General features: G+C 48.8%; 4 protein-coding genes across 4 annotated transcripts in view; 1 reads left to right on the plus strand and 3 right to left on the minus strand.

Moving 5' to 3' along the window:
* Nucleotides 1-2,923: 2,923 nt before the first annotated feature.
* NPR1 (natriuretic peptide receptor 1) lies at nucleotides 2,924-27,308 on the minus strand (the record flags this gene model as incomplete). The annotated part of the gene is made up of 22 exons (XM_080692273.1): nucleotides 2,924-2,986; nucleotides 3,211-3,302; nucleotides 6,940-7,038; nucleotides 7,215-7,389; nucleotides 8,301-8,369; nucleotides 8,462-8,585; nucleotides 8,669-8,815; nucleotides 10,933-11,101; nucleotides 11,296-11,451; nucleotides 13,059-13,215; nucleotides 13,306-13,377; nucleotides 14,506-14,610; nucleotides 14,962-15,039; nucleotides 15,180-15,254; nucleotides 17,193-17,313; nucleotides 19,255-19,339; nucleotides 19,502-19,637; nucleotides 21,229-21,320; nucleotides 22,545-22,680; nucleotides 23,973-24,086; nucleotides 24,903-25,102; nucleotides 26,621-27,308. The coding sequence occupies 22 exons, from the start codon at nucleotides 27,306-27,308 to the stop codon at nucleotides 2,924-2,926; spliced, it is 3,153 nt and encodes a 1,050-aa protein (XP_080548399.1).
* Nucleotides 27,309-40,596: 13,288 nt separating this feature from the next.
* ILF2 (interleukin enhancer binding factor 2) lies at nucleotides 40,597-47,714 on the plus strand (the record flags this gene model as incomplete). The annotated part of the gene is made up of 11 exons (XM_080691845.1): nucleotides 40,597-40,701; nucleotides 41,085-41,162; nucleotides 41,505-41,607; nucleotides 42,838-42,903; nucleotides 43,414-43,530; nucleotides 44,800-44,878; nucleotides 45,120-45,207; nucleotides 46,882-46,943; nucleotides 47,018-47,132; nucleotides 47,338-47,428; nucleotides 47,554-47,714. The coding sequence occupies exons 1-11, from the start codon at nucleotides 40,603-40,605 to the stop codon at nucleotides 47,712-47,714; spliced, it is 1,059 nt and encodes a 352-aa protein (XP_080547971.1). The 5' UTR covers nucleotides 40,597-40,602.
* An 883-nt stretch (nucleotides 47,715-48,597) lies between these two features.
* On the minus strand, nucleotides 48,598-49,488 carry SNAPIN (SNAP associated protein; the record flags this gene model as incomplete). Its single annotated transcript, XM_080690717.1, has 4 exons — nucleotides 48,598-48,699; nucleotides 48,966-49,084; nucleotides 49,198-49,244; nucleotides 49,346-49,488. The coding sequence occupies 4 exons, from the start codon at nucleotides 49,486-49,488 to the stop codon at nucleotides 48,598-48,600; spliced, it is 411 nt and encodes a 136-aa protein (XP_080546843.1).
* An 8,169-nt stretch (nucleotides 49,489-57,657) lies between these two features.
* CHTOP (chromatin target of PRMT1) overlaps nucleotides 57,658-69,994 on the minus strand; it is a gene marked incomplete at its 3' end in the record, with an annotated part of 13,577 nt that continues 1,240 nt past the window's right edge. The window contains exons 2-7 of the mRNA XM_080692970.1: nucleotides 67,290-67,371; nucleotides 65,427-65,580; nucleotides 64,705-64,788; nucleotides 61,249-61,435; nucleotides 60,234-60,371; nucleotides 57,658-57,863 (exon numbers count right to left, since the gene is read on the minus strand). Of these exons, the coding sequence (XP_080549096.1) occupies nucleotides 57,658-57,863; nucleotides 60,234-60,371; nucleotides 61,249-61,435; nucleotides 64,705-64,788; nucleotides 65,427-65,580; nucleotides 67,290-67,354 (834 nt within the window). The 5' untranslated portion in view covers nucleotides 67,355-67,371. The remainder of the gene's footprint in view (nucleotides 57,864-60,233; nucleotides 60,372-61,248; nucleotides 61,436-64,704; nucleotides 64,789-65,426; nucleotides 65,581-67,289; nucleotides 67,372-69,994) is intronic.

Below are 69,994 nucleotides of genomic sequence, written 5' to 3' on the forward strand. Positions count from 1 at the left end.
CCCCACTGCCACCCCTCCCAAACCTACTAGGCAGGACAGCCCCGGGGGAGGCCTGGAGGCCAGCTGCCCCTCCCACGTGGGTGGAGGTTCCTGGCACAAATAAGCCTCCCCTGCTTGTGGAAAGGGGTGTCATGGCCACCCTTCCCCCTAAGTTAGTAATAGTTTTTCCAGTTCTTCCTGGCTTCGGGTGCCTTCCTCCGGAAGGAAAGCTCCTTGGTTCCAGTGAAAGTTCTGGAACTGCTGAAGTCATAGACTCCCTGGGCCTCTCTCCTCGGGCCCTCCTCCCGGCCCCCTCCCCGCCCAGTGCCCGCAGTGGAGCCAGGCTGCCCCGGAAGGATCTGACCTGCGATTTCCTAGAATTGTCTGGCTGGAGCTCCTTAATCATCCTGCGCCCCACCACCCCATCGCAGTCTCCCAGTGTCCCGGCCCCACCCTGCTCTAACTGCTCCCCGGGCTGGGCTCCCTCTGTCTCGGCCACTCTCTTATGGGGTTGTCTCCTTCTCCTCTTAGGAGGAGGAGTGGGGACCTGGGAGTCAACATGGCCATCAGGGCCCACAGGAAGTGGAGTGTGCTGGGGTTGCCAGGACAACCATCTTCCCTTACACCTTCTCAGAGCTTTTCATCCTCCTCTGCTTGGCTGGTGAGAAAGGCTTGACCATGCAGAGTCTTTTTCTCTCTCTCTCTCTCTCCGAATAAATCAGATCTGACTGGAGCCAAAAAGGGTGGGTAGTGAGCACAAAACATCCCGTAGAGTCTCTGAACAGGAGGGAAAACAATCCTTTCGTCACCCCCAAGCCACCGCGAGCATGTCAGGAAGCAGTAGCTCAGCCGGCCTCTGAGCTCCCCGTAGCCCAGCCCGACCTCCAGCCCCCCTTGGCGTGGACTCCAGGAAGAGGCCTGGGAGGTCAGGGAGGCCTGTCTGCACTTGATGGATGGTACCGCAGAAATGTCTGGCACTTGGCTTCCCAACGGGGGAGGTGAAGCTGTAGCCACCTCCCCCCTGCATTCTGCTGCCTAGGGCGGGGGCGGGGAGGATGGCTGGAGCCAGGAAAGGAGGGTCCTTAGCTCCTGGAAAGGCAGGTTGCAGACTTACCACATTTGTGGACATTGACATGGTGCATGGAGGTGGACAATTCCCAAATCTCAACTGAGTTAAAAAGGGATGCGTATGAGCTGGGCGTGGTGGTGCACCTCTGTGATCCCAGTACTTGGGAGGCTGAGACATCAGGATCACAGGTTTGAGGACAGCCTCAGCAACTTAGTGAGACCCTGTTTCAAAATAAAATAAAAAGGGCTGGGAGTATAGCTCAGAGACAGAATGCCTCTGGGTTCAGTCTCCAGTAAAACACACACACACACACACACACACACACACACACACACACACACACTGCATATGTTCCCATACTCTGGCTCCCAGGCCTCTCTGATTCAGTCCACATTAATTATGTTATTCCTACTGTATGCCAACCATTGGGTAATATAGCAGTTTTCAAAGTATGATCCTAGCCGGGCGTGGTGGCGCACATTTGTAATCCCAGCATTCGGGAGGCTAAGACCAGAGGATCACGGTTCGCAGACAGCCTCAGCTACTTAGTGAGGCCCTCTGCAACTCAGTGAGACCCTGTTTCAAAATAAAGAATAAAAAATAGGGCTGAGATGGTGGTGGAGCTGGAGCTGGGAGGTAGAATGACCCTGAGTTCCATCTCCAGCACTGAAAAAAAAAGGAATGTTCTTAATAAAGCTGGGGGTATAGCCGGGCATGGTGGCACACGCTTGTAATCCCAGAATTTGGGAGGCTGAGACAGGAGGATTATAGTGAGGCCAGCCTCAGCTACTTAGTGAGGCCCTTTGCAGCACAGTGAGACGCTGTTTCAAAATAAAGAATAATAGAAAAAAAATAAGGATGGAATGTAGCTTGGAGGTAGAATGCCCCTGGGTTCAAACCCCAGGACCACAAAAATAAAAAATAAAAATAAAGCCGGGTGTGGTGGTGCATGACTGTAATCTCAGTACTCTGAAAGTTGAGACAGGAGGATTATAGGTTCAAGAACAGCCCCAGCAACATAGTAAGACTCAGCAATTTAGCGAGAGCTGCTTCAAAATAATAAAATCGGGCTGGGGATGTTGTTTGGAAATAGAAAGTTTCTGTGTTCAATCCTCAGTACCAAAAAAAAAAAAAAAAAAAAAAAAAAAAAGAAAGAAAGAAAGAAAAAAAAGAAAAAGAAAAAAAGATTTGTTTTATTTAGCTTTTGTTGTTTTAATGTCTAATATGGCCAATATCAATAGATACAGGTATAACCCACATAAACCAAAGCTCGTATTCGGCAATCCTCAGAAACTCATAGGCTGTTCCCCGTATTCTCAAAGCTGAACATGACCATAGCCTTTTTCAGACTCTGCCTTCCCACTCTGAGAAATGAGTCTTTGAACAGACACTGTTGTCGGAGGAGAGATGCCAAGGGTCTCTGGTCACAGGAGAAGCCAGGTACACGTATCCCACTCTCTCTCGGCCACCTCTCAGCCGCGCTGTGCCCTCTGCCGGGTGGAGGGGCAGCTGGTCGGGACAGGGAGACGGTGGGAAGGTGGTATCGGAGGAGGCCCAGGTCTGAAGGTTTCCACCCTCCGTTTGCCTAGAATCTGTTTTCATATTCCCCCCTAGGCAGCCATTTCCCCTCCAGTAAAAGTCACATCCTAGGAAGGCCGAGGAGGAGTGCAGGGATCTGAGCCTTCTGGGCCTCAGTCAGAGGCGCCAGGTGCGCCCCTGTGCGTGACTCCGTGCTCTGAGTTCTCCCCCAGCCCAGTGGAGGCCGGAGGTCACATCTGCGTCTCTTCGCCACCTCTCAGATCCTTCTGCAGTGGGGAGGGCGGCCAAGGGAGGGGCCCAGGAGAAGGAGGTGCGGAGGGAGAGTGGGAAAGCAGGTCAGCCTCGGGTGCTACTGCCCCGCTCCCCCAGGAGCCAGTAGGTCCGAACCTTGCCTTTGCCCTGGAGAAGAGAGAGGGAGAGAGGGAGAGGGAGAGGGAGAGAGACAGAGAGAGAGAGAGAGAGAGAGAGAGAGAGAGAGAGAGAGAGAGAGAGGAGGGAGAGAGATTGGGGTGTAATGGTGGCACCCATACTTCTCCAAATCAGAAGAGAAGCCTAGGAACCCAAGTGGCTTTGGCTGTGAGAAGGGACCCAAGGGCAGGTGATGGCGGGGCTTCTCTTTCTACCTTCATTTCCACATCCCCACGAAGCTCCAGCTCGAAACCATCAAACTCCTCGAGGACAGCCTTGGTCTCAGAAGACAAGTGGATCTTCAGGGCTGGGTGGGGCAGAGGAGAAAGGTGGCAAGGGGTACAAGGGACAATCGGCCTGGGACGGATGACTCCCTTGAAACCTCTTAATTCGGAGAAGTCCTGCCTCTCCGAGTAACATGTGACCATCCTGGCTCCTTTAGAGCGTTAGAGCTGGGTGTCCAGCATGGCTGCCCATCTAATTAATTAAAACTAGGCAGGTTCGGTGGTACAGGCCTGTAATCCTGGGATAAGAGAGACTGAGGCAGGAGGATTTACAGGAGGATCGCACAGGTTCCACTCCCAGTACCACCAAAAAAAAGACACAAAATACAAAATCAGGCTGAGGGTGTAGCTTGAAGGTAGAATGTCCCAGTACTACAATAAATAAATAAATAAATAATAAAATAAAATCAGCCTGGGTTGTAGATTGGAGGTAGAATGCCTCTAGGTTCAATCCCCAGTACCAAAATAAACTAATTAATTTTTTATTTTGAAACAGGGTCTTGCTAAGTTACCGAAGCTGACTGTGAACCTGTAAATCCTCCTGTCTCAGTTTTTTTTTTTTTTTTTTCAATACTGGGAATGGAACCCAGGGGCATTCTGAGCCTCAGCCACTCGTCTGTACAAGGATCACAATCTCAGGGCTATAAAACCCCAGCACAACCCCTCGCACAACCGTAGGTATCTAATAAGTATTTGTGACTTAAAGTCAATAAATAATTATCAAGTCAGTAAATAATTATGGAGCCATAAATTTCTGTGGCAGGCTCAGAAGAGCTGAGTGACAATGGGCATGGTGCATGCTTGTAATCCCTGCATTCCAGAGTCTGAGACGGGAGGATCGCGGTTCAAGGACAGCCTCAGATAGTTATTGAGGTCCTTTGCAACTCAGTGAGACCCTGTTTCAAAATAAAGGATAAAAGTAGGGCTGGGGGTGTTGGGGGTGTAGCTCGGAGGTAGAATGCCCCTGGGTTCCATCCCCAGTACTGCAAAAAAAAAAAAAAAAAAAAAAAAAAAAAAAGGAGAAGGAGAAGGAGAAGGAGAGCTGAGCCGAATGATGATTACATGCTGGCATATTAAATAGTTTTCGCACCTTACCCTCTGAGGTAAGTATTTTATCCTCATTTCACAGGTGAGGAAATCTCCAGGAGGTACAGCAAATCAACACAGCTAGCTCTGGAGCTGAGATTCACACCCAAGTGGGCTGCTTGTTTTTTCTTTCTTTTTTGGGAGGTGGTACTGGGAGTTAAACTTGCAGCCTCAGCCAGGCTTAGTGTAATCCCAGTATTTGAGAGGCTGAGACAGGAGGATTGTGGTTCATGGTCAGCCTCAGCTACTTAGTGAGGCCCTTTGCAACTCAGTGAGACCCTGTTTCAAAATAAAGAATAACGAAATAGGGCTGAGGGTATAGCTCGGAGGTAGAATGCCCCTGGGTTCCATCCCCAGTACTGCAAAAGCAAAAAACCAAAACTGCAGCCTTGTGCATGCTAGGTATGTGCTTTACTGCTGAGCTACCTCCACAGTCCAAGTGAGCTGGTTTTAAAGCTATCTTTACCATACCAAAGATGGAGCAGAGAGACTTAAAGGCAAGATTCCTGCTAGGAAATACTCTGTGTGTGTGTGTGTGTGTGTGTGTGTGTGTGTTAATGGAGACTGAATACAGAGGCATTCTATCTCTGAGCCTCATCCTAAGCCCCATTTTATTTATTTATTTATTTATTTATTTATTTATTTATTTATTTATTTTGCAGTAGCGGGGATAGAACCCAGGGGCATTCTACCTCCAAGCTATACCCCCAGCCCATTTTTTATTCTTTATTTTTATATTATTATTATTATTATTATTATTACGGGTCTGGGGATGGAACTCAGGGGCATTCGACCTCTGAGCTACACCCCCTGCCCTGTTTTTTACTAATTTTAAAACTGGGTCTCACTGAGTTGCAGAGGACCTCACTAAGTTAGCTGAGGCTGTCTGCGAACCGCGATCCTCCCGTCTCAGCCTCCCGAGTGCTGGGATTACAAGTGTGCGCCACCACGCCCGGCATTATTCTTTATTTTGAAACAGGGTCTCACTGAGTTGCAAAGAGCTGAGGCTGGTCTCAAACTGTGATCCTCCTGTCTCAGCCTGGAATGCTGGGATTAAGTTACAATTTTTCAACTATGTTATGATATTAAAGCGACACACATTCAATAGCAACCATTCTTTGAGTTTTGACCTTTTCCTGAGCTAGTGATGTGCAGGACGGTACTCCCCTGCCATTCCGGACAGAATCAGTGAGCCCCGTGCTGGCAGCTGCCACGTGACCTTGAAGGGAGACAGCTGTACTCTAGACTAGATTGCGTCGCCAGCACTTTTTGTATTATTTGCTTTGTTTACACATCCAGTCATGTCCACAAAACACCCATTTGTGTGTGTGCATGAGATATCAATACTTATTATTATTATTATTATTATTATTATTATTTTTTTTTTTTTTTTTTTTTGCGGGTCTGGGGATGGAACCCAGGGGCATTCGACCTCCGGGCTACACCCTCTGCCCTATTTTTTATTATTTATTTTGAAACAGGGTCTCACTGAGTTGCAGGGGGCCTCACTAAGTAGCTGAGGCTGCCTGCGAAATGTGATCCTCCGGTCTCAGCCTCTGCCCGGCTCTCAATACTTAATTTTATTATTTTTATTTTTTATTTTTTATTTTTTTGGTGGTACTAGGGGTGGAACCCAGAGGCTTTCTACCTCCGGGCTATACTCCCAGACCTTTTTTTAGTATATTTTATTTGGAAACAGGGTCTCGCTAAATTGCCGAAAGCCTCACTAAGTAGCCGAGGCTGGCTTCGAACCCATACGATCCTCCTGTCTCAGCCTCCCAAGTGCGGGGATTACAAACGTGCACCACCACGCCCGGCTGTCAATACTTAATTTTAATGTAGGCTTGTGTTAGGTGGTTTTGCCCAATTGTATGCTGAGGTAAGTGTTTTGTGCGTGCTTTAGGTAGGCTAAACTTATGCTACAATGTTCTGTAGGTTAGGTGCATTGAAGTGTGTGTGTGTGTGTGTGTGTGTGTGTGTGTGTGTGTGTGTGGTATTGGGGATGGAACCCAGGGCTTTCTACCTCCAGGCTACTTCTCAGACCTATTTTATACTTTATTTGGAAAGAAGGTCTCACTACATTGCTGAAAGCCTTACTAAGTAGCTGAGGCTGGCTTTGAACCTCCTGTCTCAGCCTCCCAAGTACTGGGATTCCAAGCATGCACCACCATGCTGGGGTCCACTAAATTTTTTTTCCTGTACTGAGGATGGAACCCAGAGTCATTTTCTTCCAAGCTATACCCCCAGCCCTATTTTTTTAGTCTATTTATTTATTTATTTATTTATTGCGGGTCTGGGGATGGAACCCAGGGGCATTCGACCTCCGAGCTACACCCCCTGCCCTATTTTTTATTCTTTACTTTGAGGCTGACTGAGAACCAGGATCCTCCTGTCTCAGCCTCCTAAATGCTGGGATTACAAGCATGTGCCACCACACCCCGCTCGCCCTTTTTATTTTGAAGCAGGGTTCACTAAGCTGCAGAGGCTGAAGCCTCAGGTGTCGGGTAGGCACAGGTGCCAGGTATCCCAGGTTATCACCAGGCCCCTTCTGCTTCTCTCGGAGGGGCACCGTACCTTCCCCATTAGACTCCATTCTCGAGGCCGTGTTGACTGTGTCCCCAAACAGACAGTAACGGGGCATCTTCAGCCCGACCACGCCAGCACACACAGGGCCTGGAAGGGGCCAGGGAAGGGACAGGGCCGTCAGCAGTGGGGGTAGGCTGTTCATAGCAGGGCGCTCTAGGAGACCCCGGAGGCAGGCCTTAGATGTGAGGCCCGGGAGGGATGTAACCTGGACCGGTCTTCCTTTCCAGGGTGCACCGCCCCATCCCTGCCTCGGGCGGCCTCACCTGTGTGGATGCCGATGCGCAGACGCAGCTGCTCCTGGGGCCGATGGCGGATGCGGAAGGAGCGCACGGCGTCCAGCAGCGCCAGGGCCATGCGAGCCACCTCGGGGGCGTGGAGCCGCCCATTGCGCACCGGGAGCCCCGACACCACCATGTAGGCATCGCCGATGGTCTCCACCTGTGCGGGTGGCACGAGGGCTCAGGACAGAAGGCCACCTGCTGCCCACCTTGCATTGGCCCAGCCCCCACCCACCTGCCGCAACCTTGCTCATCCCCCATCCCCAGGGGCTCTCTGCAGGCTCCTGCCCAACCCCGGGGTCTACGGGTCTACGCAAGTGCCTTGGTCTCCTTTCTGCCTGGCCCTTCCTTCCTTCCTTCCTTCCTTCTCTTTTCTTTCAAGCTGGGGATTGAACTCCAGGAGAGTCTACATCTAAGCTACACCCCCAGCCCCAGCCTCCTTTTTATTTATCTGTGTGTGTGTGTGTGTGTGTGTGTGTGTGTGTGTGTGTGGTACTGGGGGTGGAACCCACGGGCTTTACTACCTCCAGGCTATACTCCCAGACCTATTTTATATTTTGTTTGGAAACAGGGTCTCACTAAGTTGCTGTGAACCTCAATAACTAGCTGAGGCTGGCTTCGAACCTGTGCGATCCTCCTGCCTCAGCCTCCCAAGTGCTGGGATTGCAAGCGTGCGCCACCACACCCAGCTTATTCTTTATTTTAAAACAGGGTCTCACTGAGTTGTAAAGGGCCTCACTAAGTAGCTGAGGCTGTCTGAAACCACGATCCTCCGGTCTCAGCCTACCAAGTACTGGAATTATAAGCATGCGCCACCACACCCCCAGATTAAATTTATTTTATTTTTATTTTTGTGGTGCTGGGGATTGAACCCAGAGGTGGTTCAAATTTTATTTTGAAACAAGGTTCTGCTAGATTGCCAAGAGTCTCCCTAACTACTGAGGCTGCCCTCCAACCTGCGATCCCCCTAGCTCAGCCTCCCAAGTACTGGAATTACTGGCATGGGCCACTGCGCCTGGCTCCTGGTCTTTTTCTCACCCGGTCCCTCTGTGCCTTCCTGTCCCTACCCACCTTGTATACATCGAAGTTGTCTATGACGGCATCAAAGCATGTGTACAGGTCGTTGAGCAGGGCTACCACCTGGAAAGCAAGAGAAGACCAGGGAGTGAGGGCCCCCGAAGGTAGGGCGGCGGGAGGGCTGCCCTCCGCGATGCTGACCCTCCCGGCCTTACCTGCATGGGCGTGCTCTCTGCCGACAGGGCCGTGAAACCCACAATGTCGCTGAAGTAGATGGTGACGCTGTCGAAGGCCTCTGCCTGGACGGTCTCGCCGCGCTTCAGCTGCTCAGCCACTGAGCTGAGGGGTTGAGCGGCAGAGGGTGAGTCTGGGCAGGATGGGGTGGCGCATGCACGGTGCACAGGCCAAGGGCAGGGACTCACTGGGGCAGGATTTGGTAGAGCAGGGCCTCGGCCTTGCGCTTCTCCTCCAGGTAGGCCTGCGTGCGCTCCTCCACCAGCTCCTCCAGGTTGTTGGCGTACTGCTCCATGCGCGACAGCAGGTTGTCCAGGATGTTGCTGCTGTTTTCCCTGGAGGGAGAGACAAGGGGCCCAGGTGAGCCGCCCAGGCGCACAAGGGCAGCCATGCAGGGCTGCAGGAAGACCAGGCCAGCTGGGCCTGGTAGGATGCAGGGGAGCCCAAGCAGGGGCAGGGGGAGAGCTCAGCTCCAGACCCCAGGGCCAAGTAGGAAACTCCTGACATCACTGGTTCATATTTGGTGAACGCCAGGAAGTTGTGTGCCCGCAACTCGGGAGGTCGAGGCAGGGAGAGAAAGTTTGAGGCCAGCCTGGGCAGCTTAGCGAGACCTGCCTCAAAATGAAATTAATTAATTAGTTAAATTTTATTTTTGCACTGGGGATGGAACCCAGGGGCTCCCCTCCATCCCCCGGTACTGTGGATGGAACCCAGGGGCATTCTACCTCTGAACTACACCCCCAGCTCTATTTTTATTCTTTATTTTGAAACAGGGTCTCGCTGAGTTGCAAAGGGCCTCACTAAGTAGCTGAGGCTGTCCTCCAACCATGATCCTCCAGTCTCAGCCTCCCGAATGTTGGGGTTACAAGTGTGCGCCACCACGCCCGGCCCATTTTATTTTTTAATTTGGAATCGCGGTCTCACCGAGTTGTTGAGAGCCTCACTAAGTTGCTGAGGCTAGCTTCCAACCTGTGATCCTCCTGACTCAGCCTCTCAAGTACTGAGACCACAGGCATGCGCCACCAATCCGGCTCAAAATAAAATATTAAAAGGTGGAGTGCCCCTGTCTTCAATCTGTGGTATGGTAAAAACAGAACAAAATATGGTTGAGCAGGGAACCCTGGCACATGCCTGTGATCTCACCTGCTCTGGAAACTGAGACAGGAGACAGATAGTTTGAGTCCAGCCTGTGATATTTAGGGAGATCCTGTCTCAAAAGAAAAATTAAAATGGTGGCGCACGCTTGTAATCCTAGCATTCGGGAGGCTGAGATGGGGGGGATCGTGGTTCGCAGACAGCCTCAGCTACTTAGTGAGGCCCTCTGCAACTCAGTGAGACCCGGTTTCGAAATAAAGAATGAAAAATAGTGCTGGGGGTGTAGCTCGGAGAGCATTCGGATAGAATGCTCCTGGGTTCCATCCCCAGCACCACATATGTGCACGCGCGTGTGCGTGCACGCGCGCACACACACACAGAGCTGGGTATAAGATAAAGTGCCCCCCGGGTTCAATCCCCAGTGCTGGGGGTGGTAGGTGGAGGGACACGGGTCTATGATAGAGACACAGGCAGCAGAGGAGAAGGTGGGAAGGTGGGATCTGAGCTCAGGAGAAACACTGGTAAAGGTCTCTCTCTTTTTTTGTTTTTTGCTCTGGGGGCAAGATAGGAGGCCAGGGGTGTGGTCCATTTATTCCTTTTTTTTTTTTTTTGGTACTGAAGATTGAACCTAGAGGTTCTACCTCCAAGCTAGACACCCAGCCTTATTTTTTTAAATTTAATTAATTAATTTTTGTTTGTGGTACTGGGGATTAAACCCAGGGACATTCTATTCTACCACTGAGCTACATCCACAGCTCCATTTTTACTTATTTATTTAATTAATTAATTATTTATTTATTTATTTTGCGGGTTTGGGGGTGAAACCCAGGGGCATTTGACCTCCGTGCTACACCCCCTGCCCTATTTTTTTATTCTTTATTTTGATTTTTGAAACCGGGTCTCACTGAGTTGCAAAGGGCCTCACTCAGTAGCTGAGGCTGTCGTGGAACATTAATCCTCCTGTCTCAGCCTCCGAAATGCTGGGATTACAAGCCTGTGCTACCACCCCCAGCTATTTTTTATTTTGAGACAGGGTCTCTTTACGTTGCTGAGGCTGGCCTTGACGCTGCGATCTTCCTGTCTCAGCCTCCCAAGTACTGGGATCGCAAGCACTGCCTCCATGCCCGGATATTCTGTACAGCCCTGAAGAGCCTATGAGCCAGCGAAGGGGAGTGGGCCAGAGGGTGTGGGGTGTGGATGTGGGGGGAGGAGAGGGATATGGATGGGGGATGGTGAGGCCATGCTGGGCTGGGTGGGCTCTTGTGGGGAGGCTGGAGCGGGCTCCCTCCTCCGCTGCAGGGACAGGTGAGGCGTGGGGCTCGGGGTGGCTGTGGTGGGGGGTGACCAGGACCAACACCTGTTAAACTTGCGCAGCGTCATGCGGATCTGCTGGAAGGGCGGCCGCTCCTGGGGGTCCTCGGCCCAGCAGCGCTGCATCAGCTGCCCCAGCTCCTCCAGATGGCTCTGCAGGGCCAGGGAGGGCCGGAAGGGTGGCTGCTCCCCCCGGGTCACACGCTCCACGATCTCTGTATTGTGGGGGGCCAGGGGTTAGCCAGGGGCCCAGTGAGAGACTGGGTCGGCTGCGGGGCAGGACCAGGGTTGGGGTGGCCGACTGGCTCCTGGCAGCAGCAGAACACAGAGGAGGCTGCACCCTGTTCCAGGGGCGCTTCCTGGAGTCCCTTTCCCTGGGGCTGGGGTGGGGGACAGTGTGGCCTCTCACCTTTGGGACTGAGGTCTAACCCTTCCACATGGAAGACCCCACTCCTCAAGGCGATCTCCTGGAGGATGATCCCAAAGCTGTACACGTCACCAGCCTGGGAGCCCCGGGCGGGCGGGGAAGCCATTCGTAGGAGCTCAGGGGCCGTCCACAACTTTTCTGTGGGTCAGAGGTCAGGGGTCACAAGGGCAAGGAGCCCAAAGGTAATGGATGAGGGATTTTACATCCTGGTGGGGGGAAAAAACCTAACAAATGAATATGATATTTCATAACAAAAAATAGTATTAAAAATTATGGTGGCTATAATCCCACCTATAACGTGCCTATAATCCCAGTACTTGGGAGGCCAAAACAGGAGGATTACAGGTTTGAGGACAGCCTCAGCAACTTAGCAAGACTTACAGCAACCTAGCAAGACCCTGTTTCAAAATAAAACAAAAAGCCTGGCGTGTTAATGCATGCTTTAATCCCAGTGCTTGGGAGGCTGAGACAGAAGGATCTTGTAGGTTTGAAGCCAGTCTCAGCTATTTAATGAGGCTCTCAGCAACCTAGTGAGACCCTGTTTCCAAGTAAAATATATACATAAAAAAATAGGTCTGGGAGTGTAGCCTGGAGGTAGAAAACTCCTGGGTTCCATCTCTAGTATCACACAAACACACACACACACACACACACACACACACACACACACACACAGTGGCCCAAAAAATTGCAATAATAAAAGTAAAACTGGAGCCGGGCGTGGTGACGCACACTTGTAATCCCCGCGCTTGGGAGGCTGAGACAGGAGGATCGCGCAGCTTCAAAGCCAGCCTTACTGGTTTAAGAGACCCTGTTTCCAAATAAAAATATAAAATAGGTCTGGGAGTGTAGCCCACAGGGGTAGAAGGGTTTCCAGGAACCCCAGTACCACACACACACAAAAAAAGTAAAACTGGCAGGTGGGCATGGTGGCGCACGCTTGTAATCCCAGGATTCGGGAGGCTGAGACAGGAGGATCGCAGTTTGTGGCCAGCCTCAGCTACTTAGTGAGGCCCTCTGCAACTCAGTGAGACCCTGTTTCAAAAATAAAGAATAAAAAAAATTGGGCTGGGGGTGTAGCTTGGAGGTAGAATGCTCCTGGGTTCCATCCCCAGTTCTGAAGAAAAAGAAAAATTCAAAGAAAAAAATAGAAAAAAATAGGACTGGAGGTATAGCATTCCCTAGTACCAAAATAAATAAATAAATAAATAAATAGCCGGGCGTGGTGGCGCACGCTTGTAATCCCTGCGCCTGGGAGGCGGAGACAGGAGGATCGCGCAGGTTCGAAGCCAGCCTCTCTGGCTTAAGAGACCCTGTTTAAAAAAAAAAAAAAAAAAAAAAAAAAAAAATATATATATATATATATATATATATATATATATATATATATATATATATATATATATATATTAGGTCTGGGAGTGTAGCCCGGAGGTAAAAGGGCTTCCAGGAACCCCAGTACCACCACAAAAAAAAAAATAACTAAATAAACAAAACAGAGTAATATGGTGATAATTCTGGGGAAAAGAAAGCTTTGGAGAGGGTGGGGGACTTTGGAGAGGGTGGGGGAAATTTGGCGGTCAGTGTGGGACTGATGGGTACCCATGGCAGTGTTAGAGCTGCCCCCCCGCAGCCAGGAGAGGCGTGCCCAAGCTGGGCAGAGGCCAGGCTGCAGGCTCCCAGAGCGGGGCTGGGGTGTGGAAGGTGAGGGCCACGCTCCCTGGTGCGTGCGCAGCCGGGCTCACTGGCATAGAGGGTGTGCCCTTGCTCTGGCTCCGGGTCCCGGAAGCTCTCCAGCCCGTAGTCGGTGATCTTAAGCACGAAGCGCCCGTCCACCACGCAGTTGGAAGACTTGAGGTTCCCGTGGGAGCAGATGGCCCCGTGGTGTAGGAACAGCATCCCCTGGGGAATGTGGAGAGGCAGAGGTCCTGGGCAGGGCCAGAGGAGATGGGCCTCCATCCCGCCACGCCCGGTGGGGTCCTCGGGGCCCACCTTGACGATGTCGTTGGTGAGCGAGTACCGAAACATCCAGTCCAGACTGATGCTTTCGTTCTCCAGGATGTCCTGGGGAGGGGGGGGGGCGAGGAGAACACACCTGTCACACAGGCGCCCAGAGTGGTAGGAGGGCGCCGGCGTCCCGCTGCTCAGAGCAGTGGCATGGAACAGCACTGCGGATCTGTTCCAACGTCATCACCTGCTTTGCAATTGGGGCCAATAAAGGCCAGATTCCCAGCATTTGGGAGGCTGAGACAGGAGGATGGTGGTTCTCAGCCAGCCTCAGCTACTTAGTGAGGACCGCCGCAATTCAATGCGACCCTGTTTCAAAATAAAGAATAGAAAGCCGGGCGTGATGGCGCACGCTTGTAATCCCAGCATTTGGGAGGCTGAGACTAGAGGATCGCAGTTTGCAGACAGCCTCAGCTACTTAGTGAGGCCTTCTGCAACTTAGTGAGACCCTGTTTTCAAATAAAGTATAAAATAGGTCTGGGAGTATAGCCTGGAGGTAGAAAAGCCCCTGGGTTTTTCTTTTCTTTCTTTTCTTCTTTTTTTTTTTTTTTGGTGGTACTGGGGTTCCTGGAAGCCCTTCTACCTCCGGGCTACACTCCCAGACCTATTTTTACATTTTCATTTTTGGAAACAGGGTCTCCTAAGCCAGCGCGCGTGGCTGGCTTCGAACCTGCGTGATCCTCCTGTCTCTGCCTCCCAAGCGCGGGGATTACAAGCGTGCGCCACCACACCCGGCGCCCCTGGGTTTTTCTGGGTTCCCAAGTACCAAAAACAAAAAAAAATCTTGCTAGGGTTGGAGCTCAGAGGTAGAATGCCACTGGTAGAATGTCCCCAGTACTGCAAAATAAAGAATAAAAATTAAGCCAGGCGTGGTGGTGCATGCTTATAATCCCAGCATTTGGGAGGCTGAGATAGGAGGATTGTGGTTCTCAGACAGCCTCAGCTATTTAGTGAGGCCCTCTGTGACTCAGTGAGACCCTGTTTCAAAATAAAAAATAAAAAATAGGGCTGGGGGTGTAGCTCAGAGGTAGAATGCCCCTGGGTTCCATTCCCAGTACCAACACACACACACACACACACACACACACACACACACACACACACACACACACACACAAATCCAGAAAGATGGAGGCTTGCCTGACTCATGGGGCTAGAGCCAGGTGATGCTCCCTGTCCACTCACCTGCAGGCTCCCCCGGGGACAGTACTCTGTGAGGATGCAGATGTTGGGGGGGTCGGTGCAGGCCCCCACAAACCTGGTCAGGTGTTCATTCTGCACATCCCGCATCTGCAGGTGGGAGGCAGTGTCAGGGGCCTGGCAGAGACCTGTCTCCTCCTCCGGGGTGTCTTCTGGCCTCTCGCTCCCATTCGTTTTCTGCAGACCTTGTGGGGACCCTCCCTGGTGATTTCTCGCCACGTTCTTTAGCCATCCACACCCAAATCTGCTTCCAATGCCTCTCCCTCCATATCCTCCACCTCCCGGGGCATCACAGATGGCTGCTAGAGGTCCTTCCTCCAGGGTGTCTATAGAGATGGCTATCATCTTAAAATGATGCCCAACCCCGGCTTTCTTGGGTTGCCTGTGCTGAGCCATCCCCGTGTCCCTGGACCATCGCTTCCCCCACCACCACCACATTACATGCTTCAGTTCAAACAGGACTTTTCGGGTCAGCTCAATGCGCTTCCGGTTCACCCTCTTCACAGCCACCAGGTTGCCCTGAGGAAGGAATGGGGGTTGTCACTGGGGAGAGTGGTGGCCCGGTGCCCAGGTCAGCCTGCCCCAGGACGCTCCCCAAGTCCTTCCAAGGGCCCACCCCACTCCAGTGCCGAGGCCCAGAGGTCTGTCCCCAGGCCCACCTTATAGTACGCTGTCTTGGCAAAGACTTGGAACTGGCCCTCTGTGGTTAGCAGTGAGCCGTAGTTGGAACCTCTCTGAGAAAAGAGGGTGGGAGTCAAGGTCAGCCCAGTGATGGCCAGCCCAGGAGCCCAGTCTGCATCTGGGTGCTTGAGCAGCGTGGGGGACCTTCACTATCCTGCCTTATCTCTGTGTCACTCACCCCCTTTCCTTTCCTTTTTTTTTTTTTTTTTTGGTACAGAGGCAGGGATTGAACCCAAGGGCATTCTATCTTTGAGCTACACCCTCAGTTTTATTTTATTTTATTTTTGTGTGTGGTATTAGGAATTGAACCGAATTCTGCCTCCAAGCTACACCCCCACCTCTATGTTTTATTCTTTATTTCAAAACAGGGTCTCACTAAGTTGCAGAGGACCTCACTAAGTATCTGAGGCTGACCCCGAACCCTGCTCCTCCTGACTCAACCTCCCAAGTACTGGGATTACAAGAGTGTGCCAGCCACCACACCCGGATTTTTTTTTTTTTTTTTAAATTTTGAAACAGAAGTTTCGATAGCCATTTGGGAGGCTGAGACAAGAGAATCGGGGTCGTGGACAGCCTCAGCTACTACTTAGTGAGGCCCTTTGCAATTCAGTAAGACCCTATTTTTATTCTATTTTTATTCAAAATAGAATAAAAAGCTGGGCGTGGTGGCCCACACTTTTAATCCCAGAGATTGGGAGGCTGAACAGGAGGACTGCACAGGTTCGAAGCCAGCCTCAGCTACTGAGTGAGGCTCTCAGCAACTTAGTGAGACCCTGTTTACAATAAAATAGGTCTGGGAGTACAGCCTGGAGGTAGAAAAGCCTCTGGGTTCCACCCCAGTCCCACAAAATAAAGAAAGACAGACAGATAGAAAGAAAGAAAGAGAGAAAGAAAGAAAGAAAGAATAAAAATAGGGCTGAGTGCATAGCTTGGATGTAGAATGCCCCTGGGTTTCATCCCCAGTAATGAAAAAAAAAAAAAAAGTTTCACTAGGTTGATGAGAGTCTCTATTTGCTTAGACTGTTCTCAAACCTGTGCTTCTCCTATCTGAGCCTCCCAAGAACTGAGATAACAGGCGTGCACCACCACACCTGGGTTATTTGTTTTATACATATACTTGTTTTCACAAATACTATCTCTTTTGACTGTGTGTGTGTGTGTTTGTGTTTGTGTGTGTTATTGGGGATTGAACTCAGAGGCATTCTACCTCTGAGTTACACCTTCACTCCTGTTTTATTTATTTATTTATTTATTTGTCCTGGGGGGTGAACCCAGTGGCTCTCTACCTCCGGGCTATACTCCTAGACCCATTTTATATTTTATTTGGAAACAGGGTCTCACTAAGTTGCTGAGAGCCTCACTAAGTAGCTGAGGCTGGCTTCAAACCTGCGCAATCCTCCTGTCTCAGCCTCCCAAGTGAGGGGATTACAAGCGAGGGGATTACAAGCGTGTGCCACCACGCCCGGCTTTTATTTTTATTTTGAAATGGGATCTCACCGGGCGTGGAGGCGCAGGCTTGTAATCCCCAGCATTTGAGAGGCTGAGATGGGAGATCCAGGTTTTCAGACAGCCTCAACTATTTAGTGAGGCCCTTTGCAACTCAGTGAGACCCTGTTTCAAAATAAAAAGCAGAAAAAATAGGGCTGGGGGTGTAGTTTGGAGGTAGACTGACCCTGGGTTCAATCCCCAGTACTGAAAAATAAATAAATAAATTAATTAATTAAGGAATTAAAAAATAGGGCTGGGGGTGTAGCTCGGAGTTAGAAATCTTGTGAGTTCAATTCCCAGTCCTGCAAAAAAAAAAAAAAAAAAAAAAAAAAAAAAAAAAAGGAAGAAAGAAAGAAAAAAGAAAAGGAAGAAAGAGAGAGAAAGCAAAGGAACCCAGCCCCATCCTGCCCCGGTGAGGCAGGTCTGCCTGTAACTGGGAGGGCTGTGGTTCCCGCAGGCTGGGAGCAGAGCCCCCTGTGCGCCCCACCAGGCCGGGTTCTCACCGCGCTCAGGGTCAGCCTGCTGCCGGCGCTCCGCAGGTGCTTCTCCAGGCTGCTGGGCTGCAGGTCCTCCCAGCGCACCCGCCACAGCTCCGAGGCCAGCTCCTTCTCCAGCTGCATCTTCCTAGGGCAGGAGGCACCCGAGCCTGCGCGTGAGCCCCACCCGGGGCGCGCAGCAGCCCCTTCCCACAAGTCCCCACGCTTAAATGCTCAGGGATGCATGCGGGCAGAGGGTCGGGAACCTGCGTGAAATTCTGTCCATGATCTCTTTTGGAGATTAGAAGTTACTGTATCTATTACGTGTGTGTGTGTGTGTGTGTGTGTGTGTGTGTGTGTGTGTGTGTGTGTACTGAAGATTAAACCCAGGGTATTCTACTAATGAGCGACTCCTATACCCCTTCTCAATTTATTTATTTATTTATTTAAAGTAAATGTTCTACATTTAATCTGCATTTGGTGCCCCTCCTCCCCTTCTCAAATTAAAAAATAAATTTATAAATAGGGCCAGGCGTGGTGGCGCTCGTTTGTAATCCCGCGCTTGGGAGTCAGAGACAGGAGGATCACGCAGGTTCGAAGCCAGCCTCCCTGGTTTAAGAGACCCTGTTTCCAAATAAAAATATAAAATAGAGCTGGGCATGGTGGCGCACGCTTGTAATCCCAGCATTTGGGAGGCTTAAACCGGAGGATCGAGATTTGCGGACAGCCTCAGCTAATTAGTGAGGCCCTCCGCCACTTAGTGACAACCTGTTTCTAAATAAGAATAAAAAATAGGGCAGGGGGTGTGCCTTGGAGGTCAAATGCCCCTGGGTTCCATCCCCAGACCCACAGGGGGGAAAAAAAGAAAAAAAATATATATGTATGTATGTATGTATGTATGTATGTATATGGTCTCTAGCAGGGCATGGTGGAAGAATGCCCCTGGGTTTCATCCCCAGTATGGCAAAAACAAACAAACAAACAAACAAACAAATAAATAAAATAGGGTCTCACTAAGTTGCTGAGGGTCTTACTATGGGGCTGAAGCTGAACTGGAACCTGAGACCTTCCAGTCTCAGCCTTCCAAGTACTGGAATTACAGACACACACCACCACTGACTTGTTGATTTCATTCCTAACTATTATATAGTATAGTATAGTATATAGCATGTACTATATCAAAGTAGTAGATGCTCAGTGAGCATTGATTTCCTCTCCTTCCTCCTCTTTTTTTTTTTTTTTTTTTTTTTTTTTGGTGGTACTGGGGGTGGAACCCAGAGGCTTTCTACTTCCGGGCTATACTCCCAGACCTTTTTTATATTTTATTTGGAAACAGGGTCTCACTAAGTTGCTGAAAGCCTCACTAAGTAGCTGAGACTGGCTTCGAACCCGTGCGATCCTCCTGTCTCAGCCTCCCAAGCGTGGGTATTACAAGCGTGCATCACCACGCCCGGCTCCTTCCTCCTCTCTTTCCTCCACAATTAACTTGCTTGTAAGTCCACTTCTCTCTTTTTCAGGGGTATTGGGGATTAAACCAGAGGCATTCTACCTCCGACCTACACCCCCAGCCCTATATATATATATATATATATATATATATATATATATATATATATATATATTTTATATATATATTTTTTTTGTGGTCCTGGGGTTCCTGGAAGCCCTTCTACCTCCGGGCTATACTCCCAGACCTATTTTTACATTTTTATTTGGAAACAGGGTCTCCTAAGGCAGCGCGCGGCTGGCTTCGAACCTGCGCGATCCTCCTGTCTCTGCCTCCCAAGCGCGGGGATTACAAGCATGCGCCACCACGCCCGGCCCCAGCCCTATTTTTTTATTCTTTTTTTTGAAACAGGGTCTTACTGAGTTGCAAAGGGCCTCACTACGTAGCTGAGGCTGGCCTCAAACGGCGATCCTCCTGTCTCAGTCTCTCGAATGCTGGAATTACAAGGGTGCGCCACCACGCCTGGCTTTTTCTTCTCCCCGCCTCCCTTGGCCTTCCCCTGCCCTCCCCTTACCCTCCAGCCATGTCCCTATTAGTTTTCCAAGTCTCCCTGGGTCCATTGCGCCCCGTGCCATGGCTCACCTGTATATGAAGAAGGAGACCATCAAAATGCTCAGCAGGGAGAGGCTGCCCACCAGAGCCAGTACCTCCAAAGTGGAGAAATGGTCTGCGGGAGAGAGTCTGAGTTGTGGCAAGACAGATTTGGGTTTGACAGCAGGAGGAAGGAGCTTCTAATAGTCAGTGAACTGAGATGCCAGATGCAGAAAGGGAAAAGGCAGGAGGAGGCTCTGTCTCCAGAACAGAGGCGCGGGAAGCCAGGGCCAGTCACCTTGGTTGCAGGCTGGGTCCTCGTTGTCGAAGCCACATTTAGGGATGTCAGGAGGAGGGTACCCCAGCGGCCAGTACAGTGTGCGCCCTGATACGGCCACCAGCTCCTGGGAGGTCCCGTTGTAGTTCAGCACTACCTATGAGAAAGCAGGGGTGGTGGGTGGGTGAGGGCCTGGCCTGCGACCTGCAGTCCAGGGGCATGGTCCTGCCTCCCCTGCCGCAGCCATGCTGCCAGGGCCTGTAACTGAGCAGCCATCTACTCCCCAAACCCTGCTGAGCTTGCATGCAGAAAGCCGGGTGTGGTGGCACACGCTTGTCATCCCAGCATTTGGGAGGCTGAGACAGGAGGATCGTGGTTCGCGGACAGCCTCAGCTACTTAGGCCCTCTGCAACTCAGTGAGACGTGATTTCAAAATAAAGAATAAAAAATAGCTCAGAGGTCAAATGCCCCTGGGTTCCACCCCCAGACCTGCAAAAAGAAAAAGAAAAAAAGAAAACTCCAGAGACAGGCATGGTGGTGCATAACTGTAATCCCAGTACTTGGGAGTCTGAGACAGGAAGGAAGTAGGTTCGAGGTTAGCCTTGGCAAAGTAGTGAGACTCTAGGTAGTCTAGTGAGACCCTGTTTCATTTTTTATTTTTTTATTTTTAGTTTTATTTTTGCAGTACTGGGGTAGAACCCAGGAGCATTGTATCTCCAAGCTACAACCCCAGTCCTACTTTTTTAGTCTTTTTTATTTTTTGAAACGGGGTCTCACTGAATTGCAAAGGACCTCCCTAAGTAAGTAGCTGAGGCTGGCCGCAAACTGGGATCCTCCGGTCTCTGCCTCCTGAATGCTAGGATTACAAATGTGCACCACCCTGCCCAGTTTTTATTATTTTATTTTCTTTTATTTTTTGTGGTACTGGGGATTGATCCCAGGGGCATCCTACCTCCAAGCTACACCCCCACCCCTATTTTATTTTTATTTGGAAACAGGATCTTGCTAGGTCCTTGTACAGGCTGTCCTTGAACCTGCGATCCTGACTCAGCCTCCCATGTACTGGGATTACAAGGGTGCGCTACCATGGCCAGCTGTTATTTTTTGTTTTTTGGTGGTCCTGGGGGATGGAGCCCAGGGGCTTTTTACCTCCGGGGTATAGCCCTATTTTATAGTTTATTTGGAAACAGGGTCTCACTAAGTTGCTGAGAGCCTCACTAAGTAGCTAAGGGTAGCCTTGAACCTGTGCGATCCTCCTGTCTCAGCCTCCTAAGCACTGGGGATTACAAGTGTGTGCCACCACGAGCAGCTTGTTTGTTTCTGAAACAGGATCCCGCTAAGTTTCTGAGGCTGGTCTGGAACCTGCAATCCTCCTGCCTCAGTCTCCCGAGTATTGGGATGATAGGTGGACACCTCCACCACCCGGTTCCAGCGGAATCATAATCAGGATAGAAGCACAGGAACAGGAAGGGGCTGTGTTCCGTTCAGTCCATGTTCCTGGGCCTCATCTGCGTAGCTCTTGTCCAGGAAAAGCCTTCCCTGGCTGACCCTTTGGCCTCTGGCCCTTCCTGGCCCACCGCATGGACAGGGCTGAGCAGAGGCTTTGCTCTGGGCACTGGAGGTCCTGCCCAGATGCCCAAGCATGGTAGAGACCACAAAACCCACAGATGCCCTGGCGGGGCCATGGGGGAAGAGGGGGGAGAGATGACCTTCTGAGTTGGCACTGCTTTCTGAGCCCAAAACCCTACCCTGAAAGCGCCAGTCTCCGGATCCATATCCCAGAGGGAGAAGTCAGTCTCTCGATCTCCGTTGCTGTCGATTTTTAGGTAACCAGTCACACCTGCGGGCAGGGGGACGATGGCTGAGGTCTTCGGTCATTGTTTTTGTTTTGTACTGGGGGGGGGGTGAACCCAGGGGCATTCTATTTGGGATCTACACCTCCCCCCAGGCCTTTTTGTTTTGAAACAGGGTCTTGCTGGGTTGCTGAGGGTCTCACTAACTGGCTGAGGCAGGCCTGGAACATGTGATCCTCCGTGTCTCAGCCTCCCAAGTACTGGGATTACCATGTTTTGAGAGAATGGTACTGGTGATTGAGCCAGGGGGCATTCTACCTCTGAGCTACACCCCCAGCCTTTTGTTTTATTCTTTATTTTGAAACAGGGTCTCACTGAGTTATAAAGGGCCTCACTAAGTAACTGAGGCTGTTCTTGAACCGCAATCCTTCTGTCTCAGCCTCCCAAATGCTGGGATTAAAAGCATGTGCCACCACATCCTGCTTTTATTTTTATTTTTATTTTTTGCGGTACTGGGGATAGAACCCAGGGGCATTCTACCTCCGAGCTACACCCGCAGTCCTATTATTTATTTATTTATTTATTTTTTGTGGTACTGGGGTTCCTGGAAACCCTTCTACCTCCGGGCTACACTCCCAGACCTATTTTTATACTTTTTTATTTGGAAACAGGGTCTCTTAAACCAGCACAGCTGGCTTCAAACCTGCGGGATCCTCCTGTCTCCACCTCCCAAGCACGGGGATTACAAGCGTGCGCCACCACGCCCGGCTAGTCTTTTATTTTTGAAACAGGGTCTCACTGAGTTGTGAAAGGCCTCAGTAAGTAGCTGAGGCTGTCCACGAATGGCGATTCTTTGAAACAGAGTCTCACTAAGTTGTGGAGGGCCTCACCGCTTCATCTCTCATCCCCTGGTCCTCCAGCATGTATAGTATAGAATAGAGTGGAGGATTCAGCTGTGTTGGCAGCAGGAAGGACTAAGGTGGGATGTTTAGGAGGACTTGTTGGACCTGGGGAGTTGAGGGGAGGAGGATGTGGAAGAAGGGCTGGAGATACAGCTCAGTGGTACAGTGTCCCTGGCGCAATCCCCACTACCAAAAAATGGGGGTCTGCTATCTCTGAAATGTGGGTGTTAATTTTATGCATCCCCATCCAAGCGGGATCCTTTCCTAATGGGCGAGAGAGAAAGGCCTCTATGGGCAAGAGGCAACCCGGCTGCTTGGCCTCCTGCCGGAGCCCTGGGACTTGGCCCTCAAGGCAGCCCAGACCCTGACCTTGGAAGCTGCAGTTCCACATCCTCTGCGTGACATCCTCCCCATCGGTGACAGTCCCCCCGTGTGCCAGAGTCTCCTTCACTGCCTGGAGGTAGAGCAGCAGCCCGTCGTGGAAGGACGCTGGGATGATGTTCTCCTGTAGGCCAAGTAGAGCTCATGGGAGAGGCAGGGATGGATGAAGGGCGGGGAGCAGAGGGTGCCTGGGGAGGGGATGGAGGCCCGGGCGCTAGGACGGGAATGCATACAATAACATTCACAGTCCAGAGACGGGGACTCCCTTTTTCTGGTACTAGGGATTGAGCCAGGGGTACTCTACCACTGAGCTATATCCCCAGCCCTATTTAATTTTTTATTTTGAAACAGGGTCTTGCTGTTGGCTGAAGCTGATCTCAAATCTGTGATCCTCCTATCTCAGCCTCCCAAGTATAAATACTGAGATTACAGGCAGGTGCCACCAATACGTGGCAAGTTGGGACCACTTTTTTTTTTTTTCAGTACTGGGGATTAAACTCAGGGGCATTCTACCTCCAAGATACACCCCAGCCCTACTATGTGTGTGTGTGTGTGTGTGTGTGTGTGTGTGTGTGTGTGTGTGTGTATATTTTTTTTTGCAGTACTGGGGATGGAACCCAGGGGCATTCTACCTCTGAGCTATATCCCCAGCCCTATTTTATTATTTATTTGTTTATTTATTTTTATATTTTTTGTAGTACTGGTGATAGAACTGAGGAGCCTTTATCTCTGAGCTACTCATATATACTCCCAGCCCTATTATTATTATTATTATTATTATTATTATTAATTTATTTTTTGGTGATACTGGGGGTGGAACCCAGGGGCATTCTTCCTCTGAGCTATACCACAGCCCTATTTTTTATTCTTTATTTTGAAGCAGGGTCTCACCGAGTTGCAGAGGGCCTCACTAAGTAGCTGAGGCTGTCCCTGAACTGTGATCCTCCTGTCTCAGCCTCCCAAATGCTGGTATTACAAGTGTGCGCCACCACGCCCATGTGTATTCTTTATTTTGAAACGGTCTCACTAAGTTGCAGAGGGCCTCACTACGATGCGGAGGCTGGACTTGAACCCGTGATCCTCCTGTCTCAGCCTCCCAAGTACTGGGATTACAAGCGTGTGCCACCACGCCTGGTGAGATGGGACCACTTAAAAGACGTCTATGAATATATATCACAGATCAATGAATCCTGCTAGGAAGAGCGGGCAAGATGTGCCATCCTTGTTTTACTGATGAGGCTCTGAGGTCCAGGGCTTGAATTTGCCATGTCTCCCTCTGTCAGGAGAGATACAGGGACACTGGGAGGCTCAGAGAGGGGACCAAGAAGTCCTGAGATGGCTGGGAAAAGAGGATGCGAGAGACCCATGAAGCAGAGGCTGGAGGTCCCCGCTGGAGGGTCCAGGACCCCCTCCTACCAGGCCGTCCTCCATGGTGAAGTTGAATTTCTCCTGGGCCAAGAGTTTCAGCTGCTCCAAGAATGCTGGGTACTCGGGATTGTCCGGCTCTTTGTAGGTAATGGTTTTGACTGCCTGAAGAAGGGGTTAGTGTAGAGGGAAGGGCTGGGAGCTGACTCCCAGACCTGTCTCTCCACATGAGTTAAGGCAGATGGGACCACGTGCTGCGTGAAGTGGCGCCTGCTCTCCATCTGTGGACTCTTATATTTTTTTTTACTTTTTTGTGGTTCTGGGGATGGAACCCAGAGGCTTTCTACCTCCGGGCTATACTCCCAGATCTTTTTTATATTTTATTTGGAAACAGGGTCTCACTGAGTTGTTGAGAGCCTCACTAAGTAGCTGAGGCTGGCTTCAAACCTGCGCGATCCTCCTGTCTCCGCCTCCCAAGCACGGGGATTACAAGTGAGCGCCACCACACCCGGCTTATTTTTATTTTTTTGTGGTACTGGGGCTGAAACCCAGGGGCATACTACCTCTGAGCTACACCCTCAGCCCTATTTATTTATTTATTTATTTATTTTTTTATTTTTTGTAGTACTGGAAATGGAACCCAGGGGCATTCTACCTCCGAGCTACACCCCCAACTCTATTTTATATTCTTTAATTTGAAACAGGGTCTCACTAAGTTGCAAAGGGCCTCACTAAGTAGTAGTTGAGGCTGTCTGCAAACTGCAATCCTCCTGTCTCAGCCTCCCAATTGCTGGGATGATTACGAGTGTGCGCCACCACGCCCGGCTTTAGACCTTTCTTATCTTTAAGACATCCTGGGTCCAAAGCCCTTTGCTGTCTCTCTGTGATAGAGAACTTGTTTTCCTGGAATCCTTTCAGATGCCTAGGGGCCCAGTACCCAGCAACCGTGAGTTCCACAGCCCGAGGAACTTGGGTGCTCACCTGGAAGGCCCGGCGGGCACTGGCATCCTGCCCATCTCCCCTCTCCCAGGGCCTGTGGGGAGCAGGGCCCGGTGCCCCTCGCAGGCTTTGCCCAAATACATCCAGGTGGAAGAAAACGTAGTCCTCCCCACTCAGGCCTGCCTCCAGGGCCAGGAGCATCAGGGTGCGGAAGGCATCTGGGGAGCTGCAGACATAGATAACTAGAGGGGAAGGAGGAGTCAGAGGGAGAGAGAAAGACAGAGGGAGACAGACAGACACACAGACAAAGAGACAGAGACAGACAGACAGAGAGACAGAGAGAGAAAGAGAGATAGACACAGAGATAAAATAAGTAAATAAGTAAATAAATAAATCCTCTTTACTTACTTATTTACTTATTTTGTACTACAGATGGAACCCAGGGGCACTGTACCTCTGAGCTACATCCCCAGCCCTATTTTTTAGTCATATATATATATATATATATATATATATATACACATATATGTATATGTGTATGTATATATATGTGTATAATATATATATATATATATATATATATATATATATATATATATATATATATATATTGCAGTACTGGGGGTGCAACCCAAGGGGCATTGTACTTCCAAGCTATGCCCCAGTCCTATTTTTTAGTCTCTTTATTTTATTTATTTATTTTTCCAGTACTGGGGATGGAACCCGGGGGCATTCTACGTCTGAGCTACACCCGCAGCCCTATTCATTTATTCTTTATTTTGAAACAGGGTCTCGAGTTGCAAAGAGCCTCACTAAGTAGCTGAGGCTGTCCACAAACCACCATCCTCCTGTCTCAGCCTCCGGAATGCTGGGATTACAAGCATGCCCCACTACACCTGGCTTAGTCTCTTTATTTTATTTTATTTCATTTTATTTATTTATTTATTTTGGTGGTACTGGGGATGGAACCCAGGGGCCTTCTACCTCCAGGCTACACTCCCAGACCTATTTTATATTTTATTTGGAAACAGGGTCTCTTAAACCAGCTGAGGCTGGCTTCGAACCTGTGCGATCCTCCTGTCTCAGCCTCCCAGGCGCGGGGATTACAAGCGTGCGGCACCACGCCCGGCCTAGTCTTTATTTTTGAAACAGGGTCTCACTGAGTTGCAAAGGGCCTCGCCAAGTAGCTGAGGCTGTCCCAGAACTGCGATCCTCCGTCCCCCTCCCCCCAAGGCTGGGATTACAAGCCTGCGCCACCACGCCCGGCAGAGACAGGAGATTTAGAGCTGGTTAGTTAAATGACAACAACCGGCTCAGTTTAGACATTGCTCTGAGAGAAAGAACCGGGTGGGAGGAAGAGAAGTGGACAGCGGAGGGGGAGAAACGGAGCTGGGGAGAGGGGTCATGGGACTGGGGAGAGTGCAGCAGGTGGACCCCAGGGTCAGCTGGGAGGGTGTGCGGTAGGTGGGGGTGCTGGAGGAGGGGAGAAGGCGGCAGGAAAAGGAAAACCTAGGGCGTACTAGCGCTAGACGGACTCCCGGCTTTGGGCTTTGGCGCTCCTGTTAACTCTGGAGGCCGCGGGAGGCTGGGAGGGGCGGTGGACATGGGGAATGTAAACTGGGGTCGGGTGGAGGAAGAGGGGCAATTAGAAGCTCGGAGGCCGAAGGGCTAAGCCGACTGGGACAGGAATGAGGACCAGCCGGAGAGGGCCGGCCGCCCGGGTCAGAGCAGGCCCGCGGGCGGGTCGCGGGCGCTCCTACCTCGGCCTTTGCGCCGCACGGTGCGCAGCAGCCTGGCGTAGTGGTCGCGGTCGCCCTCGGCGAACTCCAGGTGGTCCACGGTGATGTTGAGGTGGTCTCGGATCCGCATGTACAGCCCCTCCACCACGAAGAAGCAGGGCTGGTCGTCGCCCGGCCGGTAGGCGTAGAGCACCAGCGCCTGGCGCCCCCAGCCCAGCCGTCGGTGCAGCGCGGCCACGAAGTCGCCCAGCTTGGCGTGGCTGGGCCCGGCGCGGGTGGTCAGCGCGTACTCGTCCTTGGCCCCGAAGCCCAGCGCCGGGGCGCCCGCGGTCAGCAGCGGCACCCGCCAGTGGGCGGTGAAGCGCCCCACCGGGGCGGCGGCGTACACGCAGCCGGGGCCCAGGAACACGGCGGGGTCGTGCTCCCACTTGAGGTCCACGGCGGCCAGCGGCGCGGCAGTGTCCGAGCAGGCGCCCAGCGCGTTCTCGCTGCTGCCCAGCACCGTGCGGACCGTCCAGCCGGGCAGCGAGCCCGCCCGGGCCAGCGCCAGCTCCACGGCCGGCCCCACGCGCGCCCAGGACCACGGGTACGAGGTGTTGGCCAGCGGCAGCACCACGGCCACCGTCAGGTTGCCCGCCAGGCTGCCCCGGAGCCCCAGCAGCAGCGGCAGGAGCAGCAGGCGCAGTGGGGGCGCCCGGGGGCGCGGCATGGCCTCAGCGCGCACCGCGGCCGGGGGGCGCCGGCACCATGCTCCGCTGGCTCAGCGGCCCGTCCGGGGCATCGGGCGCCCCTGCGGGGGGGAGCCCGAGCGCGTAGGGGGGCGCTCCCAGCCGGGCACGTGAGCCCCAAAGCAGAGAGGGTCCCAGTGGAGGGCGCAGGGGCTGCGGGATCCAGGAGCGCGGGGAGCAGGTGGGAGCCGGGGGCGAGCACAGAGAGAGAGAAAAGGTCTCAGGGGGAGAGGGAGAAAAAGAGGGAGAGAGAGAGGAATGTGGAGAGATGGACGGAGGGAGAGGGAGAGAGGGCGCGCGCGCTCCGGGGAAGGATGGAGCCCGCGCCAGCCACCACGGGGGCCCACGTCTCCGTCTGTCTAGGGGACCGAAGAGGACCGGCGGCCAGCCCCAGCCCTCCCTCTCGCCGCCTCCCCTCCCCGCCGGGGTGACCGCAGAACCCGAAGAGCCAATCCGGATCCTCAGCTCCTTCCCCCCGGGTGGGAGGAGGGCTGGAGGTGTGCGGCCCGGCCGTGGCGCCCCCCTGGCCGCCCGCTCCTACCGCTCCCTGCGGGAAGGGGGCGCCGAGCGCTGCCGCCTTGGGGTCTTGACACCCAAAGGTGCGAGCTGTGCGACCTGGGGTGTCTGGACACGCCGCGGGAGGACGCGCTTCTGGGGGAGGCGTTGGAGCCGCCTGGCCCGGCCCATCTCCGCTCCCCCACCGCCTTCCAGAGTGGTGGGGGCAGAGTTAACCCTTCAGGCCCCAAAGTGGGAGAGCAGGTGGGCGGCTGGGGCGCGGGGTGGGACCCGGGAGTGACCTCAGGGATGCTCCGAGACCGTGCGTGTTTGGTGTGGAGGGACACTGCTACGTTGGGCCTGCGGTGGCGTTGGAAGTGACCCCTGGAGGTATATAAATTGGGGGGCAGGTTTTGGGGCGCTGGACCGCTGGGACCCGGGTCCAGGGCGCTGTGGACTCAGCCTGCCCTCTACTGGCCAGCAGGAGGCATTGACGAGGTTGCTCCGCCAATCTCTCCAGATTTCGGCCCAAGGAAGACCTAAGATGTGCAAACTTAATTTCAGCAAAACCTTCCCAGGGCACGTTCTGTATGCCATGTGCCAGTTAGATGCCTGACGAGGACCATAAAGACGGGTATCTACAGTCCGTGGCCTGGGACAAATAGCCAGTCTGCGATGTGAATTGGGCATCGCTAGGGAGACAGGAGTCAATTGCTAAGGGCGCTCAGATGAGGGCTGTGAATTCTGCCTGGATTGGGGCCAGGTAAATCTCCAAAGAAAAGTAATTCAACACGAGTCAAAAATTGAGAAAGTAGCCCAGCGTGGTGGCGCACGCTTGTAATCCCAGCATTCGGAAGGCTGAGACCCGAGGATCACGGTTCGAAGACAGCCTCAACTACTTAGTGAGGCCCTCCCCAATTTACTGAGACCCTGTTTCAAAATAAAGAATAAAACATAGGGCAGGGGTTATAGCTTAGAGGTCGAATTTCCCTGAGTTCCATCTCCAAACTCGCAAAAGAGAGAGAGAGAGAGAGAGAGAGAGAGAGAGAAAGAGAGGAGGGTATTCAGCATAGAGAAGGCAGAGTATTGAAGTCGGTTTCCTATATATGGAGTTTTGGAATACATTTGAATATCACGGTGCAAAGCTGGTGACCAGGGGCCAGTTTCAGACTGCAACCATGCCTTGGCTCTTAGGAACCCAGGGCCTTGAACATATTGGGGGTGGGACCCAGGGGCCTTCTACCTCCAGGCTATACTCCCAGACCTATTTGCTGAGAGCCTCACTAAGTAGCTGAGGCTGGCTTCGAACCTGTGCGATCCTCTTGTCTCCTACTCCCAAGCACGGGGATTACAAGCATGCGCCACCACGCCCGGCTTATTTTTTGCTTTCAAATGGTCTTGCTAGGTCACTGAACCTTCTATCCTGCCCGAGCCACCCAAATACTGGGATTACAGGCATGCTTCTATATGGCCTGCTTGATTTCTCTGACTAATTTTCTTTCTTTTCTTTTTTGGTATTGGGTATTGGACCCAGGAACATTTTACTTCCCCCAGCCTTATAATTTTTTTTTTTTATTTTGAGACAGGATCTTCCTACATTGCTGGGTATCTCATTAAGTTTCTGAGGTTGTCCTCAAACCTATAACCTCCTGTCTCAGCATCCCAAGTACTGAGGTTACAGGTCACCCCACCGGGGCCAAAATATTTTAAAACAAAAGTTAGCTGGGCATGATGGCTCATGCTTGTAATCACAGTATTTAGGAGGCTGAGAAAGGAGGATAGGTTTGATTTAGTGAGAGTCTTAGTATCCTAGTGAGACCTACTTTCAAAACAAAAACAAAAAATCCTGGGTTTGAGCCGGGCGTGGTGGCGCAGGTTTGTAATCCCCGCGCTTGGGAGGTGGAGACAGGAGGATCATGCAGGTTCGAAGCCAGCCTTGCTGGCTTAAGAGACCCTGTTTCCAAATAAAAAATATAAAATGGGTCTGGGAGTGTAGCCTGGAAGTAGAAGGGTTTCCAGGAACCCCAGTACCACAAAATAAATAAATAAATAAATAAATAAATAAATAAATAAAAGCGGGATTTGTAGGTTGGAGGTAGAATGCTCCTGGGTTAAATCCCCAAGACCACACACACTAAAAAGGTTAAGAACCCCAGCATTTGGGAGGCTGAGACAGGAGTATTGCAGTTCGTGGACAGTCTCAGCTGCTACTTAGTGAGATGCTTTGCAACTCGGTGAGACTCTTTTAAAATGAAGACTAAAAAATAGAGCTGGGGGTGTGGCTCAGGCAGAATGCCCCTGGGTTTCATCCCCAGTATTGGAAAAAAAAAATCTTGAGAGTCTAGAAAAATCTATACCTGGTCCAATCAGGTATGTATGTATGTATGTATGTGTATATATATATATATATATATATATATATATATATATATATATATATATTTTTTTTTTTTTTTTTTTGGTGGTACTGGGGATGGAACCCATGGGGGGATTCTACCTCCAAGCTACAGCCCCTGGCCTATTTTTTTTATTATTTATTTTGAAACCGGGTCTCAGCTGGGCGTGGTGACGCACGCTTGTAATCCCTGCGTTTGGGAGGCTGAGACAGGAGGATCCTACAGGTTCGAAGCCAGCCTCAGCTACTTAGTGAGGCTTTCAGCAACTTATTGAGACCCTGTTTCCAAATAAAATTTAAAAAAGGTCTGGGAGTATAGCCCGGAAGTAGAAAGCCTCTGGGTTCCACCCCTAGTACCACCAAAAAAAAAAAAAAAGAAAGAAAATGGGTCTCACTGAGTTGCAGAGGGCCTCACTAAGTAGCTGAGGCTGTCCGCGAACCACAATCCTCTGGTCTCAGCCTCCCAAATACTGGGATTACCAGCATGCGCCACCACGCCCAGCTAAGATAAGATAATTTAAAGATAATTTTTTGGTACTATTCTAGAGATTAAACACAGGGGTACTCTACCTCTGAATCACAACTACAGCCCTATTTTATATTTATTTATTTATTTATTTATTTATTTATTTATTTATTTTCTGTAATACTGATGATTGAACCCAGGGACATTCTACCTCTGACCTACACCAGCCCGATTTTATTTCTTATTTGGAAACAGGGTTTCACTAAGTTGTGGAGGGCCTCGTTAAGTTGTCAAAGGTGGCTTTGAACCTGTGGTCCTCCTGTCTCAGCCTCTCAAGTACTGGGATTACAGGCATGTGCCACCACGACCTGCTATATTTATTTTTTAATTTGTTTTCGTTTGTGTATGTGGTTCTAGTGCTTAAGATGTACAATTTTTCACAATGAAAATGGAAGGGCGTTATAGGCACTAGAATAATATAAATGTACTGAAAGAAAATAACTGCCAGCAGAATTCCATAGTCAAAGATAAGGTTCTGGAGCCAGGCATGGTGGCTCATGCTGGCAATCTCAGCATTTGGGAGGCTGAGACCGGAGGATTGTGGTTCATGGACAGCCTCAGCTACTTAGTGAGTTCCTTTGGAACTTAGTGAGACCCTGTTTCATAATAAAGAGTAGAAAATAGGGCTGGAGGTGTAGCTCGGAGGTAGAATGTCTCTGGGTTCCATCCCAAGTACCGCCAAAAAAAAAAAAAAAAAAAGATAAGGTCCTTTTTTTGTTGTTGGTGGTACTAGGGGTGGAACCCAGCGGCTTTCTACCTCCGGGTTACACTCCCAGACCTATTTTTTTAATACTTTATTTGGAAACAGGGTCTCACTAAGTTGCTGAGAGCCTCACTAAGTAGGTGAGGCTGGCTTCGAACCCATGTGATCCTCCTGTCTCAGCCTCCCAAGCGCGGGGATTACAAGTGTGCACCACCATGCCCAGCTAAAGATAAGGTCCTTTAATCACAAAGGTGAGCGGGGTGTGGTAGTGCTCACCCATAATCCCAGTACCTGGGAGGCTGAGACTGGAGGATTGAAGGACTGAACCCAGCCTCAGCAAGTACTGAGACTCTCAACCATCTAATAACACCCTGTTTCAAAATAAAAATAAAAAACTGGGTGTGGTGGCGCACACTTATAATCCCAGTGCTTGGGAGGCTGAGTCAGGAGGATCAAAGGTTTGTGGTCAGCACTCAGCTACTTAGGTTCTGGGAAACTTGGTGAGAACCTGTTTCAAAATAAAGAATAGAAAATAGGGCTGGTCATGTAGCTCAGAGGTAGAATGTCACTAGTTCAATCCCTGGTAGCCTCCTTCCCACACAAAGACTGTTTAGACCTGGGTGTGGAGGCACAAACCTGCAAGCTCAGTACTTGGGAGGCTGAGGCTGGAGGATTGCAGGTTTCAGGCCAGCCTTGGCAACTCAGTGAGACGCTGTTTCCAAATAAAATATAAAATAGGTCTGGGAGTGTAGCCCAGGGGTAGAAAGCCCCTGGGTCCCACCCACAGTACCACCAAAAAAGAAGGAGGGGGGGAGGAGGAGGAGGAGGAGAAGGAGAAGGAGAAGAAGAAGGAGGAGGAGGAGGAGGAGGAGGAGGAGGAGGAGGAGGAGGAGGAGGAGAAGCAGCAGCCGGGCATGATGGCACATGCTTACATGCTTGTAATTCCAGCCCTTGGGAGGCTGAGAGAGGAGGCTCACAGGTTCATGGCCAACCTCAGCAACTTAGTGAAACCCTCTTTCGAAATAAAATAATAAAATACGGCTGGGAGTGTAGCTCAGAGGTAGAATGCCCCTGGCTTCCATTCCAAGAAACACACACACACACACACACACACACACACACACACACACAGAGGAATGTTGAGAGCAGCTTTCTACATAATGGTCCTGAGCTGGAAACAGTGTAACACACATGAACATTTGTGTGTATCCCAGCAAATCTGCAGGTCCTGAATTCATCAACAGGAGAAAACCTAAACACATGGGTGCATTTATGAAGCAGAATGCTGATAAATGCAAAAAGTATGAAGGAATCTCAAAACCAGACAAGCAAAGGGAGCCAGACAAAAAAATGAGTAAACATTCTGAGTCTATTTATGTGAAGTTCGAGAACAGACAAAACTCAGCTATGATGACAGGAACCAGAATAGTTATTGACGCTAAGGCCAGGGCAAAGGAATACAAGTGAACTCTCCGAGGCTACAAAAGTACTCTTTATTTAATCGGAGCAACAATTCCACTTAAAATCTGTGCATTCTGCTGTGGTAGTTTATACATCAAGATAGTACTGAAAAGAATCACATAACAACAATAGTCTCTAATTCTGGAGAAAGTGACAATCATAAAGAGAATTAATGCTGGGCGTGGTGGTGCACGCTTGTAATCCCTGTGCTTGGGAGGCTGAGACAGGAGGATTGCACGGGTTCGAAGCCAGCCTCAGCTACTGAGTGAGGCTCTCGGCAACTTAGTGAGACCCTGTTTCCAAATAAAATATAAAATGGGTCTGGGAGTATAGCCTGGAGGTAGAAAGCCTCTGAGTTCCACCCCCAGTACCACCAAAAAAAAAAAAAAAAGAATTAAATTATTCTTTTATGTGTGGCACCGCAGATTGAACCCAGAGGCATTCTACCTTCGAGCTACACACCTACCTTGATTTTATTTATTTATTTACTTATTATTTTTGTGTGTGTGTGTTGTTGGGGATTGAACCCAGGGACATTCTGCCTCCAAGCTACATCCCCAGCCCGTTTTTAAATTCTTCTTCTTTTTTTGTACTAGGGATGGAACTGGGGAGCATTCTACCTCTAAGCTACATCCCCCAGCCCTATTTTTTATTCTTTATTTTGAAACAGGGTCTCCCTGAGTTGCATCCGTGAACCACGATCCTCCTGTCTCAGCCTCCCAAGTACTGGGATTATAAGCATGCATATACCTAACTTGATTTTATTTCTTATTTGAAAACAGGATCTGCTGGGCGTGGTGGCACAAACTTGTAACCCCAGCATTCAGGAGGCTGAGACAGGAGGATTGCGGACAGCCTCAGCTACTACTTAGTGAGGCCCTTTGCAACTCAGTGAGACCCTGTTTCAAAATAAAGACTAAAAGAGCTGGGCGTTCCTCATGCTTGGGAGCCGGAGACAGGAGGATCGTGCAGGTTCGAAGCCAGCCTCAGCTACTTCGTGAGACAATTTAGTGAGACCCTGTTTCCAAATAAAATATAAAGTAGGTCTGGGAGTATAGCCCAGAGTTAGAAAAGCCCCTTAGTTTCACCAAAAAAAAAAAAAAAAGACTAAAAAATAGGGCTGGAGGTGTAGCTCACAGGTAGAATGCTTCTGGGTTCCATCCCCAGTACCGCCAAAATAAATAAATAAATAAACAAACAAAGAAATAAAATGAAAACAGGAGCTCACTGAGTTGATGAGTCTCATACTTGCTGAGGCTGTCCTTGAACCTGCGATGCTCCTATCTCAGCCTCCCAACCACTGGGATTACAAGCATTGGCCACCACCCCAGCTTGAATTAAATTATTCCTGCATTTTTCACAAGGAGGATATTCTGGTCAGCATTCCTAGAGCCGTAATCTAAAGATCTCACCATTTAATTTAGAGGAAAGACAATTTATTTTCTTACAGTTTCAGGTTCCATGTGAGGCTGTGGACCATGGATCTAAGGCATGGCTGAGGGAGGCAGATGAAGAGAGAGCCCGTGTGCTGTGCTCCTCTAATTATGGCGGCCAGAAGCAAGAGAACAAGCAGAGGAGCAGGCACGGTGGCGCAGGCTTGTAATCCCAGAGCTCTGGAGGCTGAGACAGGAGGATTGCAGGTTTCTGGCCAGCCTTAGCTATTTAGTGAGGCCCTCTGCAACTTAGTAAGACCCTGTTTCAAAGTAAAGAATAAGCCAGGCATGGTGGCGCATGCTTGTAATCCCCACGCTTGGGAGGCGGAGACAGGAGGATCGTGCAGGTTTGAAGCCAGCCTCGCTGGTTTAGGAAACTATATATAGAATGAGCAGGGGGAAGAAACCATTGGAAGCATTCATAATCCCAAGAGCGCATTCCCAGGGCCACACCCAGACACCCGAGGTCATCCCCCAGATTATAATGAATTTATCCACTGCGGATCCTTAATCACATCAGCTCTTTAGGGGATGTTTCATATTTTACTACAACAGAGGATAAAAATTGGGTTTTTCAGCCGGGCGTGTACCACGCTTGTAATCTCAGCATTAGTGAGGCCCTCTGCAATTTAGTGAGACCCTGTTTCAAAATAAAAGAATACAAAATAGGGCAGGGGGTGTAGCTCAGAGGTCAAATGCCCCTGGGTTCCATCCCCAAACCTGAAAAAAAAAAAAATTAGGTTTTGCTAATTCAAGAATGCACGTTGTAATGTTTAACCAATCTCAATCTCTCTCTCTCTCTCTCTCTCTCTCTCTCTCTCTCTCTCTCTCTCTCTCTCCTCTCTCCATCTCTCTGTACTGAGGATTGAACCCAGGGCCATTCTACTACTTCCGAGCTACAGCACCCCAGCCCTATTTTTTATTTTTATTTTGAAAACACTAGGTTGATGAGCGTCTCAAAACTTGCCGAGGCTGTCCTTGAATCTGTGATCTCCTGGCAATATGATGGCTCTAAATGCAACAGTAGAAGCCGGCCGTGGTGGTTTGTAATCCCAGCATTCGGGAGGCTGAGACAGGAATCGCGGTTCGCGGACAGCCTCAGCTACTTAGTGAGGCCTTTTGCAACTCAGTGAGACCCTGTTTCAGAATAAAAAAATAGAGCTGCAGAATGCCCCTGGGTTCCATCCCCAGTACCGAAAAAAAAAAAAAGCAACAGCAGCAATCTGTACAGCGAAGGTGTGAGGTATAAAGGTGAAATGAGCCCGTAGAGGGAAGGAAAGAATTGGAGGGAAACTGGGTAACAAGCTAGGGTCCGATTCCCTTTGTTCCCATTTTCCTGAGTTCTCTTTCCCAAGGGTGTCTCAATGTACCTTCTGGTTTCTTACCATTCAGTGTTCTGAGGACTGATTCAGCCCACATATCTCCCTGCCTGAAGTCAGCTATCCCAGATTCCTAGACGTGGTATAGACTGCTGTGTAAGGCACCTTTCTTTTCTACTCCACTTTGCGGATCACAAGAACAGGTCCCAAAAGTATGATTGTTGAGGGAGGAAAAGTAATAGAAAGGAGGAATATGTAACAGACTTCAGGTAGTAAAACATTGGCACTCCGATAGCAGAGGATGGTTTCGATCCATCGACCTCTGGGTTATGGGCCCAGCACGCTTCCGCTGCGCCACTCTGCTACCTGCTATAAGCTTCTTTCCAAAGGATGCCTTTCTGATTACTTCCTGAGATCTATCTAGCGCCACCTAGTATCAGGTTAAAAAATCGTCATTGCCCCTAAGCCTATTCTTACTGGCTGGCTCCGATACTAATTTGCCAATGTAAACCAATAGGCATTCGGGGAGGGCGGGTCCAGGCAGGAGCCAATCACGCCGGGTTTTGTTGGGACGCGCCGCCGGACGTCTCTACAGTAGTCTGCTTTTCTCCAAAGGGGCGGTTGGCGCGGCCTCCATTGTTCAGAATTAAGGGCGCCATGAGGTAAGGGGGTTTAGGTGCTTGGAGAGGTTTCTCGGAGAACTTCGGCGGGCAGGAGTCGGAGGGCCGGCGGTGGCCGGGGGAGCCGCGCGTGGCGCCCGACCTCCGGGGCGGACGCCCGGGGCTTCGCTCGTGCGCGGCGGGCCTGCGGCCGCCCGGGATGGAGCCCGCGCTGGGCCCGGGCGGGCGGCGAGGTGCGGTGGGCAGGGAGGGGGCAGGCGGCACCGCGGGGGCCAGTGAGTCTGGTGTCTTGCAGGGGTGACCGCGGCCGTGGGCGTGGCGGGCGCTTCGGCTCCAGAGGAGGTCCCGGAGGAGGGTGAGTGCCCGCGCTTAACCACTGCACTGCGGCTTTGGTCGTCTCCGTGGGGGTTTGGGGTGGGCTGTGTTGCTGGATTTTTTGAGGGCCAGGTATGGTTTTTCCTGCTCTCCTGCTGTTTGTCCCCGCTGTTAAGAAGGATTCCTCCCAGACTGTCATCCATTCTGCAGACAGACCTGCTTGCAGAATTGCTGGCGCGTTGCGTGTGTGTCACTCGCTTTCTGTTTGGTGAATAATTTGGACTGTTTCTCTTGTTTTAGGTTCAGGCCATTCGTGCCTCATATCCCGTTTGATTTCTATTTGGTGAGTGCCTCGTTTTAATAAGTGTCCTGGCCACTCTTCACCCACAGATGCAGAGATGGAGCCTAGAGTCTTGTTGGAGTAGGGATTAGTGGACGGGTTGGGGTTTTAAGAGAGTTTTTTTTACTTATTCGTGTATTAATTTATTTTTGGTTCTGGGGATTGAACCCAGGGCTTCAAGTGTCCTAAGCACATACTGTATCCCCAGTCCCCAATTTAACTCAGTTTCTAAGTTTTTATTATTGTTTTTGTGGTTCTGGAGATTGAACATGGGCGTGTTCTACCCTCAAGATACACTTACCAGTCCTATATTTACTTATTTATGTATATATTTTTTGTGTGGTACTGGGGATTAAACCAAGGGCTTTCCATCCCCGAGCTACATCCCCCAGCCCTCTTTTTTTGGTTCTTTTTTTTGAAACAGGGTCTAAGTTGCCGAGGGCCTATGTAGCTGAGGTTGCTTGTGAATCTGATCCTCCTGTCTCAGGCTTCCAAGTACTGGGATTACAAGCATGCGCCACCTCCCCCAGCTTTTATTTTTTATTTTGAAACAGGGTCTCACCAAGTTGCTGAGGATGGCCTTGAACCTGTGATCTTCCTGTCAGCCTTTCAACTACTGGGATTACAGCCCTGTACCACCATACCTGGCCTTAGTTTTATTTTATTTTATTTATTTTTATTTTTTATTTTTTGGGTTTCTGGAAGCCATTCTACCTCCGGGCTACACTCCTAGACCTATTTTTACATTTTTTTATTTGGAAACAGGGTCTCCTAAGCCAGCGCGGGCGGCTGGCTTTGAACCTGCGCGATCCTCCTGTCTCTGCCTCCCAAGCGTGGGGATTACAAGCGTGCGCCACCACGCCCGGCCTAGTTTTACTTTTTATTAACATGTATAAGCACATATTTAATGAGCCTCACTATGATACTTCAATATATGCATCCAGCTTGCTTTTTTATGCACACACACACACACACACACACACACCCGCTCCTGAATCAGTTGTTTCATATACAAAAACAATGTAAGCAAAGCCAGGCATATGGCACCCACCTGTAATCATAGCTACTCAGGAGGCTTAGGCAGGAGAATCAAAAGTTCAGGCCCATTTTGCATTACATATTAAGTCCTTTTTTCAAAATAAAAAAATAAAAATAAAAAGGAGCCAGGCATGGTGGTACACACTTGTAGTTTAAATATTTTAGAGGCTGAGATAGGAGGATTGCAGGTTTGGGGCCAGCCTCAGAAACTGAGTGAGACTCTGTTTTAAAAATAAAGGAATAGGCCGGGCGTGGTGGTGCACGCTTGCAATCCCTGTGCTTGGGAGGCTGAGACAGGAGGATCGCACGGGTTCGAAGCCAGCCACAGCTACTTAGTGAGGCTTTCAGCAACTTAGTGAGACCCTGTTTCCAAATAAAAATATAAAAGAGGTCTGGGAGTATAGCCCAGAGGTAGAAAGCTTCTGGGTTCCACCCCCAGTACCACAACAACAACAACAAAAAAGGAATAGGCCGGGCATGGTGGTGCATGCTTGTAATTCCCGGGCTTGGGAGGCTGAGACAGGAGAATCGCACAAGTTCAAAGCCAGCCTCAGCTACTTAGTGAGGTTCTCAGCAACTTGTGAGACCCTATTTCTAAATAAAATATAAAATAGGTCTGGGAGTGTAGCCTGGAGGTAGAAGGCCTCTGGGTTCCATTCCTAGTACCACCAAAATAAATAAATAAATAAATAAATAAATAAAGGAATAAAATAGGGCTGGAGGAGCTGGGCATGGTGGTGCATTCCTGTAATCCCAGTACTTGGGAAGCTGAGACCAGAGGATTGCGGTTTGTGGTCAGCCTCAGCAAGTTGTGAGAGACTCTAATCAACCTAGTAAGACTGTTTCAAAATAAAAATAAAATATGGTAGAGATATAGCTCAGAGGTAGAAACACCCCTGGGTTCCCTCCCCAATCTAACAAATATAAATTAAATAAGTCAGAAGGACTGGGAGTAGAGCTAAGTGGTAGAGCACCCCTGGGTTCAATCCCTAGTACCACACATACACCAGAAAGAAAAAAAATAAGTAAAAAATAAATAGGAGCTGGGCATGGTGGCGCACGCTTGCAATCCCAGTACCAGGTGTGATGGTGCATACCTGCAGTCCTAATATTTGGAAGGCTGAGACAGGATGATTATGGATTCAAAGCCAGCCCTGGCAACTTAGCAAGGCTCTAAGCAATCTAGCAAGATCCTGTTTCCAAGTAAGAAATAAAACTGAACTGTGGATGTAGACTGGAGGTAGAAAGCCTCTAGTCTACATCCAGTACCACCAAAAAAGAAGGCAAGACATGTTTAAAACAAAGCAGTTCTGGTGGTACTGGGGGTGGAACTCAGGGGGCTTTTCTACCTCCGGGCTATACTCCCAGCGTCTCACTAAGTTGCTGAGAGCCTCACTAAGTAGCTGAGGCTGGCTTTGAAGCTGTGTAATCATTTGTCTCAGCCTCCCAAGTGCAGGGAGTACAAGCATGCACTGCCATGCCTAGCCCCCAAAGCAACGACTGCAATTTTATAGCCAAGAAATTATTTTCCCTTACCTTTTTTAAATTTAATTTTTTTTTGCAGTATTGGAGATGGAAGTCAGGGGCATTCTACCTCCGAGCTACACCAGCCCTATTTCCTATTTTTATTTTGAAACAGGGTCTCACTAAGTTGCAGAGGGCCTCACCAAGTAGCTGAGGCTGTCCACGAACTATCCTCCTGTCTCAGCCTCCCAAATGCTGGGATTACAAGCATGCCCCAACATGCCCAGCTTAGCTTATCCTTTAATATATAGGTAGCAAGAGAGTTTAAATTGTGGCTGTTTTAAGCTTGTATTTTTACTCAGACATCTTTTTTTTTTTTTTTTTTCTTTTTTCTTTTTTATATTGGGGGTTGAACCAGGGGTGTTCCACCTTGGAGCTAAATCCCAGCCCTTTTTATTTTTTGTTTTGAAACAAAGTTTCTCTTGGTTGCTGAAAGTCTCACTGAGTTGCTGAGGATGTTCTAGAACCTGTGATCCTCCTGTCTTGGGCAGCTCTCAAGTATCAGGGTTATAAGTGTGTGCCACCACACATTTGTTTTTTTGTTTTGAGGGTCTTGCTAAATTGCTGAGTTTGAGAGCTGGGTGTGGTGGCGTACACTTGTAATCCCATAATTTGGGAGGCTTGAGACAGGTGAATCAAGGTTCACAGACAGCCTCAGCTACGTAGGTCCTTTGCAACTCAGTGAGACCCTGTTTCAAAATAAAGAATAAAAAATAGGGCAGGGGGTGTAGCTTGGAGGTTGAATTTCCCTGGATTCTACACACACACACACACACACACACACACACACACACACACACACACAAAAATAGGGCTGGGGGTGTAGCTTGGAGGTAGAATCCCTGTGTTCTATCCTCAGTACTAAAATAAATGCATTAATTAATTAATTAATTAATTGATTGATTGTTAAGGCTGTCCTTGAACCTGCAATCCTTCTGTCAGTCTCCCAAGTACTGGGGATTATAAGTGTGTCCCTCCACATCTGGCTTTGAACATCCTAAGTAAAAATAAGTGCTGTAGATTTTTAATTTCTTTGTCATAGTACCAAAGATGTCCTGTATATTATTTTCAGTATATAGAATGTGTTATTTCTGGTTTAGTGTGAAATGGCCTTCCCCCGGGTCAAGCCAGCACCTGATGAAACGTCCTTCAGTGAAGCCTTGCTGAAGAGGAATCAGGACCTCGCTCCCAATTCTGCTGAGCAGGTTTGTTCTCCTAGCTTCCTGAGATTGTGCTAAAAACTTCAAGAAGTGACTGACGATTAGGGAGGTTCAGAAGAATGTTATGTGGGCTCAGGGGTAGAGTGCTTGCCCTAGAATGTATGGGGCTTGGGGTTTGATCTCCAGCAAGAACCTAAACTCCACAGAGGGTTTAATTATTCGTATTTCCCGTTGTAGCTGTAGATAAAGAGCAAGGTGATTATATAAAGAGATCACATGTTCACATTTTTACTAGGGCATCTATCATGGAATCCAATTGTTCGATATATTAAAGACCAGAAGGGTCAAGTTGTTTTCAGAGTCCTGCATAGATGTTGAGTTAGCTTGTGTGGAAAGGACTAGGGAAAATGCGTCTTCCTGTTTTTCAGGCCTCTATCCTTTCTCTGGTGACGAAAATAAACAATGTGATTGACAATTTGATTGTTGCTCCGGGGACTTTTGAAGTGGTGAGTTTTGATGACTCCGTCCTCAGAAAGGGTGGCCTTGGTAGTATGGAAGTTTCCTTAGCCCTGTCTATTTTTCATTTGCTGTTACCCAAACCCAGCTCCAAAATGGAATGGTATCGTGGAATTGTACAATCCCTTTGTAGGACTGATCTTGGGGATGAGATTTCTATCGTTACTGTCAGCTAGTCATGCTGAACCAGGCTTTCATGTGGTTCTTTTGGGGATATGATTTCACCACTGTTATTTCTAAATCTGGGAAATACGAAGCTGTGTTGTAACAGAAATCTGAGCAGAACTTGACACTTCTTTGAATTTTTTTTTCTGAAATCCCTTTTCTAACAGCAAATTGAAGAAGTTCGACAGGTAGGATCATATAAAAAGGGAACAATGACTACAGGACACAATGTAGCTGACCTGGTAGTAATACTAAAGATTCTGCCAACATGTGAGTATACCTCTTCCTTTTCTTTTTTTTTTTTTTTCTTGGTGCTGGAGATCAATCCTGGGGCCTGAGCATGCTAGGCAAGTACTCTAACTCTGAGCTACATACATCCTTAGGCCCCAGCCTTCCTTCTGACCATGGAAACAATATAATAGTTGGGTTTGGACCCAGTAATTGTTTTTATATTTATTTACTTATTTATTTGTGGTACTGGAGATGGAACCCAGGGGATTTCTACCTCTGGGCTACACTCCTAGACCTATTTTGTATTTTATTTAGAAAAAGGGTCTCACTAATTTGCTGAGCCTCACTAAGTAGTTGAGGCTGGCTTCAAACTTGCGCGATCCTCCTGTCTCAGCCTCCCAAGTACTGGAATTACAAGTGTGCACCACCATGACCGGCTTGGACCCAGTAATCTTTAAAGACTAGTTTTTTTGTGTGTGTGAGGAAGTATGTTTTGAAGACAATTTTTTTTTTTTAAATTTGTATTGGGAAGCCAGGCATGGTGGCACACACCTGTAATCCCAGTATTTGGGAGGCTGAGATAGAGATAACCCTCAGCAACCTAGTGAGGCTCTTAGCAGCTTAGTGAAACTGTTTCCAAATGAAAATAAAATAGGTCTGGAGGTGTATCCCTGAGGTAGAAGATCCCTGAGCTCCATCCCCAGTTCCACAAAAAAAAAACCCCAAAAAAACCCAACAACAACACAGCCGGGTGTGGTGGCGCACGCTTGTAATCCCAGCATTCGGCGGGCTGAGACGGGAGAATCGTAGGTTTGCGACCAGCCTCAGCTACTTAGTGATGCCTTTCATAACTAAGTGAGACCCTGTTTCAAAATAAAGAATAAAAAAATAGGGCAGGGGGTATAGCTCGGAGGTAGAATGCCCCATGGGTTCCATTCCAGACCTGCTTAAAAAAAAAAAAAAAAAGAATGGAATGCAGGCCAGTGACGCAGCTGAACATCCTACAGTGCACAAGACTGACCTCAAACCTGCAAGGAATTATCGGGTCCAAAGTCTTGTGCCACTGACGAAAATAAAGGCTGGGGTGTAGCTCTAGCAGAGTGCCTCTGAGCCAGTCCCCCGGCACCACGCACGCGAAGTGGTGATTCTATTATTGCCCTTGTTTCCACTTGGACAGGGCTGAAATGATAGCACTGAGCAGCTTAGATATATTGAAAGTCTACATAAATGGATTACCATAGCACTGTCTCCTTTTCCTTTTCAATCTAGTGGAAGCTGTTGCTGCCCTGGGGAACAAGGTCGTGGAAAGTCTAAGAGCACAAGACCCTTCTGAAGGTGTGTATTTGTTGCTAGATCTGTATTTAGTGTCAGCTGGAACAAGGTCCTATAATTTACCTATTCAACTAGTCAGGTTAGAATAGGTAGAAGAGGCCGGGCGTGGTGGCGCACACTAGTAATCCCAGCACTTGGGAGGCTGAGATAGGAGGATGACACAGGTTCAGATCCAGCCTCAGCTACTTAGTGAGGCTCTCAGCAACTTAGTGAGACCCCGTTTTCAAATAAAATATAAAATAGGTCCAGGAGTGTAGCCCAGAGGTAGACAAGCCCCTGGGTTCCATCCCAGTACCACCCCCCAAAAAAAACTGGTAGAAGAGTGGATATAGCTTGAGGCAGGATCTTAGGGATTCATTTGATCTCCTTCCTAAGCTCAAGCTCTGTGTTCTCCGTCTTCATTCTGAATTCTTGTGTTTAAAAACCTAGTTTCCTTCTACCCCTATTCTGAATTTGAACTTTTGTCTTCTAATGAAAATGGAGTTACAGCTTTTGATTATTTTGTTCTTTCAGTTTTGACCATGCTGACCAATGAAACTGGTTTTGAGATCAGTTCTTCTGATGCTACAGTGAAAATCCTCATTACAACAGTACCGCCTAATCTACGAAAACTTGATCCAGAGCTCCATCGTAAGTCTTTTTTTTTTTTTTTCCTGTTGTTGGGAAATACAGGGTAAATACAAAACACGGTATAGTTGCTCTTGTGCTTGCTTAGGTTTCTGCTCTTCCAAGTGAGATTTTCAAAGACAGGATAGCAAGGGAAAAAAATTGGAAGAAAGAAAAGCCAGGCATGGTGGCGCATGCTTTTGGGAGACTGAGACAGGAGGATTGAGGATTGCGGGCAGCCTCAGCTACTTAATGAGGCCCTCTGTAAATCAGTGAGACCCTGTTTCAAAATAAAGAATAAAAAATAGGGCAGGGGGTGTAGCTCGGAGGTCAAATAAATGCCCCTGGGTTCCATCCCCAGACCCGCAAAAAAAAAAAAAAAAAGGACTGAAGAAATAGTAATGGAAGGAATAGTTTTTGGAGAGAATCATGGGTTTTGTGTGTCTTAAGATAAAGGCTGGGCGTGGTGGCACGTTCTTGGGAGACTGAGACAGAGGAATGCAGATTTGAGCCAGGCATGGTGGTGCATGCTTGAATCCCAGCATTTGGGAGGCTGAGACAGGATTGTGGTTCACGTCCAGCCTCAGCTACTTAGTGAGGCCCTTTGCAACTCATTGAGACCCTGTTTCAAAATAAAGAATAAAAGAATAAGGCTAGGGGTGGAGATGGGAGGTAGAATGCCCGTGGGTTCCATCCCCAGTACCACCAAAGAGAGGGGGGGGGAGGGAGAGAAAGAGAGAGAGAGCGTGTGCGCGCGAGCGCGAAATGCAGATTTGAAGCCAGCTTCAGCAACTTATGAGACCTTGGGTTCAGTTCCTAGTACCACAACACAAAAGGTGGGTGTGAGCCAGGCATGCTGGTGCATGGGCTGGGGGTGTAGTTCAGAGGTAGACTGTCTCTGGGTTCAATTCCCAGCACCACACACACACAAAAAAAAAACTGATTTGGAGGAGGGCTAGAAGGTTTTGGCTAATGAAACACTGAATTGCTAAATTAGCCCTCACCCCAAATGTTTGGACTGTGGCAGCAGGATTAAATTGCTTGCTTAAGGACAGGGATGTGGTGGGCATGGCGGCTCAGCCCTGTCATTCCAGCTGCTAGGGAGGCTGAAAAAGGAGCATCTGAAATTTGAGGCCAGCCTGCGCAATTTAGTGAGACCCTGTCTTGAATTAAAAAGGGCTTGGGGGTGAGACTCTGGTAAAATGCCTCTGGGTTCAATCTTTAGTACAGCAAAAAAGGGAAAAAATAAAAACCACCAGTGTTTTATCTTGGCCTGTCTTGCGTGTTTTTTAGTGGACATCAAGGTGTTGCAGAGTGCCTTAGCAGCCATCCGACATGCCCGCTGGTTTGAGGAAAATGCGTCTCAGTCCACGTGAGTCTCTCCCTGATAAATTTCCTGGCTGCAGTGAATGCAGGATGTGTCCATACTTCATTTGACCAAACTGTTGCTGGCTGTGATCTGTTTGGTTTGTTTTTACCTTAGGCAAGCAAATTGAGGATGAGAAACAAACATACCATGTAATTCTGTAAACAGTAATAGGCAGCTCCAACCCTGCCTCAGGTGTGGAAATATATGATCTTACTCCTTTTAACCCTGTCTCCCTTACACTCAGAGTTAAAGTTCTCATCAGACTGCTGAAGGACTTACGGATTCGTTTTCCAGGCTTTGAGCCTCTTACACCCTGGATCCTTGACCTACTGGTAAGTGGAAAAGGGCTGCTGGAGTTCCTTTTCATTCCTGCTTAACAGTCATTACTCTGAAGCTGGGTGTGGTGTCACATTCCTGTAATCCCTGTACTTGGGAGGCTGAGACAGGAGAATTGCTTTTTTTTTTTTTTTTTTTTTTTTTGCAGATCTGGGGATGTAACCCAGGGGCTTTTGACCCCTGAGCTATACCCCCTGCCCTATTTTTTATTCTTTATTTTGAAACCGGGTCTCACTGAGTTGCAGAGGGCCTCACTAAGTAGCTGAGGCTGTCTGCGAACCGAGATCCTCCAGGTCTCAGCCTCCCGAATGCTGGGATTACAAGCGTGCGCCACCACGCCCGGCTGAGAATTGCATTTTTGAGACTAGCTTTAGCAACTTGTGAGGCCCTCTGCGAATTAGTGAGACCTGTTTCAAAATAAAGAATAAAGTAGGGCTTGGAGGTAGAATGCCCCAAATTCATTCACCCAGTACCACACTCACACAAAGAAAAATTAAAAATCTAAAAAGGGCTAGGAGTGTAGTTCAAGGGTAAAGTGCCCCTCCTGTTTGAAGTTTGTTACCTGGTTGAGGTTTTGGATTATTCAGTTAAATGAATAGCTGTTGGCTGGGCGTGGTGGCGCACGCTTGTAATCACAGCACTTAGGCGACTGAGACAGGAGGATCGCACAGGTTTCAAGCCAGCCTCAGCTACTTAATGAGGCTCTCAGCAATGTAGTGAGACCCTGTCTCCAAATAAAATATAAAATAGGTCTGGGATTATAGCCCAGAGGGGTAGAAGGCCTCTGGGTTCCATCCCTAGTACCACAAAACAAAAACAAAATAAATAAAATAAACGAATAGCTGTTGAATTATAGTATTCCCTTTTGTTATCAATACCATATAATTACTGCGATACTGAAAGAAATGACTAAATGAGCAGACATTTCAGAATTTCTTCTGAATGTGAGATTTCTGGCTAGACCTTAACTAGTTTTCCTCATGATGATTTATTTATTTTATGGCACTGGGGATTGAACCCAGGAACATTCTATTTCTAAGCCACACCACCAACCCTATTTTTATTTGAAAACAAGGTCAGCCGGGCATGGTGGCACACGCTTGTAGTCTCAGTACCAGGGAGGCTGATACAAGAGGATTGCAGTTCCAGGACAGCCTCAGCTGCTTAGTGAAGCCTTCTGCAACGTAATGAGACCTTGTTTCAAAATAAAGAATAAAAAAATAGGGGTGTGGCTCTGAGGTAAAATGCCCCTGGGTTTCATCTCTTAATATAAAAAACAAAAAACCCAGGGTCTCACTACTTGCTGAGACTGCTCTCAAACCTGTGATCCTCCTGTCAGTCTCCCAAGCTCTGGAATCATAGGCAGGGCCAACACACCTGGTTTCCTTATGACAATTTATAGTTTGAGTTTGTTTGAAGATAGAATCGCAACTTTGTTTTTGTGGTGGTAGAGATTGAATCCAGGGGCATTGTACCTCTGAGCTACACCCCCAGCCCTATTTTATTTTTTTTATTTACTTAGAAGCAGGGTCTCATAAAGATGCTGAGGTTGGCTGGGAACCTGCAATCCTCCCATCTTGGCCTCCCAAGCCCTAGGGTTATGTGTGTGCCGCCAACCTGGCTTGGCGTTGGCACTTGGGAGACTCAGTGCCAGGCTTGTTCTTTTCCAGGGGCACTATGCTGTGATGAATAACCCCACCAGGCAGCCACTGGCCCTCAATGTGGCATACAGGTACAGTGTTCTCCTTTGAGTCTGCGGCTGGGTGTAGGCCATTTTGTGTGTTCTTAAGTGCTTCTCTGTTTTAGGCGTTGCTTGCAGATTTTGGCTGCAGGACTGTTCTTGCCGGGTTCCGTGGGGATCACTGACCCCTGTGAGAGCGGCAACTTCAGGGTGCACACAGTCATGACGTTGGAACAGCAGGTACTGGGACGACTTTGAAGTGGTCTGTTCTGTTCCACTTTTGAATCCTCTTGCTCAGAAGGCAAAAGGTGCATGGGCTTTAGGGGTCAGGGATCTGGGGTTGTCTTCTGTTCTGACAAGGGTAACGTGAGTTACCTTCCATTACCCTGAGTTAAATAAGGCCCTCTGATTCTCTTCGCTGACTTGTCCTCACTGCCTCCTTCAGGACATGGTCTGCTACACAGCGCAGACTCTGGTTCGAATCCTCTCGCATGGCGGCTTTCGGAAGATCCTTGGCCAGGAGGGCGACGCCAGCTGTGAGTACTTTACCGCGGGTCAGGGATCGACTGCCCCAATCTAAAGAAACTCCTCTCCTCAGATCTTACTATCTCTGCTCTGTGAGCCAGCGGCTGAGTTTGTCTGCGATCAACTTCTCTTCTAGATCTTGCTTCTGAAATATCTACCTGGGATGGTGTGATAGTGACCCCTTCAGAGAAGGCGTACGAGAAGCCACCTGAGAAGAAGGAAGGAGAGGAGGAGGAGGAGAACACGGAGGAGCCACCTCAAGGGGAGGAAGAGGAAAGCATGGAGACCCAAGAGTGAAGCGACTCCCTGAGCTGGGCCTGAGCTGGCTGCTGCTGGGCTTCACACGGCGGGGGAAACGGCAGGAAGGAACCAACCACAGAAAGACATGTCATTCCACTCCCGGCTGCAAGCCAGGAGTCTCCCATTTGCAACCCGCACCACTCATCTAGAATGAAGCAGGATACCCACATTTTTTCCTGATACTCCAGAATCCCCAGTTCCTGAAATCCCCTCAGCCAGTACTTTTGTTGTTGAAATGTTGTGAACTGTCATATCTGGAATTTTTTTTTCTAAGAAAAACTATTAAAGTACTTCCTAGTAGGGCTCTTGGTTGTCTTTTTCCTTGGCATGTGGTGATTTCTGCATTTACTCTACTTTCCATTGCAGGTGAGACTGAGTCAAACACTAAGGTCACAACTTGAAACAATTTGAATTAGAGTGCAGAACCTTCCCATGTACCAGAGTAAACTCAAAAACCGTTGAAGCGTTTATTGAGTGAAATGGTTCTAGCAATACAGCTGCTGTATTCAGGCCAGTGCAGTCAACAAGAGGGTGGACAGAGGTCGCCTGCCTGGATTCTTTGTCCTCTACATACTTGGTGTAAACAAAAGGAAGTCGCAGGTAGAGGACATGCTGCCGGGCGCGTAGCAAAGGATGCGCTGCTCGGTTAACTAGGCCTAACTAGCTTTAAAAACCAGAGGCCCCAGTTCTTGGAAGGAAGCAAGAGCTGTGCTGTAAATCCTTGGGGAGCTTGTCCTGCTGGGCGCAGGTTTCCTGCTGCAAACCACAGGGCTGCCTTTATGGTGTCCCAAGGTCGACAGGAATTGTTTCCCTCATACTGGGACAAGGTTGCTGGGAAGGTACTTGTGCTACTCCGGTCATGGGCCCATCTTCTGTCCTGTTACTTGCTTGGGGAACCAGGGGGGTAAACCCCTGAATCCAGCATTGCCCTCCTGCGGGCTGTTTCCTTGGCAACACTATGGTTTAGCCGCCTCAGCCGTTCCTACAAGACAGGAAGATTTGGAATCTGGTAACTGCTGTGAAAGGCTTCAGTGGTTAGTCAGCTAGGTGCTGAGAACACCTTAGGCCTGTTCTGTCTCCAAGTCAGTCAAAGCCTATGTAAGAATGTGAACGACAGCTGCATGTTGAGGTTATTACAGTGGCACGAACTGACCACTCCCTTTCCTCCCAATTTGAAAATCTTGGCGCCTTTCATTGTGTTGACTGAAATAACAGGACAAAGAATCGCTGCTGTAGGAACTGTCTCACCTGGGCATTCTGTAGAATGTTGTTGACCAAGACGACGCGTCTCCTGGCATTCAGCAGCTTCTTGACATAGGGGTCAAGATCCAGGGCCACCTTCTGGTCCTCGTTGATGCGGCACAGCTCTGGGGGCGGGAGGAAGGAGGCAGCAAGGCGGCGGGGGCCGGGGGCAACGCAGGCGCAGCCCGCGCTCGCCGAGGGCGGGGTCGGCGGCCGGCGCGGGCTGGTGCGCACTCACCTGTGGCTAGGTTGTCGATCTGCTCCCGGAGCTCCACCTGGCTCTCTCTGCAAAGAGGCGCAAACGGGCTCCGCGGTCGGCTGGAGGATGCGGCAGCCGGCCCCCGCCCGCCCCCGCCCGCCCCGCCCGCGCTCGCCGCCCGCCGCACCTGACGGCGTGCACGTGGGAGTCCAGCTGCTGCACCGCCGGCCGCAGGAACTCCAGCAGCCCCTCCGCGAACAGGTCGCGGCCCGCGGGCCCGGCCACCGGGGTCCCTGCCCCCGACACCGCGGCGGAGCCGGCCCCCGCCATCGCCGCCCGCCTGACGCCGGAACCTGCCGCGAGGGCCGCCGGGAACGGAGCCGCGCCGCGCCGCGCCGCCAGGGGGCGCCCGAGGGCCAGCCGGACGGCGTCCGAGGCCCGGGCTGGGGCTTGGGGACCGGGCCCAGGGCCTTCGAGTTCCGAGCTACGCCCCAGCCCTATTTTATTTTTATTTGGAAACAGGGTCTCCCGAGGTTGATGAGTCTGCTTGCTGAATCTGTCCTTGAATCTGAGATCCTCCTGTCTCAGCCTCCCAAATACTGGGATTATAGGCTTGTCCCATCACACCCAGCTTTATTTTTTTTTATTTTGAGACAAGGTCTTTCTTGCTAAATTGCTGACAGCTTCCCTAAATCGCATGCCTGTATACCTGAGAGGCTGAGACAGGATAATCGCATGTTTGAGGATAGCCTCAGCAATTTAGTGAGACCACCCCCAGTTTTATTTTATTTATTTATTTATTTATTTATTTATTTATTTATTTGTTTTTGTGGTACTGGGGTTCCTGGAAGCCCTTCTACCTCCGGGCTACACTCCCAGACCTATTTTTACATTTTTATTTGGAAACAGGGTCTCCTGAGCCAGCGCGCGCAGCTGGCTTCGAACCTGCGCGTTCCTCTTGTCTCTGCCTCCCAAGCTCGGGGATTACAAGCGTGCGCCACCACGCCCTCCGCCCCCCCCCCCCCAGTTTTTAAAAAAAGAAATAGAGCAGGGTGTGGTGGTGCACACTTGTAATCCCAGCATTTGGGAGGCCAAGACAGAAGGATCACAGACAGCCTCAGCTACTTTAGGCCCTTTGCAATGCAATGAGACCCTATTTCAAAATAAAGAATAAAAAAAAAAGGGGCTGGGGTGTAGCTTGGAGCTAGAATGCCTCCGGGGTTCCATCTCCAGTACCAAAAAAAAAGGAAATTCTGAAGCCGGGCTTGGTGGTACACGCTTGTAATCCCAGTACTTGGGAGGCTGAGACAGGAGGAGCACAGGCCCACAGCCAGCTTTAGCTAGTGAGGCTCTCTGCAACTTAGTGAGACCCTGTTTTGAAATAAAGAACAACAACAAAAAAAATGGGGCTGGGGATGTAGCTAGAGGTAGGATGTCCCTGGGTTTGATCTCCAGCACTGAAAAATAAAAAAGAAAGAAAGAAAGAAAGAAAGAAAGAAAGAAAGAAAGAAAGAAAGAAAGAAAGAAAGAAAGAAGGAAGGAAAGAAAGAAAGAAAAATAAAAGTCCCTAGTGGCTCCCAGTTCCCTGGGCTAAGGGGGTGTTTGTGTGCAGAAACCCAGAAACGCTCCTGAAGGGCAGGCCCAGGGATCCGGAGAGGTAAAGGGGCACCAGAATGTTCAGTTTCAGGAATAGAGGGAGACCAGGCACCAGAAACGCCACAGGAAGATGGTGGTCAGCCGAGCCCCAACCATGGTGGCCTGTTTTACGTCTTTGTACGCTTTCTGTTATTGGTGATGTTTGCTTCCTGGTATCTTTCTCCCTGGTGATTAAAGGTAACTCTCAGGAGGGGCTGAGGACTTATTTTGAGAGTAATTAGCAAGAAGGGAGTAGCTAGGACAACCACGAGCTGCGTCACAGCCCGGCTTTGGGAGAGGAAGGCCAGAGACAGAGAGAGACAGTAGAAGAGGAGAGGAAAACAGTCCAAGTCTTGAGCCCTGAACTGGGCGGGGAGAGCAGAGGCTGCCTGGGCGAGTCGGGAGAAGACCTCAGCGCGAGACAGGCTAGGGTCTGGATAAGAGGCCTTCGGGGAGCATTTGGGAGGCTGAGACAGGAGGATGGCAGTTTGAGGACAGATTCACCTACTTAGTGAGGCCCTTTGCAACTCGATGAGACCCTGTTTCAGAATAAAAAATAGGGCTGGGGGTGTAGCTTGGAGGTAGAATGCCCCTGGGCCATCCCTAGTAACCGCCCCCCCCAAAAAAAAGTAGTGAGCCAGGCATGGTACTGCATGCCTGTAACCCCAGTACGTGGGAGGCCAAGACAGGAGGATAGCAGATTCAAGAACAGCCTCAGCAATTTAGTAATATCGTGTTTCAAAATTTTAAAAAGATTTTTTTTTTTCAGCCAGGCATGGTGGCGCACGCTTGTAATCCCAGCGCTTGGGAGGCTGAGACAGGAGGATCGCACAGGTTCAAAGCCAGCCTCAGCTACTTAGTGAGGCTCTCAGCAATTTAGTGAGACCCTGTTTCCAAATAAAATATAAAATAGGTTGGGGTGTACAATAGCCCAGAGGTAGACGGCCCCTGGATTCCAACTCCAGTACCACATACACACACACAATGTCTCAGCGCCAGTTTCCCCTGCAAAGTAGTGTATTCTGTAATCTGGCTGGTATTTGAGAGTGCAGACAGAGCTTGAGGGAGGGCGCTCAGGCCAGGGCACTGTTGCCCCAGGTTCGTGAGAGAACAGCTAACTCAAGACGATAAGAAAGACAAAAAAGTCAAGCACAGTGGTTTGCTTTGGAGACCCAGCTTTTGAAGTAGGATCACCAGATAAAATACTTATGCTAAGAAAGTTATTTGTTGTTTATCTGAAATTCCAAATTACTTGGTGTCCCCGGTATTTTGATCTGTTTTCTAAGTCTGGCAACCCTGCTTTGAGGATGCACCTTTCTGAAAGGACTGTGGTCTAACCCAGGGCTTTTATTTTCTTTTTCTTCTTTTCTTTTCTTTTTTTTTTTTTTTCTTTTGGCATTGGGGATTGAACTCAGGGGTTGTTATACCAAGCTATACACTCACACTATTTATTTTGTATTCAGCATTGGGTATTGAATCTAGAGGCATTCTACCTCCAAGCTAAACCCCCAGCCTGATTTTGTTTATTTGGAAAAGGGGTCTAAGTTGCAGAGGGTCTCGATAAGTTGTGGAGGCTGGCTTTGAACTTGAGGACTTGAGATCCCCCTGCCTCAGCCTCCCAAGTACTGGGATTATAAATGTGTACCACTATGCTCAGCTCCTTTATAGTTTTTTTTTTTTGTTTTGTTTTGTTTTGTGGTACTGGGGATGGAACCCAGGGGCACTCTACCTCCAAGCTACACCCCCAGCCCTATTTTTGATTCTTTATTTTGAAACTGGGTCTCACTGAGTTGCAAAGGACCTCGCTTCACTAAGTAGCTGAGGCTGTCAGTGAACCATGATTCTCTGGTCTCAGCCTCCCAAATGTTGGGATACAAGTGTGTGCCACCATGCCTGGCTTTCCTTTAGAGGTTTTTTTTTTTTTTTTTTTTTCGGTCTGGAGATGGAATCCAGCAGCATTTGACCTCTGAACTATACCCCCAGCCCTATTTTTCATTCTTCATTTTGTAAAAGGGTCTCACTAAGTTGCAAAGGGCCTCACTAAGTAGCCGAGACTGTCCTCAAACTGCTGTCTCAGCCTCCTGTCTCAGCCTCCCAAATGCTGGGATTACAAGCGTGCGCCACCATGCCCGGCTTGGTTCCAAGTATTTTCTTGAAATTGTATCAAAATGGAAAAATTACGAGCAAAAAAATGGCAGAGGCTACCTGAGACCAGGGGAGGGGAAAGAGGAGAGGACAAGACAGGCAGAATTGAGTACAGGAAAATTCAGTGACCACGATCCTCCCATGGACCAGCTTTGTGGCTCTTGGCAAACCTGCCCAGCTGCCTGCACACAACCTGGGCACTAGGGCGGGATCAGGCTGAGGTGGAGCATGGTGCACAGTCCTGGCCCATCGGCTGCAGTTGATCTGGCTGCTAGCCATTAACCGTGGTGAGGCAGGGGTGCCTGAGTCTGCCCATCCATCGTCACAAGGCCGGTCAGTCCCAGTGGGAGAAGCCAGAGTTCAGGTTGACTTGGACTCCTCCAATTTGGGTGTCAGCCTCCGCCCTTTGTGGAACCCCCTCATGAGGCTCTCTCTTGGGGAGAGGGGCCACAGGACGGTGTGGGGGCAATGGCTTTACCTGGGGAGGTCAAGGCTGTCTTTACACACTTCTTTGGGCCTCTGTTAAGTGCAAGGGCCCGGGGTTGGGATACTCCTGGCTTCCTGGGAGGCCAGAGCTCTGGAGCGCCCTGATCTTTCAGCGGAGGGAGGAGGGATCAGCAGGAGGGCGGACAGGCAGGGAGGGGTGTGTGTGGGAAGAGCTGGGCGGGTCATCCCGAGGCCTGTGGTTCCTGCTGTCTTATCAGTAAGGCTCCTGGGGGGCTGTGTCGTGTCCCCAGGAGTAAACTCTCAGGTCAGACCCAGGACTCTCGCTTATCACCGAGGGGAGAGACTGTGGGTGGGACCCTGGCCTGGCAGTGTGGAGGAGTGCACCAGGGGCCTTCAGTCCACTTTTCTCTTTCTCATCTACCTTTCTCCATCTTCTCTGTCTTCCTCATTCTCAGCCTGGCTCTCCTGAAACTCCTTCAAAAGGATGTCTTCAGTTAAAATCTAAAGGGGAAAACTTCAGGACATTTTGGGGGAATCCCTTTTTATCCAAGACACTTCCAGATTTATTTTTTGTGGTACTGGGGATTGAGCCCAAGGACATTTTTGGTTTTGGTGGTACTGGGGATGGAACCCAGGGGCCTTCTACCTCTGGGCTACACTTCCAGATCATTTTATATTGGAAACAGGATCTCTTAAACCAGCTGAGGCTGGCTTGGAACCTTTGAGATCCTACTGTCTCAGCCTCCCAAGCAGGGGTTGGGGGGGGGTTTACAAGCTTGCGCCACCACACCCAGCTGAGCCCAAGGACATTTTACCTCTGAAGTACAGACCTAGCCCTAGTTTTATTTTTTGTGGCACTGGGGATTGAACCCAGGGGCACTCTACCTCTGAGCTACACCCCCATCCCAACTTTATTTATTTGTAAATAAAACCCAACTTTATTTCTTATTTGGCACACGGTTGTAATCCCAGAATTTGGGAGGCTGGGACAGGATTGTGGTTTGCAGACAGCCTCAGCTGCTTAGTGAGACCCTGTTTCAAAATAAAAATAGGGCTGGGGGTATAGCTTGGAGGTAGAGTGCCCCTGGGTTCCATCCCTAGTTCTGCAAAAAAAAAAAAAAAAAAAAAAAAAAAAAAGGGTTGGGGGTATGGCTTGAAGGTAGAATACCTCTGGTTCAATCCCTAGTTCACAAAAATTTAAGAGCTGGACTGTACTGCCCAGAGATAGAAGACACCTAGTTCTACCCCCAGTGCACACACTTATAATCCCAATACTTGGGAGTCTGAGACAGGAGAAAGCCTGAGATAGGTTTGAAGCCAGCCTCAAAAACTTAGGCCCTCTGCAATTTAGTGAGCCCGTTTCAAAATAAGGAATAAAATAGGACTGGAGGTGTAGCTCAGATAGAATACCCTGGGTTCAATCCTTAGTACTACAAAAAAAAGCCTCATGGAGGCCCTAGCTGCTTGGCCTGCTAGCCTGCCTGCTCAATTCGGTGAGGCCCCGCCCACATCACAGGCCCCAGAGCCATCCTCCACTCACCCTCTTCACATCCTCTGACCTCCCCCTTTGTGCCCCGAGCCATTGATGCCAGAGCCCCATATGCTGGCTAGATCACTAGTCAGGACATGAGCAGCCCGGAGAGCCCCTCTCCTGTGGGCCCATGAAGCCATCCGTGAGCAGGGGCAGCCAGGCGGCATCTGGGGCGCTGGCGCTCTGGCACACCTGGCTAAGCGTGGAGATGGACATCAGTCTGGAATGTAGTCGTTCCTACAGAGGTCAGAGGGTGGTGTCTAGCCAAGGTTGAGGGTCAGAGGCCAGGAGGTCTGAGTGCATCTGGAGCCAGAGGAGAGCAAGTGGTGTCCCCAGAGCCAGAGAAACGGGGGCACTAATGCACTTCCCATATTCCCTGGAGAACGGACGGACGCAAGGGCAGGGTCCAGGTTGCAGGAAGGCTGGGCTGCAGCAGAGGGGCCACAGACCACACCAAGCCCTCTGCCTCCTTCCAAAACTGGTCTGGGTGCTGCTCAGCCGCTGGAAGGTCAGCGCTGCCTAACGAGGCCCTGGGAGCCCGAGGAGCCACAGTCCCTCTGCTCCCTCACTAGGACTGTGACAGGCGCACACCCTGCCAACTCACTCACTCCCCACTGCCTAAAGCCTAAAGCAAAACTTTTTGTGGCACTGGAGAGTGAAGCTGTAAAGTTTACCTCTAAACTATGCCCCCAGCTCTATTTTATTCTCAAATAGGGCCATACTAGATTGGTGTCTCACTACTTGCTGAGGCTGTCCTCCAACCCGCAATCCTCCTCTCAGCCTCCTAAGTCTGCCTGAGCCACCATGCCGGACTCAGGTCTATGCTCCTTAGCAATTACGCTGCAGGACACCCACATTCTGATCCATCCCCATCCTGGAGATCCATGGCTCACACTTTTACACCAAGGTTATCTATACACCTGCTCTGCTTGGAATATTGTTCTCCCTTCTGTCCTGTTCTTTGGATACTAGGGACTGAACCAAGGGGCATTCCACCTGAGTTGCACTCCCAGCCTCAAGTGGGTGGGACAGGACTTAGCAGAAGGGGTGAAAGGCCACCAGGCACCAACTCACTCCCTGCTCCCCAGGGGGCACATGCCAGGGACTGAAGATGGCAGAGGCGGGAGCTGATCTCAGCTGACCCTGGGAAGGAGCAGCAGGTGGAGCTGTAGGGTGTACAGCGGATGGGAGGATGATCTTTCATGTGGTAAGAGAAACAGAGGCAGGTAGAGAGGGCCTGGGCTCCAGTGGCCACCTCCCTCACTGAGACCTCCTGTGGAACACTACCTGCCTCTGGAGTGGAGGGAACCCTGGACCTGTGGGAATCAGCAGCTGGGAGGTACAATCCTTGTTCCAGCACTGGAGAAGGCACCATCCAATCACTAACCCCCCACTAGCTCCTTCTCCTGTCTTCCCCAGGACATGCAGGCACCTCATGTCAAACAGGGTTTGTCTAGGTTGTTCTGACCAAAGTTCCCTTTTCTGGCTGGTAAAGCACAGCACCTCCCAGCATTTGGGTGCTGGGCAAGGGGAGTTGGTTAGGTACTAGGTTCTTTCCCTTAAACAGCACAAGGCAAGAAGAGCAAACGTGCCAGCATCCAAGGGCTAACCTGGCTGTTTCCCATAAGCCCAAAGGGTCCTTTCGCTTTGCAGAATGGATAATCGTTCTTCAGGGATTAAATAAAGGCAAAAAACCCTCCTTCTGTCAAAGCCACATTCCGAAGAACTTTACTACAGCCAGGGAGGGCTCTCAAGTATACAGGGTAACATGTCAGGACGTCATTACAAAAGCTGGAGCACTTCACAGAGCCTGACAAATGAAAGTCCTGGTTGGATTTGAGAGAACAATTTGTTATAATGAACCAGAAAGACGAGATTCCACTGAAACCAAACAGTTGACAGAATAGAGTTGAACTTAAACCTTTAAGGGAGAGTCAAATAAAACCAATAAACGAAGCCCAAGACTGGTTTGGGATACACATGACAACAGGTGCCTTTCGCCCCGTGGCTCCCGGCCTCCCTGTTCCTCCCCGTGGCACACCAACCAAACCAAACGGCTTCTCTTCTGCGTTGCTGACCCAACCCCTTTGGACTGATAGCAGCCAGCAGGAGAGCTTCAAAGCCTTATCCGATGTCATATCTGATCCAGCACACATGTGCCGCCAATGCAGAAGGTAGACACTTCAAAGCAAAGCTGCCACCAAGTGTAACATTACACGATAGGTTGATAGGTGGCAATGTCAATTTTCCCAATTTACTACATTATCAAGGAAGCAAAATGCATTTTTGAGCTCCAGATTTTCTGAATACTTCTAAGAGGTTTTTAAGAGGATGTAGAACAAAATTCTCTCAGAGCCAGAGCATTAGGGAGGAACGCTGGCTCTTTCTGGGACTTTTGTGGGGTCACAGATAACAGAGGAAATGTCAGGATGTCAGTGTAGAATAGGAGAGGGAGGCAGAGGTAGGAAGTGCTCTACCCACAAGGCCAACACATTCATGTTCAAAGTAAAGTTTGGGAGAAGGGGGGACCCCAACCAAACCAAAGAAAAAAGGGCTTCGTACAACACAGTATCAAAAGTAAAACACACACACTAAACGCACAAACTGGCGGCAGGTAAGTCCATGTAGCCTATTATAATAGGTCCTTCCAGCATCAGTCAGGTGTCTTCCCATCTGCTATCCCAAGGTTATTTACAGCCGTGGTGACTTGAACAAGAGTCTCTCTCAGGGGCAGGCGGGCTTCAGTCGTTGGTCTCAGGATCTGTCTGGGCCATGTAGGCGTCCAACTCTGCATCCAGGTGTCCCTTAGTTTTCGACATGTACGCATCTAACTGGTTGTCCAGCTGCTCCTTAGTCAGCGCAGGGCGAGTGAGGGCGCCTCTGCCTCGTCCACGGCCTCGGCCTCGGCCTCCAAAGCCCCCTCTTCCCCGACCTATCATACCCCGACCTGGCCCAAGGGGGGAAAAAAAGACAAGTTACACGTAGGTTTAATGGACGCTATACTAAGTGCCCCTTAAGAGTAGTGGGGCCTAGCTGAGAAAAGCTGAAGGGCAGGGAAAAGAGGAGAAATTCAGAAAAAAAGAAAACACACTGGGTAGAAAGCAACACATGGAAAGCACACATAATGAATCCCTTGTTACATGCTCATCTCTAAATGCTACTTAAAAAGTTTTTATCCCATCAACAAAGGAAAGTACTTAGCTGACTTTTTAAATAGAACTTAAAAAGTTTACCTCTCCTAAGACAACCCACTGTAAATTTATAACTAAAATGCATTATAGCCAGGCATGGTGGCCCACACTTGTAATTCCAGTTCTTGGGAAGCTGAGGCAGGAAGATCACAGATTCGAGGCCAGCCTCAGCTACCTAGTGAGACCCTGTTTCACAATAAAAAATAAAGTAGGGCTCGGGGTGTAACACAGAGATAGAAAGAATGCCCCGGGGTTCAATCCCCAGCATTAAAAAAACAAACAAAAAACCCAGCAAGCGGAGTGGTCACCTGATTCAGTAATGCAGGGAGGCAATACAAAGGGTGCAGGAGTCAAGTGTGAAGTGGAACGCTGTCAATGGAGACCCTCTGGGAAGCTATCTGCCCCTAAATGATGAAAACGACCCCATGGTTGTCCTAAGACTGAGGAGTTATTTTTACACAGAATCATGTGGGGAGATGAGGAAAAACACTGAGTAGCCCCAGCCAATGCTCTCTCTGATTTTAGTCACCTTAGGACAACTGTGGTTATCTGAGAGGTAGTTTCAACTCACTTAACAAAATACACCCAGCTGAAAAGCTACATTATCTAAGTCTTTCCCACCATGGTGATGTCTCTTGGAAACCAGGCCAACATAATTTGGAAGCAGTCTATTTTATCTAGAAACCAAACTAACTTGTACTTCACTCAATAAGCCAAGTAGCATAAAATGGGAGAGAAAAAAAATAAGCTTTCACTTATTCTCATTTTTTCCCTTTCATAGTTAACATTCCTTGGCAACCTTAAGGTTATAACTTACGGAAGACCCGCTATGTGCTTTAAAAAGATCAAAGCAAGTATATATATGGACTTTAAGATAAATCCCTCCCTGAGCGGGGATTGTTGGGTGTTTCTCACTAAGCTCTACGGCAATCAACTCCAATGAGATTTAGCATTAACACCACCACTGCCACAGAGCTCTTTTCGAATCTGGGCCACGAGTCACAAGGTCTCAAAGGTAAAACTATCAACAAGAGCCAGTTAGTTAACTAATACCACTTCACTTTCTACTTGACCAGGAAAACTGTCCCTGGCTCCCTATGCACCACACTGCACGGTGAACTGGCTGGTGTCAGTCTATGCCCAGCTCCAAGTCTCACCACTCTATTTATGGCTCACTGCATGGGAGACTCCAAGGCCTCACCATGCCAGGCACGTGCTCTACAACTGATCTACACTCCAGCTCTTACCACCATTTTTTTTTTTGGTGGTACTGGGGACTGAACCCAAGGGTGCTCTACCACTGAGCACCCCCTGCCCTTTATTTTATTCTTTATTTTGAAGCAGGGTGTCACTGAGTTGCAGAGGGCCTAAGTATCTGAGGCTGTCCGCAAACCGCGATCCTCAGGTCTCAGCCTCCCGAATGCTGGGATTACAAGCATGCACCCCCACGCCTGGCTAGGCTTTCTAGTTTTGAGCAAGGTCTTGCTACTGTTCAGGCTGGCCACAATTTGTGATCCTCCTCCTCCTCAGTACCACTGCACTTGGCTCTCCTGGCCCTCACCTCTCCATTATTGTCCATCTCCCTCCTTCTCTATTCTTGTTTTCCCAGGGGTGTTCTGCCTGAGCTTTACCTCCAACCTTGTTTTATTTATTTCGAAACAGGGTCCCACTAAGTTGTTAAAGGCTGTCTTTGAACTTGCAATCCTCCTGCCTCAGCCTCCCAAGCACTGGGATTATAGGCATGCACCACGCCCAGCTTTCTCTATTCTTACCTAATTTAAACTGGAATTTTGTGCCTTTGGGGTGGGTATGTGGTGGTGGTGGGTCAAAGTCAAAATCCCAAACGAATCATTTTGTTATTTTAATAATACAACTTAACTCTCTAAGAGCCTGGAAGACGACTGTATAAAATCTGGCTCTCTAACATGTACCTGACTGGTTCTTAGAAGAACCAGAAGACTTTTGTACTACCAGCATGTGAATCTAGGAAATAAGCCAGTTTCAAAAAACAAAACAAGACAAACAAACAAGCCTGCCTAGGACTCGAAGCTATGCAGAAAGGTGGCTGAGTTTTTAAGGGAGGGAAGTAAGAGGGAGCTACTCTCTGAAGTTGGGAGCTGACTAACCTCTACCACCGATTCCGCCACGACCCATAGCTCCACGCCCTAGGCCCCCTCTCCCAGGACCTCCACGACCTCGAACACCACCTCTTCTTAAGCCCATTCGGGGAGCTACGGCTCGTCCGCCTCGGAGCAGGTTTTGACCTTGGAGAGGAGGCATACAATGTATATGCAGGTAAATCCGAGAAACAAAATAGATTCTAACCAAAGGAAGGCAGTGAGGGTTAAATGAGAGTAATTCAGTTAATTTTTAGGCTGGGTGGGGAAAGCTGCACACTGGGTGTGTGAACAGAATAAGCTGCTCATTATTCCAAATGATTCAATAATTCTGATCACAAATGATCTTTGAAAGAAGCTGGGAGTTAATTATGTACATATATTTAATTAATAACTGCTGAGCAATCAGACAGATGCCTCTATTATGGTAGATTTAAAAATAAATGCCATGGTCCCTGCTCTCAACACATTCTTGTAGGGGCAAAAGCTATCCAGGAAACAGTGTAAGAGTGTTCAAAATGGAAGCAATTGGCAAGTGCTACAGGTCAACCTGTCCACTCTTTCTTCCAGATCTGTTTCATCAGCACCAGGAACACAGAAACGTTTAGTTATGATCTAGGCCAAAAGACCCATTCACTTCATTTCTTTCTGGTGCTAGGATTTGAACCCAGAGCCTGATGCTTGTGCATGCTAACCATTCGTTTCTTAAGACTCATTTCTAGAACCTGAATGTGCTTTGATTCAAGCAGCAGCAGTAGCAGCAGCAGGGTGTTTTAATGGAATGGAGATGACATGAGTTACCTGTTGCTACGCAGGTCATAGCCTTGCACCACTGCACATTATCAGAAAAGGAATGGTATCGATAAAAGACATGCAGCACTATTAAAAATGTGATTTCAAAAGTTATTAAGTACATTAATACAAATTCAGTAATAAAGATGTTCAACAAATGTGCCCATAAGCAGCCCAAGAGAAAAGGGGAGGGGCTAGGGCCCCACAATTACCAGGCACACACAGCACTGACCTCGGAGCGAAACCCCGCCCCTAAGCAGGGTTCTGGTGGCGCGTCCCCCACGCAGTCCTCCTCTGGGCAGGCCTCTCTGGACTATGGGCAGGCCTCGTCCTCCAACTGCTCCCCTGGCCAAGGCACCTATGGGCCGGCCTAACCGGGCCTGGATGTTACTCTTACCCAGGCGCTGCTTTAAGCTCTTCTGGAAGAAAAGGGTTGAAAGATTGAGATCAAAAAGCAATCCAGTAAAATTTGGCAGCTTCAAGTGTAGAGAAAAAGCAAGTGAGATGCTTTGTGTGGAGGAAAATAAAACCTGCAGTGGGTATCATAAGGATCCCAAAACCGAAACCTTTGCCTCAGAACATGGAGTAAAAGAAAAATTCTGATCCCAAGTAGAAATTCCAAGAAGCTTCAGTATGGTCCAATGATATCGGCATCACCATAAATTACCTCACTAATTTGGCTACAGAAGTCACATACTGCCAGATGGAACTAAGTTTTAATAAGACTGCTTGCTGTTTTTGAACCACAGGATGACAATGATATGACTTAATTCATACCTGCCCAAGGACTACCACTGTCTTCAAAGGCTTACTCAAACACCACAGGAAGTTCATCACACTCAGGGCAAAAGTTAAATTCTAAGTTCATTTGAATTCTTGTGACTTAAGAACAAGATTGATTTTCAGTCAAAGAGGCCAGTGTGCTCCATTTTTCCTTTGAGAATCTATCTCCAGACGATCCACTTTTTACCTTAAGATGCAAATAAACACAAAAAGTCAAACTTCCTTTCCTTAAATTTCTTAAAAAACCATAATTCCATGTCTAGCCTTGCGAACAGCTCCTAAAGCCAGTATGATGACTTTTAATTCAAAATAAACACATAACTCAAATTATCTCCACAGAACCAGCCAAACTTTTTAGAATTAAGAAGGTAAACCAGGCACACACTTGTACTCCCAGGAGGCCGAGACAGGATAATTGCAGGTTTGTGGCCAGCCTTGGAGTGAGGCCCTCAAGTAAAAGACCTGTTTCATAATAAAAAATAGAAGCCAGGTGTGGTGGCACACACTTGTAATCCCAGCATTCGGGAGGCTGAGACCAGAGGATCGTGGACAGCCTCAGCTACTTAGTGAGGCCCTCTGCAACTTAGTGAGACCCTGTCTCAAAATAAAGAATAAAAAATAGGGCAGGGGAGTATGGCTCGGAGGTAGACTGCCTCTGGGTTCCATCCCCAGACTCGCCAAGAAAAAAAAGAAAAAAAGAAATAAGAAAGGTGAGCTATAACTGCAGAGGACCACATATGAAGACAAGGATATACTTTACCAATTCATTTTATTTTATTTTTTGTGGTCCTGGGGATTGAACCTGAGGGCACTGTACCTCCAAGCTATATCCTTAGTCCCATTTTTTTGGTTTCTTTTTCCGAGAGAGTCTCACAAAGTTGTGGAGGGTCTAAGTAGCTGAAGTTGGCAGTGAACCTCCATCCTCCTGTCTCATCCTCCCAGGTACTGGGATTACAAGTGTGTGCCATCATGCCCAGCTACTGTATCAATTTAAAATAATCTGTTCCTTTAAGAAAAATCTCTAAAGATCCCATCTCAAAGAACTGAATTTTCTTAAAGGAAAAGAGGACAATATAGCCTTAAAACACAACCAAGGCTCTAGAGCAAGCCCAGTTTTCCATAAAGTCATCAGTTACTATGAATGAAAATAAATTTTATGTACCTTCAGGCTCCATCACAAGAGACCCTGGGCTATCACAGCCCTCAAGATGCTGTGAGGCATTAACTTCCTAGCACAAAGTCCCAAACTGCTTCTACTTAGCAGGGAAAGGCACCGAACATGGTGCATAGGCAGGTACAGCCAATCATAAGGAGCTGTCCTGTCACTCCTGATTAGTACACAATTACTCTCTTTTTATGCAGGGCCAGAGGTCAAATCCATGTCCTCATGCATGCTAGACAAATGCTCTACTGCTGAGCTATGCTTCCATTCTCAGCCCACAATTATGAGATCACAACTGCATTCTCTAAGTTCTGCATGTCCAGTTCTCCTGAGCTTTATCATTTAGGGAAGAACTGTGAAGTCCTGAGAAGTTCTTCTCCCCTCCCCATCTCTTACTGCCACCAATTCTGGCCTCCTGACCTTGATAAGGACACTTATTGTTAACTATACCGTTTGGATTCCACCTCTTGATCTGTACTGTAAAAGCTAGCCACTAGTCACACGTAGCTATTTATTTACTCATTTTTTGTGTACTGGAGGCTGAACACAGGGCCATTCTACCTCTGAGCTACACCCCCAGCCCTATTTCATTTCCTATTTTTGAAATATGGTCCAAGTTGCTACGGCAGCCCTCAAATCTGTGACTTTCACGTCTCAGTCTCTTGAGTACTAGGATTACAGGTGTGAGCCACAACACAGTGTTCATATATGGATGGCTCTTTACTTTTTATAGTACTGGAAATGGATTAAACCTAGGGGCATTCTCTCTCTGAGCTACACCTCCAATCCTATTTTACTTTATTTTGAAACAGGGTCTCTTACTAAGTTGCAGCTGGGAGTGCTAGCCAGGTGTGAGGGCACATGCCTGTAATCCCAGTACCTGGGAGGTTGAGAAAGGAGGATCAGAGTTCAAGGACAACCTCAACAAATACTGAGACTCTTGTGAGACTGTTTCAAAACAGATATAAAGCCGGGCGTGGTGGCGCACGTTTGTAATCCCAGCATCTGGGAGGCTGAGACCGGAGGATCGTAGTTTGCAGACAGCCTCAGCTACTTAGCAAGGCACTCGGTAACTTTGTGAGACCCTGTTTAAAAAAACAGGGCAAGGGGTGTAGCTTGGAGGTCGAATGCCCCTGGGTTTCATCCCCAGATCCGCAACAAAACAAAAAACAGAAATAAAATAGGGCTGGGGGTGTAACGTGGCGGTAGAATGTCCCTGGGATCAACTCTTTAGTAACACCCTCTATCGCTGAGTGCTGGTGGAGAACCTGCCCCCAACCCTCAAGTACCGGGACCACAAGCATGCACCACCAAGCCTGACTCACATGGCTATATATATATAAAAAGCTCCTCCATCACACTAGCTACTTTTAAAGCTTTCTTCAGCCCCATGACTAGTGCCTACTGCAGACAACAGATATTTCCATAAGCATCCAAGCTACTGGATAGTGCTACTCTAGAGGTGATTGCACAGCCTGTACCTATCAGCTGCTCATTGAAACGTCCTTTGGGATGACCTGTCAGACTTTTTCAAGTTTTATTTGCTCCTGAAAAATGGCGGGGCCTTTTGCTTGCTTACTTTCCTGGATTAGGGACGATCTATTGCTCCAAGGCTTAAGGTAGCTGAAGCAGAAAGCCTTGTTTCTGATGAGTGAGCCCAGTGGTTCAGTGGGATGGGACAGTGTTATATCTAACTGCTACACTTAAGCACAGCCATGCAGTGCTAACAGCTACAGTCCTTACAGTTGCATGGCACCGCCCTCCAGTCGCCCAGCCACAGGTTGGACATATCCTTCCACAGCCAATGTCCGGGCTCGCATATAAAGTCTATGAATAATAAAGAGCAGGTTTTATTTCAGGTCTGGAAAAGGTTTACCGCTTACTGAAAATATGAAAGAGAACCCACTAACGCTTTGACTACTCAGTACTCTTGCCCCGTTCTGACCAAACTTTAGGTGCTGTGAAGTGAGGGTCGCTCTGCACTTTCTACACTTCAGCACTGAAAATCTCTACGAGCACTCGCATTTCCTCTGCTAGGAAAGAACGATTATCTTCCTAGTTTGTACTAAAACAGAAAGCTGCTTTCCTTCTCTTTTTTGGCCAAAATACTGGGAACTGAATCCATGGCCTGGCCTCGCACTAGCGTGTGTTCTACCACCGGGCTTCACCACAGCACCAAACTTTCTTTGTAGGAAAAAAGAAAAAAATCTAAGGATTGAACATCAGATAATACAACACAATCAGGCCACAGAGATAGCAAACTCCCTAAAGGGGAAAACACCCCAACAAAAATAAGATAATAAAATGTTACTTATCCATACCTGACAAAAGTGGAATTCTCTGAACTTCTTCAGAGAAGTTTCCGCTTTGGCCCTGAGCCACTCTGTAATCGTCCTCAGGTCCTGACAGCCTCAGGACTGGCAGACACATCAGCTGCTCCAGAGCATCAAGACCCATTTCCTCACCTGCTTCAGTTTTAATGCTGCCTGGACAGAGGGTCTATTCTCCATCTGCTGGGCCAGTCTTCTGTTTCTGGCACTGGCTAGCTGCTGCTGTTGCTGCATCGAAGCCCGAATATTCACTGGCATCGGCTGTTTGTTCTTCAGCATATTAGTAAAGCTTCAAGGTCGAACAAAATGGATGTTTAAATAAAAGCTTTATTACAAAACATTTATTGGCATTTTCATGGCTTGCTAGACCAGGAGCTCCAGATCCCACGAACTTTTAAGTAAAGTGGTACGTTTAGATCAAGGCTGATGTGGGTTAAAGACTCCTCTGTTTCCATAAACTTGCAAGAATCAGAAACTCAGAAATGCAGCTAAGTGCAGCACATTCAATAAAAAGTGATAACAAGGGCTCAGGTAACGGCTCTTAGAGAAGTGGAAAGTATGAGAAACACACAACACGCAGATACGACGAGAGACAGAGACACGCAGCTTCAAAGACAAAGAAGCGAGCCGAAACCCCGGGGACTCAAAGGTTCACTTGAGAGCACCCATGAGGAAGGGCTAGCACACCTTCAGAGACCATGGAAATTAGTGTGTCACATGTATTACTTAGTTACAGGTGAATAATTAGTATGCCACACTGAGATAAGTATGCTTCAGAAGAAGCAAAAACAGACATTAAATCTCTTGACTTTTATTTAATGGTACTAGGCATCGAACCTACAGTGTTCTGCCTCTGTGCTACAATCCCAACCCTATTTTTTAAAATTTTGAAATAGGGTCTAAGTTGCCAAGGCTGGCTTTGAATCTGTAATCTTGTCTCAGCCTTCCAAGTACTGGGATTACAGGTGGGCACCACCTTGCCTGGCTCTTAAGTTTGAACACCATTCTGATTTAAAAAAAAAAAAAAAAAAAAATATATATATATATATATATATATATATATATCACTGGCCAAACACACTGGATGAACAAAACTCCAAGAGGTAAAAATTTACTTTTGAATACCTTAGCATTTGGGGGTGTGTGTGTGTGTGTGCAAGTGGGGTACTGGGAATTAAACCCAGGGGCACTCTACCTCAGAGATACACCCCAACCCATTTTTATTTATTTTGAAACAGGGTCACACTAGGTTGCTGAGGCTGTACTTGAACCTGTGATCCTCCTGTTTCAGCCTCCCACATACTGGGATGACAGATGTTGGCCACTACACCTGGCTAAATACATTAATATTTCTTAGTCTCAAATGATCAGCCTTTCTATCTCCAAGCTAGGACTTTTGAGAAAGATTTAAGAGCCTGTGAAAATTATCTTTATTATTCCTGTCTTGGTTAAGTTTAAGAGTATGAAAGAGAACAACACAACTGTAAAAGAATCCAGAAGAACAATGAATGAAAAAGCAGAATGGAAAGAGTGAAATGGAGCAAAGCAAGTGCCTCTTACAAGGCCCAGGAATGCCATTCGAGGGCCTTTGGACATATTCACACGGCTTGCTACCTGCCTCTTACAGGCCAGACGCAACACTGCTGGCCTTGGACTGGGCAGCAAGCCTCTTGCAGCCAGGGTATACCATGCCACCATGCTGCACCACCCCTGTATCAATGCAAAAAACTTGAAAAGGGAGGGCGTGAGGAGTCTTTTTAAAATACATCCCACCAGATAAATATTTCAGACAGCTTAACATAAAAATCTACTGATAAGGGGTTTTGTAACAGCTGCCCAATTGGTTCTGTGTACCACATAATAAGATGCGACTAAGAACAGAGGTCTGTAGCCTTCTGTTGGTATTTAGCTTACAACTGGTGTTTGTGCACTGGACCCCAGGTCAACGTAAGTAATGCTTTCTTAGGAAGGAGCTGAAGTTGCTGTTGGCTGCCTCACCGCTCATTTAGAGACATCTTGGTGGTGCTTTTTAGCACAACTTTCGGTGCTGACTGTGCAGCCATCTTCAAATCCCGAGAATCTACAAAGGACAACATGTAGGATGAGCAAATCAAAATGATGACCTTCTTATTTATATAAGAGACAAAGCCCAAACCAGTGACGAATGGAAAGGTCTACCACTGCTGAAGATCATATTAAAGCCCATCGCAAAGCAGGGGCTGGTGGTACTCGCTTGTAATCCCAGTACTTGGGAGGCTCAGACAGGAGGATCTGGGTTCACGGATAGCCTCAGCCACTTAGTGAGACCTTGTTTTCAAATAAATAATTAAAAAATAGGGCTGGAGATATAGCTCAGAGGTACAATGCCTCTGGGTCCCATCCCCAACACCACAAAAACAAAACAAAAAACACCTCATTGCAAATGCTGGAATTTGTATGGCAGTTGCTCCAAGTCATTATTTTTTTTTCCCTTGGTGGTACTAGGGGTGGAACCCAGGGGCTTTCTACCTCCAGGCTACACTCCCAGACCTATTTTATTCTTTATTTGGAAACAGGGTCTCCTAAGTTGTTGAGAGCCTCACTCAGTAGCTGAGGCTGGCTTCGAACCTGTGCGATCCTCCTGTCTCAGACTCCCAAGTGCGGGATTACAAGCGTGCGCCACCACGCCCGGTTATTATTATTTTTTTTTTTTTTTTACAGTTTAAGAGTCTGGCTTTAGCCCATTATGGTGGCACAGGCCTGTAATCCCAGAACTTGGGAGGTTGACACAAGAGGATATAGCAAGTTCAAGACCAGCCTTGGCAATTTAATAAGCCTCTTAGCAGCCTAGCCAGACATTTCAAACGAAAAAAAAAAAGTGCTGGGGGTGTAGCTTGAAAACAGAATGTTCCTAGATTCAAACCCGATTACCCCCCACCCCCATAAGTCTTGTGTGTGTGTGTGTGTGTGTGTGTGTGTGTGTGTGTGGTGGTGGTACCCGGATTGAATCCAAGGGTACTTTACCACTGAGCTACATCCTCAGCTTATTATTGTGATACTGGAGATTGAACCAGGAGACATTCTACCTCCAAGCTATACCGCCAGCCCTATCCCTATATTTTTCATTATTATTTTATGGTACTGGGATGGAACCCAGAGGCTTTCTACTTCAGGCTACAATCCTCTACCTATTTTATATTTTATTTGGAAACGGTCTCACTAAGTTGCTGAGGCTGGCTTCGAACTTGTGCAATCCTCCAGTCTCAGCCTCCCAAGTGCTGAGATTACAAGCGTGCGCCACCACACCTGGCTCATTCTTATTTTGAAACAAGGTCTTACTAAGTTGGAGAGCCTCACTAAGTAGCTGAGGCTGGCCTCAAACCTGTGATCCTCCTGTCTCAGGAGGATCCCAAGTACTGGGATTACAAGCAGGCACCATCACCATGCCTGGCCCCCAGCCTATTAAAAAATATATATTTTTTATTGGTCCTATGGATTGAACCCAGAAACATTATACCTCAGAGTTACACCCCTAGCCCTATTTTTTATTTCTTATTTGGGAACAGTCTTACTAGGTTGCCTAGAACCTTGCTAAATTGCAGAGACTGGCTTAAACCAGTAATCCTCCTGTCTCAGCCTCCCAAGTACTGAGATTACACCAGTGTACCACACCTGGCCCTTTTTAAAAATTTTGAGACAGGATTCCACTAAATTGGCCAGGCAGCTTGGAACTTGTGATCCTCCTGCCTCAGTCTCTCTTCCCAGAAGCTAGGATTACAGGTGAACACCACCACTCCTGGCAATGTGGCTTTTAACCTAGACCATCTTTTTGAACCTTGACTCCGTAAGCATTAGCCAAGGAATGTTAAAAAAATACAGATCTAGAACAATTAAACCACAATCTTAAACTGGGTGTGTGGTGGGGGAATACCTGTAATCCCAGTATTTGGGAAGCTGACACAGCAGGATGGCAGGTTTTAAGACAGTTTCAGCAAAGGGACTCATCAACCAGTGAGACCTTGTTTCAAAAGTAAAAATAAAAAATAGGGCCAGGAGTGTAGCTTGGAGATAGAAGGTCTCCAGATTCAACCCCCAGCACTCGAGGGGGGAGGAAGCTACTTGTAAGCTTTCAGTGTGACGTTAAACTTGGGCTCACTGATCTAGAGAATACAGACACGCCTAATTTCAAAATTGGCTCTCAACTCCAAAATCAAGTTAGGTGTTTTAGCAAGGGGTTAGGAAAGTTTCCTAAATGAACATTCCAGCTGGGCTTGGTCTGTAATCCCACTACTTGGGAGTCAGCCTCAGTAACAAAGGCTCTCAGCAACTTACTGAGATCTTGTTTTCAAACAAAACACAAAACAGGGCTAGGGGTATGGCCTGGAGGCAGAATGCCCCTGAGTTCCACCTTCAATATCACAAAATAAATACCAAAATAAACATTCATCTAGGAGTACAGTGTGTGTGTGTGTGTTTTACTGGGGATGGAACCCAGGGACTTTCTACATCCCAGCTACACTCCTAGACCTATTTTTTAAATATTTTGTTTGGAAGCCGAAGGACTCAACTTGTCAACAGCCTCAGCTACTTATTGAGGCCCTCTGAAACTTAGAGAGACCCTGTTTAGAAAATAAAGAATAAGCCAGCATGGTGGTGCACGTTTGTAATCCCCACACTTGGGAGGCTGAGACAGGAGGATAGGAGAGGTTCGAAGCCAGCCTCAG

Source organism: Muscardinus avellanarius, assembly GCF_963383645.1.
Source record: "Muscardinus avellanarius genome assembly, chromosome: 3".
Taxonomy (NCBI): Eukaryota; Metazoa; Chordata; class Mammalia; order Rodentia; family Gliridae; genus Muscardinus; species Muscardinus avellanarius.